At 41.1% G+C, this 72,089-nt stretch overlaps 2 protein-coding genes across 2 annotated transcripts in view; both read left to right on the forward strand.

The window, feature by feature from the left end:
• Window positions 1-2,448: 2,448 nt before the first annotated feature.
• Rpn1 (regulatory particle non-ATPase 1) lies at window positions 2,449-60,013 on the forward strand. Its single transcript, XM_068356594.1, has 15 exons — window positions 2,449-2,607; window positions 20,453-20,638; window positions 20,760-20,917; window positions 25,926-26,118; window positions 26,757-26,954; window positions 27,129-27,269; window positions 28,157-28,364; window positions 37,323-37,531; window positions 41,322-41,598; window positions 42,779-42,900; window positions 43,655-43,832; window positions 43,991-44,243; window positions 50,902-51,107; window positions 59,291-59,409; window positions 59,587-60,013. Exons 1-15 carry the CDS (start codon window positions 2,524-2,526, stop codon window positions 59,767-59,769), a joined length of 2,715 nt encoding a protein of 904 aa, XP_068212695.1. The 5' UTR covers window positions 2,449-2,523; the 3' UTR covers window positions 59,770-60,013.
• A 4,870-nt stretch (window positions 60,014-64,883) lies between these two features.
• Window positions 64,884-72,089, forward strand: part of LOC137617183 (zinc finger protein 395-like) — an 86,653-nt gene continuing 79,447 nt past the window's right edge. The window contains exon 1 of the mRNA XM_068347064.1: window positions 64,884-65,513. Coding sequence (XP_068203165.1) covers window positions 65,175-65,513 — 339 coding nt within the window. The 5' untranslated portion in view covers window positions 64,884-65,174. The remainder of the gene's footprint in view (window positions 65,514-72,089) is intronic.

Consider the following 72,089-nt stretch of genomic DNA (forward strand, 5'->3'; position numbering starts at 1 on the left):
ATTGGAATTCATGACGATTTGTTCATTTTGGAATTCATGACGATTTGATCATATTGGAATTCATGACAATTTGTTCATATTGGAATTCATGATGATTTGCTCATATTGGAATTCATAATGATTTGCTCATCTTGGAATCCATGAGGATTTGCTCATATTGGAATTCATGATGATTTGCTCATATTTGAATTCATAATGATTTGCTCATATTGGACGTCATGATGATTTTCTCATATTGGAATTGATGATGATTTTCTCATATTGGAATTCATGATGATTTGCTCATCTTGGAATCCATGAGGATTTGCTCATATTGGAATTCATGATGATTTGCTCATATTTGAATTCATAATGATTTGCTCATATTGGACGTCATGATGATTTTCTCATATTGGAATTCATGATGATTTTCTCATATTGGAATTCATGATGATTTGCTCATCTTGGAATCCATGAGGATTTTCTCATATTGGAATTCATGATGATTTGCTCATATTGGAATTTATGATGATTTTCTGGTGCTACTATAGTGTGAGGTCTACCGCCATACGTCGCCTACCCAGGTGGAGGGTGAGGTCTACTGCTTCCCTGAGCCCCGCACCTAACCATCGAACATGTGAACTGCCCAAATCCATCAAAAACGGGACCTGCCCATATAAAATGAAGCAAATGGAGCTCCTAAATCGCGCTACTGGCCGACCAAGGGAATGGCCCGTGCCAACGAGAACTGTTGGCTGTAATCTACAACAACAACTCCTAAATCAATTTTTCCCTCGGCCTAAAAGAGATATCATCGATTGAGGGTACTAAACATGTTGCTGAAGGAGTTTTATAGAAGAGTCATTCTGACAGAAGAAGCAGCACTCGCCTTTTTAAGAGAGCACAATCTCTTGGATACAGTTAAAGAAGCAGATCCATGCCATAAATGTCGTTCTGTTATGCAGGAAAAAAGAAAGCGTAACAGAGGAGGAGAATTCAAGCCTGTGTTACGTTGCCATCGAAAGGGTATGGAAACATATGATAACCTGTTTGATGTACGAAGAGTATATCGCTAGAATAAATGTATGGAAATATATGATAACATGTTTGATGTACGAAGAGTGTATCGCTAGAATAAATGTATGAACATATATGATAACATGTTTAATGTACGAAGAGTGTATCGCTGGAATAAATGTATGGAAATATATGATAACATGTTTATTTTTACCTTTATTCCTTTTTTTAATGTAATTAGAAATCCAATTATCTATTTAAGTTATTTCTAAGATATGTTTAAATTAAGTGTTTATTGCTTAAACAAATGTATGAAATGTGTTTTATCTATGAGGGACGAATAATTTAGCAGTAGACCTCACGCTATAGTAGTAACGGGAGGTAGATCTCACGCTATAGTGTGGTAGACCTCACGTTATAGTAGCACCGATTTTCTCATATTGGAATTCATGATGATTTGCTCATATTGGAATTCATGATAATTTACTTACATTGAAATCCATGATGATTTGCTCAAATTGGAATTCGTGATGGTTTCCCTAAATTGCAATTCATGTTTGCTAGTGCAATAGTGCAATAATGATAATTTAATTATGTGCAGTATCATTGTGCTATGATACATACATTATTCATATGGTTTGGTGTAGCCAATGATGTCAGTTCTTATTTTAGTTGCGCATAATTGGTATTACACAATTTAAACTGTGTATTTTAGGCTTTTTGATATTGGAAATGTCAAGTATATATGTGCTTTGCTAGGGTAAATAAGTTTTTTTTTTAAGTTTGAAAGATACTTCAGTTTTATATTAAATCCTAATGATGTAATATCTATTGTATAACTTTAAAAGTTTAGTTTTATCGTGTTTTGGTAAATGTATATATATTAGCGAGACGAGACTTGAAAGCTGATAGGAGAAAGAGGTGAAATCAGTCGTGTTTTAACACTTTTTAAAATAACGTTATCATAATTAATGATAATATACAGGATACTATTTTACTGATCAATACTCATCATAAGGTTATTTGTGTTGTAAATCTACCGTAGGAATTAAACTTCTTTGTTTTATCGGATATAAAGACTAGCATATGCCACATGTAGCATTAGATAATAATTTATTCAAGTGCCTTCTAGATTTAGCAATTTAACACCGATTATCATATTTAATATTAAGTTATGACTTACATTTCGTAAATCTTATAAAAACAATACTCTATTTTCGCTTCCTCAGTAATCATGTCAAAGGAAGTCGATGGTCTAACAGTCGGGGATCGCAAGTATTAGAGATATTAGTAAAACCTCGAATCATACTATGTCATCTATTTATTTTCATTTAGCGCTTATAAAGCAGTTAATTATATAGTTGAGCTATTATTATTTTTAAATATTTCTTGAAATGAACATAAGACTAAGAAGCATAATTTGATATAGAAATGCATTATAACTCAAAATAGTTGTATGTCTTTTATGTGAGCAGTGTCTAGTCAACATCAACAAAGTATTCAGCAACTTTCCACAGTCTTGTGAAGATGACTAAAGAAACTGTAAAAACTGAGAAAAAGGAAGGCAAGAAGGAAGATGAGAAAAAAGATGGAGATATTCAAGAAGAACTAGTAAGTATGATATAGGTTTTAGTACTGGAATGCGCCCGTAAAGTGAAAAATCTTGGTTCTCATCATTTATCACAAGCATACCCTTCCCGTAGGGGATACCGGAAAATTTTGTTTTCACTCAGGACAGCATTTCAGAGTTAAGAATATGGGTTTTCCGATGTCGCTTTGTGTATTTTATTGTATTAATTCAAACTTTTTCTCTTAGGTCAACATATTTAAGATGAAAGGTCCTCTAGGCCGAATTTGGTCAGGTTCTGGTAATTCTACCGTTACATATCGGCAAGAGCTCCTTATAATGTATTTTGCCTTTGAATTTGGAAAATAATGTTAAAATGATTGATTTTGGGTATATATATTTTCTCTAGCACAATATTCGCGACGAAGAAAATATGTTCATGTATGTATGGATACTTTATGATGAAAATAATTGAGGGAAGTCTGTAGTTTGTTCCATTTTATATTTTTTGACAAAATTCTTAAAACTATTTTAACCAGAACATTTCAATAGATCTCTACTAGTACATTAGTTTGAACCTATAATCATGGTTCACCTGGTAATAATAATCGAGATAATAAAATTTTTTGCTTCCACATACCTATGTAACTAAATTTTCTCAAGTTTCGTTTGGAACTGTGGTAAAATTATAGAACAACACAGGACAATATCTCTAAAAGAAAAATAGCTTTTCCTGCAGTAGTTTACTTCCAATGAATTTTACCTTTATTTCCACTGTAATCTGTTCTACCGTTATGGACCCCACCCCCCCTTCCCGACCAACACAGGTGGGAACTCGCGACTTTGGGTGTGTGATAACAGGACAAATCGTGATTAATTAACACCATCGAGATTTGTAAAAGGCCACAGAACCTAACCAACCCACCTAACCTAACCTTGTAGTTTCCAGGTCACAGACCTAGCTTGCTCCCCTAACCCACCTTCCCAGGTCACAACCCAAAAGTAAATACAAATAAATCCTTTCTAGAATTGCACTTGGGACACTTTAACCTTTGGGGATAACACAATGAGCTTTTAGAAAATTATTCACTACACAAGGTAGTAGGTTGGCCAGGGCACCAGCCGCCTGTTGAGATACTACCGCTAGAGCTCTTGGGTCCTTTGACTGGCCAGACAGTACTACATAGGACCCTTCTCTCTGGTTACGGTTCTTTCCCCTTGCCTACACAGACACCGAATAGTCAGGCATATTCTTTACAGATTCTCCTCTGTCCTCATACACCTGACAACACTGAGATTGCCAAATAATTCTTCTTCACCCAAGGGGTTAACTACTGCGCTTTAATTGTTTAGTGGCTACTTTCTTCTTGGTAAGGGTAGAACAGACTCTTCAGCTATGGTAAGCAGCTCTTCTAGGAGAAGGACACTCCAAAATCAAACCATTGTTCTCTAGTCTTGGGTAGTGCCATAGCCTCTATATCATGGTCTTTCACTGTCTTGGGTTAGAGTTCTCTTGCTTGAGGGTACACTCGGGCACACTGTTCTATCTAGTTTCTCTTCTTGTTTTGTTAAAGTTTTTTTAGTTTATATAGGGTTAATATTCTTAAAATATTTTATTTTTCCCAATTTCCTTTCCTCAATGGGCTATTTTCCCTGTTGGGGCCCCTGGGCTTATAGCATCCTGCTTTTCCAACTAGGGTTGTAGCTTAGCATTTAATAATAATAACAGAACTACTGTGATAATGGCTGTGAAACCTGGCTACAGCATTGAAATAGCCATAAATGGCATCCATTATACCTTAAGTTGGTAAATATATGATACTTTAATTTATAGCCAAATACATGTACTATATATTTTTCTACTCGCTATCTTGTTTTTTATGCATTTCTGAACATGATCATTCGGGCAAACCACCCGTACAGAAATTTTTGGGTTCCCTTATATAAAGACAGTTATGGGGACCCCAGTGGGAAACTGATGTTTTTTTTTGTGGAGAAATGTCATATACGAGTAATTTGGAGTAATGATAATGGTCAGAAATGCAAAATAAGCACAAGATAACCAGTTGAAAAAGAACCTGTATATGGTTCATGAAGTGGCTGAAAACAGTAGAAATGTGCTAGTGGGGAAAAAATGGCTTTTGAAAAATAACATCCGGGAACTTGGGCATAAATATTTGAAGCTCTTAAATGATTAAAACAGTCAGGCAATGATTACGTCTTACAAAAAAAAAGAAAAGTGGGCCAAAGCGAATACAAGCAATGCATGCGCAGTAACTCGACATCAGTCTCTCAGTTGTAAATAATGGACTTAGAGTGAGAGATAGACTTCACATTTTAATAGACTGATACGTAAGTTATTATGCCCTAGCCCCTATAAAACATATAGAGAAAAATACTAAACTAGCCAGCACTCGTCCATTTTTCTTAGCGAATTTGTTTTGCTAGTAATTAAAGTATCATATATTTACTGATAAGTTGGGCTCCATAATGCACATCCGACACATAATGCAGCTAAAAAGGAACTAAAGAGTTGTCCTAAGAAAGTGGGGTGTGTCAGAACTGCCTACGTCACAAGCACATATAGGCTACAGTACATGCCCAAATATGGTAAGAGATCCTGAGATGGTCCGAAGCCCACTCGATATCACTTGCGGCTCGCTTCATTCCAGGCAAGAGGAATGTGCTCGCCGACAGTCTGAGCAGAGCGACGCAGATAGTGAGTACCGAGTGGTCTTTGGATCCTCGGATAGCCAGCAAAGTCCTGACTTTGTGGGGTTCCCCGACTGTGGACCTGTTCGCTACAGCGTTGAACACCAAGCTTCCGCTGTACTGCTCCCCAGTCCCGGACCCCAAGGCCCTCTAGCAAGATGCCTTCCAACAACGGTGGGACAACGTCGACGTGTACGCCTTTCCCCCGGTCTGTCTGATGAGGAGGGTCCACAACAAGACCAGAACATCGGTCAATCTCTTGATGATCTTGATAGCTCCGCTATGGCATCACGCAGAGTGGTTTCCGGACATTCTGCAGCTCCTCGCGGAGATCCCGAGGGAGCTCCCTCCACGTCACAAGCTACTCAAACGACCACACTCCAACATCTTCCACAAAGCCGTAGCTTCGCTTCGACTTCACGCCTGGAGACTATCCAGCATCTCCTCAAAGAGAGAGGATTTTCGCAACAAGTTGCGGAAAGGATGTCTGGCCACCTGCGCAGGTCATCCGCAGGAGTCTACCAGGCGAAGTGGCGAGTTTTCTGTGGTTGGTGCCGTGGAAGGGGTATCTCTCCCCTCGATGCCACTTTACCAGCAATAGCGGAGTTCCTTGTGTATCTGCGGGAAGAAATGCGCCTTTCAGTCTCGGCAATGAAAGGCTATCGCTCAGCCTCAAGTCTTGCCTTCAGGCTCAAAGGAATGGACATTTCCTCCTCGCTGGAACTGTCTCCTCTCATACGGAGTTACGAACTTACCTGCCCTCAGTCGGAAGTGAGACCTCCTCCTTGGAACGTGGTTCGGGTTCTCAGGTCTCTTAAGAGGCCTCCCTACGAACCATTACGCCAGGCTTCTGATCGTCACCTTACCTGGAAGACAGTGTTCCTGCTAGCTTTGACCTCGGCCAAGCGAGTCAGCGAACTGCATGGTCTCTCCTACGACGTCGCCTATTCAAGGGGATGGGGGGAGGTAACGTTCGGCTTCGTTCCTGAGTTTGTTGCTAAGACTCAGAACCCGGGAGTGCCGGACCCTAGGTTCGACTCTTTCCAGGTCTCGAGTCTTCATTCTGTAACAGATGACCCAGACCATCTCCTACTGTGCTCAGTCAGGAGTCTGAGGTTGTATCATAAAAGAACAGCTGCAGTCCGCCCCCAGGTGCGAGCCCTGTTTGTTAGCACCGGGGAAACGAAGAGGAGGGTCACCAGGAATACCATCTCGGCCTGGATCCGCAAGGTGATCCACCTGGCCTTGAGTTCTGACCCTCCTCCGTCACGGCGCCCTAGGGCGCATGATGTCGGGCGTTGCTACGTCCCTGGCCTTCAAGAAGAACTTTTCGGTGACGCAGGTCCTGCAAGCTTGGGTGTGGAAGCGTCGGACCACCTTCACGGCCCACTACCTGCAAGACGTGACACACAGACGGCTCGATACGTTTTGTATCGGCCCTGTGGTGGCTGCACAACAGCTGGTCTAACCTCAGGCTCCTAATTGGACAAGTAGCAGAGGGTTGAGGGCATTATTACCCGGTTTTAGCCTGTGTGAATGAAAAGATCTGTCTGGCCCTTTTCTTTTCTTCATCCTCTCCTCCCTTGGAGAAAAACAGCATCCTGGGTCCTTTGCACAGGTAACCTTGAACCTCTGCAGGTAAGCCATGCTTCCTTGTGTTCCTAGTATTAAGTTGTGATACTGTCGTGTCCCCATACCCTGACGAGGTGGTATTGAGTAGTCCTAGCCTAGATTTCCTTTTAAAGAACTCCAGGTCAACTTCCTAGGACATGTCACTGCTCACCTTTACACACGACTTACGTAGGCCGCAGCAGCCCCTCAGCTGTCTGCGAGGCGCAGGGTCCCCAACCCTTGAGTTGCTCTATGAACTCGGGTTGGGGGCCCCGGGCAAGCCAAAGCCAGTATGGCAGGGGACTTACCTCCCTTCCTAAGGGTTAAGTCACCCCATGTAAATAGCGTGGTTTGTATTCAGTTACGGAACAAATGACAGATTCGTAGATAATTTGTATTTTTCCTAACGATACAAACCTTAGCTATTTACAGTTATGTGCCCGCCAGCCCTGTCCCCCAAGATAAGTCCTACCTCTAAGTAAAGTGGATCAATCACCGGTGTGTGTGAGGGGGGAGGGGTAGCTAGCTACCGCTCCCTACCGCCCGCTAACTAGCGATGGAGTAGGAAACCCTCGTTAAAACTTTATGGCTCGTCATCGGCTGTCACCAAAGTAATTACCCCATGTAAATAGCTAAGGTTTGTATCGTTAGGAAAAATACAATTGTTCCGACACGAATACTTTACCTCGAATTACCTCTTCGGAGGGTCCTTGACCCTCTCTCAAACTCGACCAAGATTTCCCGCGCTACCCCCCCTATCTCGCTCCCGATAGTTTCTACCCCCGCCGCCAGGATAATTCCTTCGGCCCGGATTAGGGCAGGTCACTGCTTTTCCCGGGTCAGGACCTCATTAAGTCCTTGGTCGTGAGATCCGAAGCATCTCACTCTCTCGCTTAAAACTTTCGATCCTTTGGCGCGTTGTGTTCCCACGTGTTCCCAGTGTACGGACTTGTGTTTTTTTTGCGATAGTGCGTTTTCGCAAAGTGTCCTCAGTCCGTTCCCCTTGTGTTATCCAGAGTTTTCTGTAACTCGTTAGTGTTGACCTTCGTGTGCGAACGATGGAGAACGTGCGTCGTTGTCCTGGTCCTAGAGCAGGAAAGTCGTGTGGGGCTTTCCTCTCTAAACCAGAGGTGGACCCGCATTCCCTTTGTTCCACGTGCAGGGGTAAAGTTTGTTCCTCCTCGGACACATGTTCCGAGTGCGTGAGTTGGGACGGAATTCAGTGGGTACGGTATGGTACTAAGAAAAAGAAGTCGTCTAAGCGTTCCCCAAAGAAAGTGAATGGCGTGTCTTCCTTACAGTCGGTCAGTGATCGGTCCGACGAAGCCTCGGCCTCTCCGTCTCCTTCGCAGAGGAGTGGCCTGCAAGCCCCCAGTGTGATTGTGAGCCATAGTGTCCTCCCAAGTGAACCCAGTGTGACGGAGGAACCAAGGGCTGGCCCCTCGGGAGTAAACGGAAGGGCCGCGAGTGTTTCGGGCGGATCGGGCCACGTGGCAGGGGAGCACGCTTCCCCAGAAGACCCGGTATGGGGCAGTGTGGCGTTCTCGGTCTCCCCCCCGCCCTCGTGGGCCGGTGCGTCGGGTTCCCCCCCGCCAGAAGAGAACCACTCGAGAATTCGTCGCCCGAGTAGCGACTCCTTCGGGTGGAAGTTACCGAAGACTCCAGGGAGGTCACCGCTAAGGATGGACGTATCCCTGGGTCCATGGCCTTCTAGCAGGGACAGAGTGGTCTCGGTACCCTCGGTATCCACAGCAGTTCCCGAGGACTTTCTCCAGCACCCTGTCTCGGACGGTCGGCGGCGAAGGGCCTCCCCTGCTCATCTCTCTAGCAGTCGTTACGGGAAGAACGTGGCACCCTCGGACTCTTCGGAAGCAGACTCATCCTCCGAGGGAGAACGCAGGGAGAGACGGCACCGTAAGAGAGCGCGGACCGATAGTGATCGTTCCCGCTCTAGGTCGAGGTCGCGGCACAGTAGGAGGCGCCCACGCTCTCACTCCCGTAAGTACAAGAGGGAGGTCTCTCCTGGCGGCGGCGAATGGTTCTACGTGCCCCCAGGAGAGTCCAGGAAGCACCGCTCGCCAGACTCTCGGTCCAGTGATCGAGCCTCCAAGTTGTCACTGCCTACATACAACTTGGAACCGCTCGACCGGCCACGCAAGAAGGACCTCACTCTCAGGCACAAGTCCTCGAGGCCTTCGGTTCACCCCACCCGGCGGGAGGAAGCGCGCTTCCGAGAAGACAGCCCGACCGAACCAGCCCAGCCGGGTCGGACGTCGAGCGGGAAGGACCGGTTGCCGGGTTCGGGTCTTCCCACCGGGACCGTGTCCTCCGCGTCCAGAGCCTTGGCCCAGTCGAAAGGCCTCCCGGGGTCGGTGGCACCCGCCACACGGCGAGACCCGACCGTGTACGGTGCGCCCTACGGTTGCGGGACGGCCTCCCTGGGACCTAGTAGGGAGAGGCCAGTTTACCTCCCAAGCACGGCTCCCCCCAGCCAAGCCGATGCCTCGGTCGACGGAGGCGAGGTTTCCCCGTCGGAGGACTCCGCCTACAGAAGGGTGGTAGCCCGCATCAGGAGGACCCATGGGATTCCAGAACCCGAGGCGCCGAAGGTGAATACCTGGAGGTCGAGCCTCTTGAGATACACACATCGGGACGTCCTTCCGAAGTCCTCTCTGGCCCTGCCCCTCGCCCCAGACCTAGTACTCGGCCAGGAATACATCGATAACTTGGTGGCCAGCACTGCGGAGGCCCCCAGGTCCCAGAGTTCCTCCAAACTCCTCCAGGGTCTGAAACTACAGGCCAAAATTTATATCCCAGAAGGACGACGCCCAGGCCCCTGTAGAGTGGACTCAGCCGTGGATGTCCTAGGACAAGGCGGCTCGGACGAAAGGGCCAGCTCAGCCCCTGTGTCCTTCTCGGCCTCTGAAGCAGGCATGATGGAGGAGATGTCGAGGGACATGATTAACGTCTCTTCATGGCTGGACTGGTGGGCCTCCACGTTAGTGAATGTACAGGCCTCCACAGACCCCGACGACCCGGAACAACAGAGTCTCCTGTCGGACATTATCACTTCCGGGGGGAAAGCGCTCAAATTTATGGCATATCAGGCACTCTCCCTGACGGCCAACTGGGTCCTCCGGAAGAGGGACACAGTGCTTTCCAGAGTGGCAAGGAAAATCCCAGACAGACAGGCGCGAGTGATTCGCACCCTACCCCTAGGAGGAGAGTCCCTGTTTCCTTTGAAGGAATTGGAAGAACTGATGGAGAAGGTGTCCAAGAGGAGAGAAGCCAACGTCCCTAAGCAATCATCCTCCAGGAGGCCTCCGTATAAGAGGTCAGTCTCGGATAGGACCGTGACCCCTCAAGCTGTTCCCAGCTCTTCAAGGAGGGACGCCCACTCCTCTTCCTGGTCATCATCTCCTCAGCCCTCCCGCAGGGGAGCTACAGCTTCTGCCAGCTCCTTCAGGTCGGGTTACTCCGCCTCGAAGAGGGGCAGATCAGGCCGCCCCTCTAGGAGAAGGTAGAGGGAGAGGCCCCCTACTCCCGCCCAAGCCTCGGGTTGGGGGATGCCTCAGACCCTATTGGCAAGCATGGAAAACGTATGGGGCGGATGCTTGGACGGTGTCCGTCCTGAAAGAAGGCTACAGGATCCCCTTCATAGCGGACTCACCCCCTCTTATTCCAGCCACCCAAACAGAATGGTTAGCTCCCAGGGACCCGTTGAAAAGGGCTACCCTGCAAAAAGAAGTTTCCTCCATGTTGGAAAAGGGAGCCATGGAAGAAGTCCTTCTCCCAGGGCCAGGCTTCTACAGCCGCCTGTTCCTGGTGGAGAAAGCAACGGGGGGGGTGGAGACCGGTGATAGACCTGTCGGCCCTCAACAGGTTCGTCAAGAAGACGGACTTCAAGATGGACACCCCAAAATCCGTCCTGATGTCCTTGAGGGAGAAAGATTTTATGATGACGGTCGACCTCAAGGACGCGTACTTCCAAATTCCAGTACACCCGTCGAGTCGGAAGTTCCTCCGGGTAAAATGGGGCTCCCAGATCCTGCAGTTCCGGACCCTCTGCTTCGGACTGTCGACGGCCCCTCAGGTGTTCACGAGGGTCTTCGCGACAGTCTCAGTATGGGCTCACGAACGAGGTATCCGCCTCATCAGGTACCTGGACGTCTGGTTGCTCCTTTCCAGTTCAAAGGCCCTCTTGGAAGAACAAGGAAAGGACCTCCTCCGTTTCTGCAGGAGTCTGGGAGTCATTATCAACCTGGAAAAATCGAACCTAACGCCGTCCAACAAAATGGGGTACTTGGGGATGACGTTGGACACCGTGCAGGGGAAGGCCTTCCCCTCGGAAGACAGGATACAGAACCTCGTCAAGATCATTCAGCCGTTCCTGTCGGGGCTTCCCAGGAAAGCGAAAGACTGGCAGAGGCTGATAGGCCATCTGGTCTCATTAGAGAAGCTAGTCCCCCAAGGGAAGTTACGGCTCAGACCCGTACAATGGAACCTCAAGGCGCTATGGTCCCAGACAGGCTCTCAGAAAACATCGATCCCAGTCCTCCCGGACACGAAAACAGCCTTGAAGTGGTGGAGATGCCGGTCGAACTCCCTCAAGGGGATGCCCCTCGGGTCCTGTCCTCCCGAGTTTCTCCTGTTCACGGACGCCTCCAGCCTAGGGTGGGGAGCCCACCTGCGGGAGGAAACAGCAAGCGGGACCTGGTCAGAGACCGAAAAGCATCGCCACATCAACGTCCTAGAGCTAAAAGCAGTACAGAAGGCATGTCTGCACTTTGCAAGTCGGTTGAAGGGAAACACCGTGGCCCTAATGTGCGACAACGCCACGGTGGTAGCCTACATCAAGAAACAAGGGGGCATGAAGTCGAAGGAACTGTGCGACCTCACCGTAGACATCTTGCACTGGGCGGACGAACACCAGGTAACACTGCTAGCAAGGTTCATCCCCGGGAAAAAGAACGTGCTAGCCGACGGCCTCAGCAGGATAGGTCAGATAGTAGGGACAGAATGGTCCCTACAACCAGCGGTGGCCAGACTCATCCTTCAACGCTGGGGCTCCCCGGTGATAGACCTATTCGCAACAAAGCTCAACGCCAAGTTACCGGTTTATTGCTCCCCGGTACCAGACGAAGGAGCAGCCCTAGAAGACGCCTTCCAGTACAGGTGGGACAACCTGGACGTTTATGCCTTTCCCCCCTTCACGCTGCTAAGACAAGTGCTCAACAGAGTAAGAACCGCCCAAAACCTAAAGATGACTTTGGTAGCGCCCTGGTGGCCGGAGAGAGAGTGGTTCGCGGATCTGAAAGACCTGGCAAGCCATCCGCCATGGCCTCTGCCCCCCAGGTCAGATCTACTGAGTCAACCGCACTTCCTCAGGTTCCACGACAACCCTCTCTCTCTTCGCCTTCACGCCTGGAGACTATCGAGCGACTCCTGAGGAAGGAGGGGTTCTCCTCCTCCACAGCTAAGAGGATGTCCCTATATCTAAGAAAATCCTCTACCGTAGTCTACCAGGCGAAGTGGGCCGCCTTTACGAAATGGTGCGCGACAAAACAAATAAGACCTCTCAAAGCCTCGGTCCCTGACATAGCTGATTTTCTAGTGTATCTTAGGGATAAAATAGGAATGTCAATCCCGGCTATTAAAGGAGTGCGAGCAGCCTTAGGCCAAGTCTTTCTCCTGAAAGGCATCGACCTAGGGACCTCAAGACACATAGGGATGCTGATTAGAAGTTTCGAACAATCCTGCCCTCCCCAAGCCAGGAGAGTGCCTAGATGGGACCTGGCCAAGGTCCTGAAAATGTTGTGTCGTCCTCCCTTTGAACCGCTCAGAGATATCGGGGACAAAGATCTCACCCTCAAGACAGTCTTCTTGCTAGCCTTAGCTTCGGCTAAGAGGGTAGGTGAGATCCACGGTCTCTCCTACGACGTGGCACACTCCAAAGGGTGGAAGGAAGTATCTTTCAAGTTCGTACCCTCCTTTGTAGCTAAAACTCAGAACCCAGCAGTCTGGGACCCGAGGTTCGAAGGTTTCTCTGTTCCGGCCATTCCCAAGACAGGTAATACGGACGACCTGAAGTTATGCCCGGTCAGGACGATCAGGAAGTACCTGGAAAGGACGGCCCATCTCCGTCCAGGTGCCAAGAACCTCTTCGTCTCTTCAGGCGTTAATAAGAAGCAAGTGTCCAAGAACACTATTTCCTTCTGGCTGAGACAAGTCATCACTAGGGCTTATGAAGAAGACAAGGTGGCGGTACCAGGCACTCCCCGTCCCCATGACATCAGAGGCCTGAGCACGTCCTTGGCCTTTGAGAGAAATATGGCAGTGGGCCAGATCCTGCAGGCCGGCACTTGGTCACACCAGTCGACCTTCACGGCCCACTACCTCAAAGACTACTCAAGAAAGTCTTTGGATGGATTCTCCATTGGGACAGTCATCGCCGCCCTCCAAGCTGTGTAGTGGCAGGCTGGAAGACGTCCCCAACAAGTGAATAGACTCATCCCTACTTCTTCAGGAGAAGATTCAGTAGAGAACATGTCAAGAGGTAAGTCTTAAATTATAAGCGTAAGTTTTCCACTGCTACCCCCTATCCGCTCTCTGTACCCCCGCATTACGTAGCCCTCCAGGCACCATGTGCCTAACCAAGTGGCAGAATGGCTCTCCCGCCTCCTAAAGTGTAAGTCTCCGAAGAGGTAATTCGTGGTAAAGTATTCGTGTCGGAACAAATGAAAAATTTTAAGTAATTTTTATTTTTCCTAACATACTTACCGAGAATTACCTCTGAGTAATGGCCCTCCCTTCCGTCCCCGAGTGCCATTCTTCCATTGCCGAGTCGGGCTAAACGGAGGACTTAATGAGGTCCTGACCCGGGAAAAGCAGTGACCTGCCCTAATCCGGGCCGAAGGAATTATCCTGGCGGCGGGGGTAGAAACTATCGGGAGCGAGATAGGGGGGGTAGCGCGGGAAATCTTGGTCGAGTTTGAGAGAGGGTCAAGGACCCTCCGAAGAGGTAATTCTCGGTAAGTATGTTAGGAAAAATAAAAATTACTTAAAATTTTTCATATTATCTACGAATATGTCATCTTAACACATGCTTTACTACCTTTGTAGAAACTTTTCACTGCTTGCAACAACCTTCCACCAACTCTATATAACCTCATCACATTCCATATTGCTTCCCTATCAACTCTCATACGCTTTCTACAGATCCATAAACGCAACATACACCTCCTTACCTTTTGCTAAATATTTCTTGCATATCTGCCCTACCTCTACCTCTTCTAAAACCACCCTGTACTTCTAAGATTGCATTCTCTGTTTTATCCTTAATCCTTTTAATCAGTACTCTACCATACACTTTTCCAACTACAATCAACAAACTAATACCTCTTGAATTACAACACTCATGCACATCTCCCTTACCCTTATATAGTGGTACAATACATGCACAAACCCAATCTACTGGTACCATTGACAACACAAAACACACATTAAACAATCTCACCAACCATTCAAGTGCAGTCACACCCCCTTCCTTCAACATCTCAGCTCTCACTCCATCCATACCAGGTTCTTTTCCTTCTCTCGTTTCATCTAGTGCTCTCCTCACTTCCTCTATTCTAATCTCTCTCTCATTCTCATCTCCCATCACCGGCACTTCAACACCTGCAACAGCAATTTTATCTGCCTCTCACTTATCCTCAACATTCGGTAAACTTTCAAAATATTCTGCCCACTTTTTCCTTGCCTCCTCTCCTTTTAACAACCTTCCATTTCCATCTTTCACTGTCTCTTCAATTTTTGAGCCAGCCTGCCTTACTCTCTTCACTTCTTTCCAAAACTTCTTCTTATTCTCTTCATATGAATGACCCAATCCCTGACTCCACCTCAGGTCAGCTGCCCTCTTTGCCTCACTTACCTTGCGCTTTACTTCCACATTTTTCTCTATATTTTTCATACTTCTCTACACTATTACTCTGCAGCCATTCTTCATAAGCCCTCTTTTTCTCTTCCACTTTTACCTTCACTTCTTCATTCCACCATTCACTGCCCTTCCTCATGCTGCCTCCAACAACCTTCTTTCCACACACATCACTTGCAATCCCCCCAAAATTTTCTTTTACTAACTTCCACTCCTCCTCAACTTCCACTCCTCCTCTAAATTATTAGTTTCTCTTACTTTCACTTCGTCATTTGCCATTTTCAACCTTTCTTGATATTTACTTTTTACCCCCGGTTTTATTAGCTCTTCAACCCTCACTAGCTCCCTTTTACATCCACCTACTCTATTCCCCACTCTTTTGCTACAACTAATTTTCCTTCCACCAGAAAATGATCAGAAATACCGTTAGCCATACCCCTAAAAATGTGCACGTCTTTCAATCTTCCAAACATTCTTTGTTCCGTAACCGAAATACAAACCACGCTATTTACATTGGGTTTACTTTTGGCGTAGCTGAAATTGACGAGCCAATAGATTTTAACGAGGGTTAAACTACCACCGCGCTAGTTAGCGGGGGTAGGGGAAGGGGTAGCTTGCTACCCCTCCCCCCACACACCAGTGATTTGCTTCACTTCACTTATGGCTCGGACGATGTGCAGACGTGTGTGTCTATCGTCCTCGTTTTTGACAGCCTTAATCTTTTCTTTGCTTTTCCTCAGCTTTGTGTGTTTGAAGTTGGCCTCGCCCTTTGGTGTTCATCATGCGCAAGTGCCCTGGGATTGCCGGCCGCCCTTGCGGTACCTTCATGTCTGCGGTGGATACCGATCCTCACACCCTTTGCTCGTAGTGTCGAGGCCGACGGTGTGATAGTGAAAATACATGTAGGGAGTGGTCTGCCTCCCAGTGGGAGAGGTTTGCCCGCCGGCGTAAGAAGATGACCAAGAGAGACCGTTCTCCTTCGAGGGTTGCCTTGAAGGAGGAAGGCTCTCGGGACTCTTCTTCCGCCACCCAAACCTCCTCGGAAGCTCCCCCTAGTGAGAGGCCGCCGAGTGGGAGCGCAGGCCCTAGTTCTTTTTCCCGACCTCGGGGTGCGGGAGAGGGCGTCGCCTCCCATAGCGGGGCGGTTCCCCCTCCTCCTCTGGGGGAGGATTTTGATAATGTTAATTCTATGTTTAATGATGATCTTTTTCAGCTTTGGGGCTTAAGGGCCTGCCCTCCAAGGAAGCCCTGTTTGACCTTATTCAGTTAGGGGCCGCTGTCAAGCAGTCGCCGGTGATAGCAGAGGTAGATCCTCTGTCTATCGTCGACGTCATGGTGGCAGAGGCTTCCGACGAGTCTGGTCAAACCTCTGCGGCTCCTGATGGTGATGACGTTGCTGAAGGCTCTCCTCCCCCTTCTGTACATCCTTCGGAGGGGGAAGGGGGTCCTACGGGCTCTCCAGCGGCTAAGTCTCCCCCTCGGGGGAGCACTCTGACTGAGACTCCTCTTCGGAGGACTGATGATCCTGACGACCTTCCTCGTGGCCGCCTTCGCCGTAAGGCTCATCGTCCGCTTCGCCGCAAGGGCCTCCATCTCCCTATAAGGGTGTCAAGAGGCGCCTTTTCGAGTCTTCTCCTCCTCCGGCCTCCGATGGGGGGACTCCTCACCAGAAGCAGTCTGTAGCAGCCGCGTCCTTGGACCTCTCCGGGGATCGTTCACATTCTCCCACGCCTTCCAGACCTTCTACTTCCTGTGCAGACGGCCAGCAGTCTGATCTCGTCAGCCGACGGGCACCGGTCCCTTCGGGGCAAAGGGATGTCGCCCACGGTGTGGGCACTTCCTTGCGCGCCCTTCTGCGCATTCACGCGTAGTTGCACACCAACACTCCTGATCGCCAGCGCTCTTCTGATGATCAACGCCCTACTGCTCGCCAGCGCTCTCCTAAGGACAATGAACATCCTCCTGTTCCTGCTGCGCGCCCAGCGCGCCAACGGTCTCCTGAGCGTACTAGATCTCCTGCTCGTCAACGCGCACCTGCGCTTCCAGTTCCTGACACGCGCCCTGTGCGCCCACGCGCCCTAGAACTCCGGTTCAGGACGTGGGCAAGGACTCAACTTCTCCTCGCCCTCGCGCCCTAGAACTCCGGTTCAGGACGTGAGCAAGGACTCAACTTCTCCTCGCCCTCGCGATCCTGCTCGTTAGCTTTCTTCTGCGCAGCAACGCGCGCGGTCTCCTGCGCGTACATCTAGAGTTCCTGCACGCCCACGCGCCTTCTCTTCCTGAGCCCACTCGCGAGCGTTCGCCTTTGCGCGTCGCGCTGATAGCTCCTGCGCAGCCTTCTACGCGCCGTCTCCCTGCTCGCCAGCGATCTCCGACGCGTCAACGTTCTCCTGATCGTCAACGATCACCAGCGCGTCAGCGATCTCCTGCGCGTCCACGATCACCAGCGCGTCAGCGTTCCCCTGAGCGTCGGCGATCTCCAGATCCTCCTCGTGATCCATCGCCTGCGCGCAAGCGCTCTCCTACGCGTCAACGCCCAGCAGATCCGGAGAAACATAGGTCCCCTGCGATCAGCTCGCCCACGCGCGTTCTACGCGCCATCGCTCGCCTGCGCTCCAGCGTTCGTTATGTTGATTGTGCATTACCATTCAGCATGGAAAGTGATCATGTTCAGTGACGGTGTCCAGGTAGGGAAGGGAAATCTTGTGGTTCCTTTCTTTCGCACCTAGGTATAGATCTGCACTCTTTGTGCACTTCATTTCGGGGTTGTCTTTGATCTTGGGAGTACACGTGCCCCGAGTGTGTAAACTGGCCTGACTTTCAATGGAAGCTTATGGCCACCAATAGGGAAGAAGTCAAAGGAGGGCTGGTTGCCATCGGGGAAGAGTCACGACATAAGGGCCACGTCCAGCTTCTCAACCAGTTTGAGTCTCGCTCGTTCCGTACCTTGTCCTTCTCCGTCATGGGCTTCCGGTGAGCACTGTGCACTGCGGGTCGCTCCCTTGACAGGGACTTTGGCGGTTGCCTTAGGGATCTACGTCGAAGACATCGTCCAGGCAGTTTTGGCTCGTCTTAGCTCTGGGGTCCTCCCCAACAGATTTGGCCGGGGATGGCGGTTTACATGTGTTCCGCTTCCTAGATGGCTGTAGTTCCTAGGCCTGCGATGAAGACCACGTGTGTCCCGCCCAGACCACCAGCCTCGCTGCCTACGACCTCTCCGTTAGCCTGCGTGGTCGTCGCGATTCAAGGGACTTCTTCGCTCCCTTCCTACTCGCTATTGTCCTACTTGGCTGACTTGGACCATGGAGCATCGCCGCTCCCAGCCACCTCGTCGAGGGACCACGTGTCTGCTCCACACCCCTTAGGACCTTCGCCATTTCGTTTGTAGTTTATATAGGAAATATTTATTTGAATATTGTTAGTTCTTAAAATATTTTCTTTTCTTTGGTTCCTTTCATCACTGGGCTATTTTCCCTGTTGGGGCCCCTGGGATTATAGCATCCTTCTTTTCCAACTTGGGGTGTAGCTTAGCAAGTAATAATAATAATATAACAACATTGTCTTTTGGTTTGGGATTTTTGTTTGAGTACGTATCCGGATGGCCTCTTTCCTATTCCCCCTTTCGGTCTATCTTTGTTACCAGTCATCTTTCCCCTCCTCCTATGAATGAGTTTAATGTAGATGTGATTTGTGGAAATAAACCGTGTCAGAATAAATGACATTCGTAATAATTTGCATTTTTCCTAGCTATACTTACCACGAACCACATCGTTTTACTGCTCGCCCTACCTTCCCCACAAGATCCCACAGGTGGGGGGGGGGTGGGTTAAGGATGTTTCAGTAGGATTGTAATGGGGTTCCTGGTCCAGGTCAAGGCCCGAGTTGACTTCTGGTCATTCCTGATGGCGGGAGGGGTGGGAATTTGGTGGGAGGCCTATCCGGATTTCTCTGGTCGGAACTTGGATGTTCCTAGGACTCTCCTGTAGATGTGGTTCTTGGTAAGTATAGCTAGGAAAAATACAAATTACTAAGAATTTTGGCATTTTTACCAGTATTTATCGGTTTGCCAGTAAATTTTCCCTAGCCAAAACCCCTGGTTCCCACTGGGTGGCCCCCACTACCATAGGCTATATTAGGGTATATCTTATTAACTATTTATTTTGCGATGGTAATACAGGTTATTTTCAAAGAAAACGCAAGTTTTTCTATATATAATCCCACATCTTTAATAGTAAAGTTTTTCATGTGTTCTATAATAATTTCGAACGGTATTTTACGATGGGAGATCAACTAAAAGTGGGAAGGATATATTCCAGATTGACCAAAACTACATCAGCCTCACATGAAAAATTTTGTTAAGTAGTTCGCTGCCTATCTCTTCATCATGGCTGAAGGTTATTTGAGACAGACTGCAGAGCAGTTTTCAAGATACCTCTCTACGTTTGTGTCATTGGTGTCATAGAAGGAACATTTTTCCATTGAAGGCCACTACACCACTGATTGCAGACTTTCTTGTTTATCTACGCAAGGAGAAACTTCTTTCAGTCACAGCGGTAAAAGGGTGTTGCTCAGCCTTAAGCCTAGTTTTCAGACTGAAGGGAATTGACATATCCTCCTCGAGGAAACTCTCGGCTTTAATCAGAAGCTTTGAGCAGTCTTGCCCACCTTAGGAACTCAAACCTCTGCCGTGAAGTGTGCTAAAGGTTCTAAAGTCCCTAAAGTTAGCACCTTACAAACCTCTTAGCAGGGCTTCAGACAGAGACCTAACATTGAAAACAGGTTTCCTCTTGATTCTAATATCCTCTAAGAGAGTGAGTGAACTACACAGTGTCTTATTTACTGTCACACTCCATGGGGTGGAGAAATCTGTCTTTATTTTGTGCTAGAATTCATAGCGAAGACCCAAAATCCATCAATTAATGATAACCAATTTGACTCCTTTACGACTTCAGCAATCCAGGAGATAACTTATCTGAACAGTTTGTTACTTTGTCTTGTGAAGGCAGTCCATCTTTATCTATAGAGGCCTTCACCTTTTTTCCTAACATCCCTAACTTGTTTGTAAGTACAGGTCAAAACAAGAAAGGAGTAACCGAGAACACCATCTTTTTTTTTTCTTTTTTTACTCAAGTAAAAACAAGTATGTTTGATGCCAGTTTAGGAATGGACTTGTAATGACAATTCCTCCAGATTGGATGAATACTGTTCTTCATTGTGGGAGGGAAATATGTCTGTTATGGCTGGGGTGTGTCTAAATTACTTTTCATAATAATAATAATTTTAACCTGACATCTTGACTTTGAAATGAAGAGGGATTTGCCTTTAAACTATTTTAGCATTATTATAGTGTATTTGTAAAGTTAAGACTTATACTCTGGAAATTTATTGTTGTATAGCTTATAGTATTACGTTTGCCAAGTAGTTCCAGGCATAATTCTAATTTGGATTCTTTTACAATAAAAGAACTTGACTGTTACTTTGTTGGTTGTTATAGTTTATCATTTGATTTATGCTGTCAACTTGAGTATTCCTCTTTGCCATATATACTCACTGATTATTACCTCTTATTTGAAGTATATCTAGAGTATGGGGTTTTTAAGATGTTTTAAAAAATATTTTGTTTTCTCTTTCAGTCTGAAGAAGATAAACAGTTGCAGGAAGAGCTTAACATGCTGGTAGAAAGGTTGCAAGAATCAAATGTTGATTTATTTAAGCCTGCATTAGAGCAGATAAGATCCTTAATTCGATCTTCTACAACGTCAATGACCAGTGTCCCCAAGCCACTGAAATTCATGAGACTTCATTATGATACAATGAAGGTAAATTGAAATTAATTCATATGCTTATGTCATCATGAAATAACTTTATTAGTGCTTGTAGTTTCAAAGTGAAATATTAGATATTTGATTTTATTTTATTTCCATTTTTTCTCCTTGGCAGGAAATATATGAAAAAATTAAAGATAATGAATTGAAGAAATTTGCAGCTGATATAAATTCCGTTTTGGCTATGACCATGTCAGAAGAGCGAGAGTGTCTTAAATACAGACTCCTTGGTCATCGTGGAGACATTGGAGATTGGGGCCATGAATATGTTCGGTATGTTGATAAAAGTGTTTTTGTAAAGCTGTTGTGAAATTTCTTTACCAATGACATTGTGGGAAATAAAGGGAGTGCATTACTAATTTAATTTTTTAGTTATTATTATTATTATTACTTGCTAAGCCACAACCGTAGTTGGAAAAGCAGAATGTTATAAGCCCAGGGGCTCCAACAGGGAAAATAGCCCAATGAGGAATGGAAACAAGGAAAAATAGAATATTTTAAGAAAAGTAACATTAAGATAAATATTTCCTATATAAACTATAAAAATTTAACAAAACAAGAGGAAGAGAAGTAAGATAGAATAGTGTGCCTGCGTGTACCCTCAAGCAAGAGAACTCTAATCCAAGACTGTGGAAGACCATGGTATGTAAACTTTAAAAAAAAAATTTTTTTTATGAAAACATTGTGTAATATAGTGGAGTAATTAGTAGCAAACAATAGATAAAAGTTGGTGAGAAAACAAAGAATTTTTCAAATACAGGTACTGTATTGAGAAGGTTAAATGGTGTGTATGCATACAAAGGAAACTTGTTGCTCTAAACTGGATTATTTTTCCATTTACAGTACAGTAAGAATTTCTTTTTTTACCACGTATACTTTCATATAATCCAAACAAGGGAAAATTAATTTGAAGGGAGATACTTACTCCTGGATGCCTTTTTTTTTTAAAGATTTATAGTCTATATATGAAAGGTCTCTTTTAATGTTACTGTTCCTAAAACATTTTATACTGTTCATTACTATTCTCGTAGTTTATTTACTTATTTCCATTCCTCACTGAGTTGTTTTCCCAGTTGGAGCCCTCGGGCTTATAGCATCATGCTTTTCTAATTAGGGTTGTAGCTTAACAAATAATAATAGTGATAATATAGATAAACAATGGTGTGCAATTTGTAGCTAGATTTCAATGTTGAGTGAGGTGAATGGATTGGTTTCTGGAGCAGTTGATTTGTTAAAGGTGAAGACTTTTTAATTGTTTGATTGGTGTTGCGCTCGATTGTTAGTGTTATGTTCTTTATCATTGAATGAGAATATGTAATTATGTTCCCTATCATTGGATGAGAATATGTGATTGTTTTTTATCATTGTATAAGAATGTTCTTTTATCATTTGATGAGAATGTTATGTTCGTTATCATTGAATCAGGATACGTTTATTATTATGTTCTTTATCATTGGATGAGAATGTTATTATGTTCTTTATCTTTGGATGAGAATGTGATTGATTTTTATCATTGGATGAGAATATCTGATTATGTTCATCATCATTGGATGAGAATGTTATTTTTATGTTCTTTATCATTGGATGTGAATATCTGATTTTATTCTTTATCATTGGATGAGACTGTCTGATTGTTTTGTTCTTTATCATTGGATGAGAATATGTTACTGTTATGTTCTTTATCATTGGATGAGAATGTGATTATGTTCTTTATCGTTGGATGAGTATATGTGGGTATGCTCTCTATCATTGGATGAGAATGTGTGATTGTTATCTTCCTTATCATTGGATGAATATATGTGGTTATGCTCTCTATCATTGGATGGGAATATGTGGTTGTTATGTTCCTCATAATTGGATGAGAATATGTGGTTTTTATGTTCTTTATCATTGGATGAGAATATCTGATGATCTTTATCATTCGATGAGAATATGTTATTGTTATGTTTGTTATCATTGGATGAGAATGTTATTGTTATGTTCTTTATCATTGGGTGAGAAAGTGACTATGTTCTTTATCTTTGGATGAGAATGTGATTTTTTTTTTTTTAATTGGATGAAAATAACTGATTATATTCTTTATCGTTGGATGAGAAGATCTGATTGTTTTGTTTTTTGTCATTGGATGAAAATTTTATTTTTATGTTCTTTATCATTGGATGAGAATATATTATTTATCATTAGATGAGAATGTCTGATTGTTATGTTCTTTATCATTGTATGAGAATATGTGATTTTGTTCTTTATCATTGGATGAAAATCTGTTGTTCTTATGTTTTTATCAATGGATGAGAATATTTCATTGGTATGTTATTTATCAAAGAAGATAGTATGGTTTTGACTTGGAAATTTGTCGGTTAAGACATCTAGATATAAGAAATGCCTCATTGTAAAAATTTACCTGAGCTTATAAAGGCATTGGAAGAAGTGACAGGAACTTGGGTCTTGACATGTTTGAGCTTGGACATAGTCCTTAAAATTTCAACCCAACAAGGTTTTGAACGTATTATTCAGTGTCCTTTGAAGACGCTGATAAGGAAAAATTTACTTCTTTTGAGTTTGATTTATACTGAACGAGTTACTAAAATGGAATGGCAATCCAGTAAAGTGGGCTTCAACAATAATGAAGCAATACTGGCATTTTTTCCTCAGTTCTGTACTGTACTTAGTTGGATAATAGATCAACACTCTACCTTGGTTGATTAAAAGCAAGGTAGAAGCAGGAGGACCAGAAGTAGAAATATGTTGTACACTTTTTACTTTGATAGTAAGTACTGTATAGAAAGACCAGTGTCTGAAATCAATATGTTATACAACATTATCATGGAATTCCATGGTAAAATATAGGAAAATTTCTTGCCTATTTTTTAGGTAAAGTCAGTGTGAGAGGGGTACCAGCATCTATGGATTTCTTGAAGAATGTTTATGATAGGTTTTAAAATGGTACTGTATGCACAAAGTGTGTTTTTGCTGATTTTAAAGATTTGGCTGTGACATTGTAGCTCCTTAGGCCCTATTGTTAATCCTTTGTAGCATGAAAACAATAAGAACTACAAAACTTTCTACATTTATTAATTCTGCTATTAGGGTTGGTGGTAGTTTTTTAGTTAATTCTTTAATTCTACCTTGTTTCGAGTATAGTTCTCCCATCTGGTCTTCAGCAGCTGCCTCTTGTCTTAATTTATTGCACAAGAATTTGCTGTTGATTAAATTTCTTATTCCTGATCTTGATATTAATCTCTGGCACTTGTTCAGGTAGTTCTTCATGCATGTTGCATAAGATTTTTCATAATGATGACTCTGCTGTGCATTGAGATCTTCCCCAGACTGTATCATCCTGTACATAGTACTAGATATGTGGTTAATTCTTAGTCATGCCTTCTCCATAGTAAGGCTCGATACAACACAGTATTCTAAAAGTTGTATACCGGATGTGACCTGATTGTGGAATGATCTTCCTAATGTCACATGAATTAGTGGAACTTCAGAAGTTCAAACTTGCAGAAAAGGTTTCTTTTGTTGAACAGGTTTACGTGGTTTATCTTCATAATTTATATATCACAGATCTATTTATTTCATTTCTTCACTTGGCTATTTTCCCTGTTTGATCCATTGGGCTTGTAGTATCCTTCTAGGGTTTTAGATTGACAAGTAATGATAATGATAATAATTAACTGGAGTATTAAGGTAAAGTAAATCCCCAACATTAGAACATTTGTCTTAAGCTGGAATCACACTAGCCTTTTTTCACCAGCAGCAAGCCTTTGCTGCCCAAAATAGAAAGCATGAGAGCTTGTTGCTCGAGATATTGGTTACCCAACTGGACAGGAAGCAGCAAACACAAACCACAACCAATACGTCAGATGTAAACACATAAGATGGTGGCTGCAAATAGGACGTGCTCTTGCTTGGCAATCTTGGGTCCAACAAGCCTTCAGAGATGATAAAAATCTGCTTTGTTAATCCTGTGGTAGTTGTAGAATTCATCAATTCACGTAACATACCGACCATACATGTTACTGCAATGGTAAAAAATTTTCTTGGTGCCATGATCATACGGGCTGATCTGTTTCGTTTAAATTTTTCCTATTTGCTCCTTGAACTGCGAGATCGTAGTGTGACGCTTCAACACTTTCGCTCGCTAGCATCGGCTGGAGGTTGGTGAAAACCTTGAGCAAGAAAGGACTACTGTAGTGTGATTCCACCATGTTTGTGAAATAAAGAACATTTTTAGTAGCTTTTAAAAAGTATTTTATTATGCATAAATAGAAATAGGAATGCATGATACATAATTAGCTCAGCAACTATGGTAATTAGGTAGTTGAGGGTTTTGAGCAGGATGCTTCAGTTGATCATGTTGATAAAAACTTTATAATTCAAGATCTCAGTCTTGGAATGGATCTCAGTCATAATGAGGGCACTTTCTGCACTGCCAACATCAGGCATATACAAGCATACCTTAGTATCATTTGTAGTTTTAATTAGGGGAATCTTGCATTATTGATTGGTACAGCAGTCTCTAGAACGAGGGTCATATTCCTGAGTAAGGTACTGTAATCCCACGAGCACTGATCAGTACTCCCACAAACAATGATGTGGAATGTATGAATCCCAAGGTCAAGAGGTAATATTTATTGGCCTAAAGTTGGTGAATGGAGTCATACAGTGTAAGAGGGATATCCATCAAATTTGTAAGCATCATTGTATACCAGGCTAAAGGGGTTAGCTCCTTTCCATCACCCCATAATGTAGGGTTCAACTACTATATGTGATTACTGGATAAAAATATGAATGAAATAAGACATTTTCATAATTGAATTTTTTTTTTATATTAGCCATTAGTCACATAAAACCCACTCGATCTCCATATTGATATTAAGTGTGAGGTACTGTACATATAGTAAAGCAGAGCAGGGCAGGCATTCAGGGTGACTCCCATTTTGTTTAGACAGTTTTCTTGAGTTTTCACTTGCCCACTACAAACCTCTAGTTTGATAGATATAGCTATGTGACTACTGGGTTAATAGAAAATATTCATTTTAATATGGAAATATCTATACCTATTGTATATTTAAAAATTTGACTCAAAATCTAAGAACTAAAATATTTGAAGTCAAATACCTTAAGTATAAAAGATTTATACTGATTTATATGATAAAATTTTAAAGATTTGAATATTTTTTTTAAAAGTTTAATATCGATATGAACATACCCTGGAATACAATAACATAAAATTTCAGAGTACTCTCACTTTATTATAAAAGTGTGTTTATTTTTACAGGCACTTGGCAGGAGAAATTGCACAGGAGTGGGAAACCCTCGGAGATGATGATGGACGCCGTGCAGAACTTATAAGTGAAGCCCATGTCATTGTACCTTACCACATGCAGCACAATGCAGAGGCAGAGGCATGTGATCTATTGATGGAAATGGAACAGCTTGAGCTCTTGACTACTCAAGACTATGTAGATAAGGTTTGTAGTACTGTACTGCTTTTGTACATTAGATATGTTTAATCTGGGGATAAGCTATACTACTGCTACTATGCTTCAGTACATTACAGTACATCCATAGTTGTATCCATGGAGAAAAGGTCATTAAGACTTGTTTCTTGTTCAGTTTTATGTGGATTTTGTTCAAGTATTTCTTACTGTTCTGTTCTTAACCTGCTCAATAACATTTCAACTGATGAGTAGGTTTAGAAGGGGGGCAGAAAATTACGAAATGCTGTTAAGCAAATAATCCTATGTTAAGTGAATAGTCCTATACTCTATGTAGCCTCTGCTATACTACCTCAAAATTTTAGACTAAACTTGCTATTTAGTTTGCTCATCTTATACCCACAAACATTTAGCATAGACATCGATAAGAATTTATAATTAATGAATGTATTTGAAAATGGGTCATGGTTACTTTACTTACTATTTCATGTTACAATTATTGTATAGTTTCTTTTGTCAAAAGTAGGAATCTCAGTCAGTAAGTATCAGCCCCATAATGAATAGGAAAGTCTTTCTTATGGCGGTAGTGTGGATTATTCTTCGAATTATCTGTCATGTTAGACAGGCATAAAAAACGTAGGCCTAATTGATTAATTTTTTTTTATTTACAGGATGCATATCAGCGAGTTTGCTTGTACCTAACTAGTTGTGTACCGTATGTACCGGACCCAGAAAATACGAATTTGCTCCAGACATCTCTACAGTTGTATAGGAAATTTGGCGAATATCCCCAAGCTATGAGGCTAGCTCTTCAACTCCATGACTATGAGCTGACAAAGCAATTATTTGACGAATGTCCTGATAAACTTGTAAGAAAATATTTCTTGTGTGGTAAAAACTACTTCAAAATTTTGTGTTAAGAACCAAAGTACTGTAAATGTTTATGATACTGTACTATATACTCTACTGATATTTTCCAGAATCATTACAGTAAATACATTTGATATTAGTTTCTCATGTAGTAATAATTATTGTAATTGTAGGTGAAAATGCAAGTTGCTTTTATGTTGGGAAGACAACAAGTATTCCTCGAGTTACCTGAGGATATGGACGATTATGAAGATTTCACTGAAATTTTGTCAAATTCTCATCTCAACACTCATTTTCTTTCTCTTGGTCGTGAGGTAAGTGCAGATAGATCTTCTTAACATGTCAAAATTTCAAGTTTCATGAATACAGTTTCATATGATTTTTAGTACACTTTATTTTGAAATAAAGGAATTAAAACATTTTACTTTCAAATTAGACATTTGATTTATGAAAGTTATATGTACAGTATAGTGTAGACACAATAGTATTAATTTCAGGCAAGAGTTTTCAAATTTATGACATTAAAAAGCATTGATTACATGGAAATCAATCAAATACATAAAGTAATAGAAGAAAACAGTTTAGCCTAAACTTACTATAATGTTATTCTCATCAGATAGGAGTGTTTGATATAAAGAAGTGTAGATTGATATGTCAGAATAGTTATAGCGGGGAATGAGGAAAAGGCGATAGATGTTACATTGATTGAATAGCACTAAAAATCAAATTCTAATATGACCAAATATTATGTAGAATAGACAAGGAAACAGTGAAAGTATGTAAACTTTGCTTTACTTTTTGCTTAAAGCTTTATAGGAGTGCTCATCTTTGTAGAGAATCAGACCAAATACAATACAGTACTGGTGCAGTTCTTCAGGGTTTTAGACAGACATACAGTGTAGTAGAAAATAAAAAATAAAAAAGATAAGAATAAAAAGGAATGTGAATGATATATACTGTACAGTATGTTGAAAGCACAAGATATCACTTAAGGATTTGATACGAAGAATGATTAAAAGATGTATAAAAATCAGGATTGCATGTAGGCAGGGATTATTATGATGCTAGTCATATGGATTTTGTTGATTTTATCTCAACATTGTTTTTTTTTTTACTGCTCAAGGAATTGGGACAGCATTTTTCTTATAATAATTTTTTCCCAAGAAATTGTACAGTACCATACTTTATTATTATGTTTCAGTTGGATATTATGGACCCCAAAACACCAGAGGACATATACAAATCCCATTTAGAGAATAACCGGCCTTCATTTGGCCCTGGCCAGATGGACTCAGCCCGTCAAAATCTTGCCTCGTCCTTTGTTAATGGTTTTGTGAATGCAGCCTTTGGCACAGACAAGCTTCTCACTGAAGATGGAAATAAATGGTTATACAAAAATAAAGAACATGGTAAGATTGGGTAATGTGAATATTATTGTCAAATTTCTTTTTCCTTATTCTCTCTCAACATGAACTGAAATTTTTCCCTTGCCCAGTATTATTAATATCATCTTTTCAACCTTTAACATTTTACCGTATATGTTCATTCATAATTTAGTTAAATGAATATTTACAGATATTCAAGTCGGTTGAGGTGGAATTTTATAAACGATCTTTTGTCAGATGTAATTTTTGTATGACCACTTGCAGTGTCTTGTTAGCCGACTCTAGTTTTAGTTTTACGAGAAATCTCTTTGGCCCTTGGGTGCAATGTTTGCCATCTTAATTTTAAATTTTTCTCTTTTATGTAGTTTTACCAAGTTCATCTTCTATTAAGTGTTTTTCTTTAATTCTTGTCTGTTTATCTCTGCCAATGAAGTTGGAAGGAGGTTTATATTTTACTCCCTGTTTGTGTGTGTGTGTTTGTTTGTGAACAGCTTCCTGGCCACAATTTTAATTGTATAGTAATGAAACTTGCAGGGATTAGCTGTTATGTTAAAAACGGGAAATAATATAATTTTGGAAGGTCAAGGTCACATTAAAGCAAAATGTCCAATTCACATAATCAGCCATAAGTTTGGACATCGTTGTCACAGAGACTTCAAGCTTGGTTCATGTTTGAGTGTATGAAAATTCACAGAAATTAATACCTGTTAAGGTCAAAGGTCAAGGTCGAGAAATAAGCTGCCACGGCTGAGGTCTGCGGTCTACTGAGCGCCCCTCTTGTTATAAATGAAACCATCAGGATAGCGCTATTAGAATCCTGAAGTGTAAATTGGTAGTCCTGTTCTTCCACATTGAATTGAAATCTTACTGCTTTTGAGTTTGAGAAATTTGGTGATTGAATACCCCCATCTTGAAGAACTTAGAAGTAGACTTTCTTTGGAGTCTCGAGATTAGGATCACCACTACGTTCTTGCCCAGATGCTCGTAGAGGAAGTAACTTATGATGCTAGTGGCATTTTTAAACACATTACAGGAGCTAAGCTTCTGCAAGAGATTTAGTTTTTATTATAGTTTTTTCCTTACTCATGATTTTAAGGAAAATACATAGATCCTAGAATAGTGTAGCCTCTATTGACAGTGGCATCAATGACCATTACAGTTATGATTCCAGATAACTTTATGATTAATCAATAATCCTTTTCACTTGATAATTATATTTGTAGTGTACTGTTAATTTTCCGTTCGGTGAGGTCAGTCATATTTTTAGGTAATTTGAATTTTCTGTTTGAAACTTTTTGAGCATCTACAAGGGAAAGTAAGTAGTGTTTTTAAAAGTTGAAATGTAGCTCAGTGTTTAATTGGAATTTTTTTTTTTTTTTCATTTACTGCATCATATTATAATTATTTTATCTATCTTCAAAATGCCACCAAAATTATGTTGAAGCTCAAAAAATAACTTAACATAGGGAAAATATCAGTCATAATTAGTTAATAAATAATTATTTTATTGAAAAAAATTTTATTTGCCAAGGCCAAATTATAAAATTGCTCAAGTTGTTCAACTTCTTTGTTAAGTGGAGTTTTAAGCTCCGAGGATTATATTACTTAGTTTATTTAGACTTTTGAATAGTCATATTCTACTGTATAGGGCTGATTAAGGATTTACTTCTAAAGATGTAGAGCAGAAGGGAAATGAGGAAAATCAGAAAGCATACTGGCACAGTGTACTGTAGGCATTACCTCTTTACAGTTAAGATTTATTTCTGGGTATATCTTTAATATTTTATATTTATGGTATCTATACAATTAGTATTAAAATATTTTTTAGGCTTTTAGAATGGCTGAAGGCTTAAGAAAAAAAGGTAAAAGTTAAGGAAGGTAAAGATTAATAAGGTGTGTAACTAGGTATGGAGAAGCCAAAAGGAATGGATGAGAAACAAAAGGCATAGAATAAAAATTACCTTAGTAATATTAGCCTTTGATATACTTGTGTATCTTTTCACTGAATGTAGATGACAGTTAATAATTTTTCAATATTAAACTTACCCGATAATCATGTAGCTGTCAACTCCATTGCCCGACAGAATTCTATGGAGGGATACGCCAGCTATCACAATACTAGAAGGGGGTGTACTTACCAGCGCCACCTGTGGCCAGGTACTATAGTACTTCTTGTTGACACCTCCTCAATTTTTCCTCTGTCGTGCTTCCGGCAAGACGTTCTGGGATACGCTTATGATCTTCGAGTATTTTCACGGCTTTTGGTGAAGTATTCTCTCAGATTTCGGCTGTCGCTTTACTGGAAAACTTCTATATTAGCTTAGATAGCTATTATTTAGTCCTGATTTAACGGTTAACGATCTTTTGCTTGATTTTGAAACCCCACTTGGCTAACTCTTTTGATTCAAGATGTCTGACATTTCACAAGCCCCCACCCATAGACGATGTAGGTCTTGTAATAGGCGTATTCCGAAGGCCTCGGTAGATCCTCACACCGCTTGTTCTGACTGTAGGGAAAGGCCCTGTCAGTTAGAAGATCGATGTGAGGAATGCGCCGGACTTTCGGAACTTGATTTTGTCCGTCTTCTTAAGTACTCAACCAAGTTAGAGAGAGAGAGAGTTAGGAGGAGTTCTTCTCACTCTTCACTTTTTTCCTCACCTCATGATCCCCTACCTTTTCCTACCCCTGTAGTGGCTACCCCCGAACCTACTATTTGCCCTCAGCCTGATATGTCTGTTGTTTTGCGTGCCATTCAGGCCTTAGGCGATAAAGTAGAGTCAGTGGTAAGTGATCATAAGTCTCTTATGGCCGAAGTCAAGGAACTTAAGGTCAAGAGTGCAGTGGGTGGAATTAGTGCCAGTGCTGTGACGAGTGCTAGTGTCAGTGCAGTGCCAAGTGCTAGTGTCAGTGTCAGTGTGGTGCGTGAGGATACTTCTGTGCGTGCCAGTCGTCCTCCCAGTCCGGGACCTCTTGCAAGCTCCCAAGCCCAGGGGAGAAGCAATGTCGAAGGGCAAAAGGGTTCGGCAGGCCTTGATCGGCGCACAGAAGTATCCTCGGTGGTTGCGGGCGTGTCTTCCAGAGACCGTCACTCCCACCTGCAGACGATTGAGCCCGTCTTTTACTCGTCTGCTGAGCATTTGTCAGGGAAGAAACGCTGGACTCAGGTCTCGAGACCACTCAAACGCAGAGTCCAGACCTCAAGAACTCAACCGGGCTGCAGTCATTGGATCAGCTCTGACTCGCCGCAGTCATCAGTTGAATGCACTCCGCCTAAGAGGAGTAAGGTTCTGCCACAACAGATCTCTGCTGTTAAGGCTTTACCTCAGCAGACCTTAGTGTCTGCCGACCCCAAGTTGACTCTACTGCAGTCCATGCAGTCACAACTTGCGGTCTTGATGCGTGAGTGTCAGGCTGAGCAGGTTACACCTCCGTCTGCGATCGCTCCGCCTGACCGCAGTACTGCCTGCCAGGCGTACGATGTTGAGGCTCCTCAGAATACCTTAGCACGTTCTGAGTTTACTGTTTCCAGTGGTGTGCAGCTCCCTCCGCCTTCCTTAAGGCAACCTCAGCAATGGGAACAGGAAGATCATTCCTTACTTCCTCCGCTTCCACTTGCAGTTCCACCAGTGAGGCAACACTCTCTTGAGGTACAACAACCTCTCCCATCCATGAGTCAGTCTCCTCAGCTCTCGCTGCAGCGAGCTCAACCCTCCTCAAGGCAACCACAACACCTTAGCCTTGCGCCTCAGGAGCCTCAACTCGCGAGACAATTACTGTGTTCTGCGCAGCCACTACCTCATCGTGCTCAGCTCACACCTCAGGAACCTCAACTCGTTCCTCAGGAACTTGCTACTGCGCATCCGCCTTCCGCTCAGCAAGCGCAACCCTTGAGTTCAGTCACTCATGCTAGGAGTCAGCCTCCTCCACCCATGCGCCTACCTTCTGCTACTTCTTTTGATCAGCCTTTGCAGTCTGAGCCTCAGGTGTTCCCTCAACAGAGTCTTGAAGAGGAAACCACTAATATTGTTGTTCCAGCTCGTGCTGACTCTGCTGTTCAGCATACCTTTCCGATCTCTTCGCTACACTCTGGTGATGAGGCGTCTGATGATGAGGCGGCACACCTGGATCCCTCATCAGACGTGGATGAATCCAAGTCTTCTCCACCTTCTATTGACTTTCGTAAGGTCTTGGCTCTGTTTAGGGAGGTATACCCAGACCACTTTGTCTCTGCTATTCCCCGCTCTCCGCCATCTGAGTTTTCGCTGGGCATGCAGCCAGCTAAGTCTACCTATACTAAGCTAGTCCTAGCAAGGTCCTCTAAGAGAGCGTTAAGGATCTTAGGGGAGTGGTTGCAGACTAAGCAACACCTTGGAAAGACTTCATTCATGTTTCCTCCGACTAAGCTCACTTCTAAAGCGGGCGTTTGGTATGCCACAGGAGAGGAACCAGGCTTGGGAGTACCTGCCTCTGCCCAGGCTGACTTCTCAAGTCTGGTAGACTCGCCTCGTAGAACAGCAATGAGGCGCTCTAAGGTTTGCTGGACCTTCTCAGACCTTGATCACTTCCTGAAGGGTGTTTTTAGAGCATTTGAGATGTTCAACTTCCTAGACTGGTGCCTGGGGGCCCTCAGCAAGAAGACCTCCCCTGCGGACAAGGATTCTGCCATGCTATTAATGTCCTGCATGGATAAGGCCATTAGAGATGGATCTGGCGAGCTTGCGTCGATGTTTGTGTCAGGGGTTCTTAAGAAAAGGGAACAGCTATGTACCTTCCTTTCCTCCAGCATTACTCCTTGTCAAAGGTCTCAACTCCTTTTCGCTCCGCTCTCGAAGTTCCTCTTCCCCGAAGAGCTGGTTAAGGACTTGTCTGCTGCCCTGATACAAAAGGACACACATGATCTTGTAGCCTCATCGGCTCGTAAGACTAAAGTTGCTACCTCAGTCCCCAGGACTTATCGCACCCCAGTGGCTGATACTCCTGCTACGAGGTTCATACCGCCCTTTCGTGGTAGAGCCCCCAGCCGAGGAAGCTCCCGTCCAGACTCTTCCAGGAGCAAGTCTAGGAAAGGTTCCAAGGCTCCTAAAGGAAAAAACTGACTCTCCGCATCTCCAGACAGCAGTAGGAGCCAGACTCAAGAGCTTCTGGCAAGCCTGGGAAAAGAGAGGTGCAGACGCCCAGTCTGTCAGTTGGCTGAGGGAGGGTTACAGGATTCCATTCTGCCACAAACCCCCTCTGACGACATCTCCCATCAACCTCTCTCCCAACTACAAAGAAGAGGACAAGAGGCTAGCGTTGCACCAGGAGGTGTCGCTACTTGTGCAGAAGAAGGCAGTGGTTATAGTCCGGGACCATCAATCCCCGGGCTTCTACAACCGTCTCTTTCTGGTGGCCAAGAAGACAGGAGGTTGGAGACCGGTGCTGGACGTCAGCGCGCTCAATGCGTTTGTCACCAAGCAGACGTTCACGATGGAGACGACGAAGTCGGTCCTAGCAGCGGTCAGGCAGGAGGACTGGATGGTCTCGTTGGACCTGAAAGATGCCTACTTTCACGTTCCTATTCATCCAGACTCCCAACCTTTCCTGAGATTCGTTTTTGGAAAGGTTGTCTACCAATTCCAAGCCCTGTGTTTTGGCCTAAGCACAGCTCCTATGGTGTTCACGCATCTGATGAGGAATATAGCAAAATTCCTCCACTTATCGGACATCAGAGCCTCCCTCTACTTAGACGACTGGCTGTTGAGAGCCTCCACGAGTCGTCGCTGTCTGGAGAGTCTCAACTGGACTTTGGACTTAATCAGAGAACTGGGTCTGTTAGTCAACATAGAAAAGTCTCAGCTCATTCCCTCCCAATCCATTGTGTACCTGGGAATGGAGATTCGGAGTCAGGATTTTCGGGCTTTTCCATCGGCCCCAAGGATAAGCCAAGCCCTAGATTGCATCATGAGCATGCTGAAGAGGAGCAGTTGCTCGGTGAGACAGTGGATGAGTCTCACAGGGACCCTTTCATCACTGGCCCTGTTCGTCGAGCTAGGGAGACTCCACCTCCGCCCTCTTCAATTCCATCTTGCAGCTCATTGGGACAAGGGTTTGACTCTCGAAGCAGTCTCTATCCCAGTCACCAAAGAGATGAAGACCACTCTCTTGTGGTGGAAGACCAATCTCCTTCTCAGGGAGGGCCTATCGTTGGCTATTCAGACCCCCAATCTTCATCTCTTCTCAGATGCATCGGACTCGGGCTGGGGTGCGACCTTGAACGGACGGGAATGCTCGGGAACGTGGAACGAGGAACAGGGAACGCTCCACATCAACTGCAAGGAGCTACTAGCAGTTCATTTAGCCCTGCTGAACTTCAAGTCCCTCCTGCTAGGCAAGGTGGTGGAGGTGAACTCAGACAACACCACAGCCTTGGCTTACATCTCCAAGCAAGGAGGGACCCATTCGAGGAGCCTATACGAGATCGCAAGGGACCTCCTCATTTGGTCAAGAAGTCAAAACCTCACTTTGGTCACGAGGTTCATTCAGGGCAACATGAACGTCTCAGCAGATCGCCTAAGCAGAAGGAATCAGGTCATTCCCACGGAATGGACCCTCCACAAGAGTGTGTGCAACAGACTTTGGACCTTGTGGGGTCAACCTACCATAGATCTGTTTGCCACCTCCATGACCAAGAGACTTCCGCTGTACTGTTCCCCAGTTCCAGACCCTGCAGCAGTTCATGTGGATGCTTTTCTGCTGAACTGGTCCCATCTCGACCTTTACGCATTCCCACCGTTCAAGATAATAAACAAAGTCCTGCAGAAATTCATCTCGCACGAAGGGACACGGCTGACGCTGGTTGCTCCCCTTTGGCCTGCAAGAGAATGGTTCACAGAGGTACTTCAATGGCTAGTCGACATCCCCAGGACTCTACCTCTAAGAGTGGACCTTCTACGTCAACCTCACGTAGACAGGTTGCACCCAAACCTCCACGCTCTTCGGCTGACTGCCTTCAGACTGTCGAAAGATTCGCTAGAGCTAGAGGCTTTTCGAAGGAGGCAGCCAGTGCGATTGCCAGAGCAAGAAGGGTTTCCACTCGTAGAGTCTACCAATCTAAGTGGGAAGTCTTCCGGAGCTGGTGTAGAGCCAATTCAGTATCCTCTACCAATACCTCTGTGACCCAAATAGCTGACTTCCTATTACATCTTAGGAATGAGAGATCCCTTTCAGCCCCTACGATTAAAGGGTACAGGAGTATGTTGGCTTCAGTTCTCCGCCACAGAGGTTTGGACCTTTCTTCCAACAAGGACCTTCAAGACATCCTTAAGTCTTTTGAGACTTCTAAAGAGCGTCGTCTATCCACTCCAGGCTGGAACCTAGACGTAGTCTTAAGGTTCCTTATGTCACCTAGGTTCGAACCTCTCCAGTCAGCTTCCTTCAAGGACCTTACCCTCAAGACTCTTTTTCTCGTCTGCCTTGCAACAGCTAAGAGAGTCAGTGAGGTTCATGCCTTCAGCAAGAACATTGGTTTCACGACCGAATCTGCAACATGTTCTTTTCAGCTCGGATTCCTAGCAAAGAACGAACTTCCTTCACGTCCTTGGCCTAGATCGTTTGAAATACCTAGCCTCTCCAACATGGTAGGTAACGAACTAGAGAGAGTTCTTTGCCCTGTTAGAGCTCTCAAGTATTATCTTAATAGGTCTAAACCTATTCGAGGACAGTCAGAAGCCTTATGGTGTGCCATCAAGAAACCTTCGAGGCCCATGTCCAAGAACGGGGTTTCGTATTATATAAGGCTTCTGATTAGAGAAGCCCATTCTCACTTAAAGGAGGAAGACCTTGCATTGCTGAAGGTAAGGACCCACGAAGTGAGAGCCGTAGCTACTTCGATGGCCTTTAATAAAAACCGTTCTCTGCAGAGCATAATGGATGCAACCTATTGGAGGAGCAAGTCAGTGTTTGCATCATTTTATCTTAAAGATGTCCAGTCTCTTTACGAGAACTGCTACACCCTGGGACCATTCGTAGCAGCGAGTGCAGTAGTAGGTGAGGGCTCAGCCACTACATTCCCTTAATCCCATAACCTTTTTTAACCTTTCTCTTGAATGCTTTTATTGTTGTTTTTATGGTTGTTACGGTAGGCTAAGAAGCCTTCCGCATCCTTTTGATTTGGCGGGTGGTCAATTCATTCTTGAGAAGCGCCTGGGTTAGAGGTTGTGTAGAGGTCCTTTAGTAGGGGTTGCAGCCCTATATACTTTAGCACCTTTGAGTTGATTCAGCCTCCAAGAGGAACGCTGCGCTCAGTAAGGAAGACGAACTTAAAAAAGAGGCAGAGTAACGGTTCAATTCGACTTCCTTACCAGGTACTTATTATTTCATTGTTATTTGAGATAACTGTTATATGAAATATGGGATACTTAGCTATCCTTTAATCTTGTACACAGGTTTTCACCCACCCCCCTGGGTGTGAATCAGCTACATGATTATCGGGTAAGTTTAATATTGAAAAATGTTATTTTTATTAGTAAAATAAATTTTTGAATATACTTACCCGATAATCATGATTTAATTGACCCTCCCTTCCTCCCCATAGAGAACCAGTGGACCGAGGAAAAATTGAGGAGGTGTCAACAAGAAGTACTATAGTACCTGGCCACAGGTGGCGCTGGTAAGTACACCCCCTTCTAGTATTGTGATAGCTGGCGTATCCCTCCATAGAATTCTGTCGGGCAACGGAGTTGACAGCTACATGATTATCGGGTAAGTATATTCAAAAATTTATTTTACTAATAAAAATAACATTTTTATGAATTTTTAAACATTGTCACATGCCATGAAACTAGAAAACAATGCTGTAAATATGGCCAATCCAAGTATTTTTTGTAGAACATTTCAATGAAGCAATCTGATGAAGGTACTTGAAATGTAAGTGGTCAACAGTATTTAGAGGTTTTTGTTGATATTCTGTAGTTGATGCAGCCATGTATGTATTTCTTTTGCAGGAATGTTAAGTGCAACGGCATCACTTGGGCTAATATTGTTATGGGACGTTGATGGTGGTTTGACGCAGATTGATAAATACCTTTATTCCTCTGAAGACTTTATCAAGGCAGGGGCACTGCTTGCTTGTGGTATAGTAAATAGCGGTGTCAGGAATGAATGTGATCCAGCTCTAGCATTGTTGTCCGATTACATAGGACACAAAACCATGGTAAGTAACTTAGTAATGAGATTCAATTATTGATTTGAATTATTTCTATTATCTAAGCTAGCTCAATGTTCAATATATATCTTAAATATTTTAAATTTCCTGTTTTCTTTCATTATAATATCCATGCCCCTCTAGTGGAGTATTGTGTGTATATAGCATTTATGGAAATAAGATCACTTAGGTGATCCAAATTGTACTGGTTATTTTAGCCTTCTCCTAGATACTAGTTATTATGGTCGCTTGTTGTTCTGTTCTAGAAATCCCGACTTTATTTCTTCTTAACGTTTGGTGGTGGTTCAGTTCCGCAAATCCAGACTATTTCTTCTTACGAAAGTTTGATTAGCTTCAATTTGATAGCGAATATCTTGTTCTATCTGTGCTATGCATTCGTATAATAAATGTTCAAGGATTTTATTATTAGATTTTAAAGATCCACATTCCCTTTGTTTCATGTGTCATGGGCAGCATTGTGATCTAGGCAGTCGTTGTGCTGAGTGTGTTTCTTGTTCTTTGGGAATTGCCATCTAAGGACTTTTTTTTACCTCAAGAGTTATTTTGGAACTTCCAGTAACAGCTTTCCAGTTCAAGGAATGTCGGCAGTATTCAGGACTCCTTTCAACGTAGCAGTTTCTTCTTTATGCCCTAACCTTTTTGCCTGTCTACTCAGTTGACTTATTCTCAACAAACTGTTGATGACATACCCTTGTTTTCTGGTTTCAAAACATCTTCCAGTAGACTGTCCTGCAGTTCTAGAACATCTAATGGACTTCTCTCCAGTTCCAGAATATCTTTCAGTATTTTGCTCTCCAGTTCCAGAACATCTTTCAGTATACTGCTCTCCAATGCCAGAACATCTTCCAGTAGACTGCTCTCCAGTTCTAGGACATCTAGTAAATTGCTTTTCAGTTCAAGAACATCATCCAGTATACTGCTCTCCAGTTCTAGAACATCTTTCAGTAGACTGTTCTCCAGTTACAGGACATCTTCCAATAGACTACTCTCCAGTTATAGAACATCTAGTAGGCTGCTCTCCAGTTCCAGAATATTTTCCAGTATACTGCCCTTCAATTACAGAACATCTTCCAGTAGACTGCTCTCTAGTTCCAGAACATATAGTAGACTGCTCTCTAGTTCCAGAACATATAGTAGACTGCTCTCTAGTTCCAGAACATCTAGTAGACTGCTCTCTAGTTCCAGAACATCTAGTAGACTGCTCTCTAGTTCCAGAACATCTAGTAGACTGCTCTCTAGTTTAAGAACATCTTCAAGTAGACTTCGCTACTATTCCATGAATGTCGACAGCGTTAAGGACTTGTTCCTATATACCAGTTTCTTCTGGATTTCTTAGCTTTTCTACCCGTCTACCTAGTTGACCAGTTCTCAAGTGTTGATATGTTTCAGGATACCCTTATGGATTTGCTGATGCTTCTCTTAGAGTTACGTGTGGAACTACCCATTGTCTGCTGTGGTATCATAGAAGAATTAGTTTTCCGGTTTGGGCTCTTCTCAGTCTCTTTGGTAGAAGGCTGTTACTTATTATCATTATTATTATTATTATTATTATTATTATTATTATAAGTTAGACTCTAACCCTAGTTGGAGAAGCAAGATGCTATAAGCCCAAGGGCTCCAACAGGGAAAGATACCCCAGAGAGGAAAGGAAACAAGGAATAAAAATAAATTAGAAGCGAAGAATAAACAATAAAAAATAAAATATTTCAAGAACAGTAACAACATTAAATTGAATTCTTCACATATAAACTATAAAAACTTAAAAAAAAATAAGTGGAAGGAAATAAAATAGAACAGCATGCCAAAGTATACAGCCAAGCAAGAGAATTCTAATCCAAGACAGTAGAAGTCCATGGTACAGAGGTTATGGCACTACCCAAGACCAAAGAACAGTTACTTGATTTTGGAGTGACCTAAAGAGTCTCTTCTACCATTACCAAGAGGAAAATAGCCACTGAACAATTAAAGTGCAGTAGTTAACCCCTTGAGCAAAGAGGAATTCTTTGGTAATCTCAGTGTTGTCAGGTGTATGAGGACAGAGGGAAATGTGGTAAGAATAGGACAGACTATTTGGTGTATGTGTAGGCAAAGACAAAATGATCTGTAACCAGAGAGAGGGATCCAATTTAGTACTGTTTAGCCAGTCTAAAGACCCAGTAACTTTAGCGGTAGTATCTCAAAGGGTGGCTTGTGCCCTGGCCAACCTACTTTTAACCAGTTTTCAGACTGAAAGAGCTTGGTCCCTTTCTCTTCAAGGGATCAGCCCAGACTCAGGAGTTGCTCTGAGCAGTCTTTCCTCCAGGAAATGAAGCTCCTTACCAACATTTTTTTTTTAATTTAAAACTCAGTGGCATGAGGGATTCAACTTAAACATTTATTTTGATGTATAATAGTAATACATTGCACCACTTTATTTGGTAGTAAACAATAATAAACTTTGCTAATTATTCAAAAACTAAGACAGGTAGGTTAGACCACTATAAGCCCCTTGGCTTATAGCATCCTGCTTTTCCCACTAGGGTTGTAGCTCAGCAAGTGATAATGATGATGATAAACGATATTTAGCTTTGATCACTAATTATTCAAAACTAAGGTTGCGTCAGTTAGACTACTTTAACACAGCACACTTCCTTTGTGATTCACCGCCCAGAGGAAACTCTCTTTAAACAGATACAACTGATTTTTATATATATGTATGTTTTACAAGGATACCCCAAAACATGAAATATCTCTAACTTGAAAGGAAAAATACCAATGCCATCTCTCTTGTAGCCCCCAGCTCATGTTCATGTGTGTTTGTCTCCTCGGGTTTTTCATATGATATACAGTACTTTGTTGGGAAATATAAGTCATCATTGCCATTTTCAGCTTCTAATACATAATATTCTCTTTAACATCATCTGGATAATGTTTGTCAACATTTGAGATAATGTTAGTCAACATCTGAATGAATCTGAACAACATAACATAGTTTGTACAAACATGCAGATGACAGACCAGACAGCCAGTGTTTGAAGTCTATCATGGCTGAAGACAAGTGGTACTTACAAACTGATTGAGTGAGAGCTAGAATATGGTGTTGCTAATTAGCAGGATAAATCATGCTGCCTTATACACCAAAAAATGCAATGTTCCGCATTGCGTTTCAAAGGGACTGCACATACTTCTATATATGCCAGTTGGGAACTGGTGTGACTGCTCATGTGTTTATCAATAAATGGACATCATCAAGTAAGGGCTACTTTTGCTTGAAATTTTTATAAGGTTATAGTGTAGTATTTATTTTAGTCAATGAGGGTGGCTGAGTGTTGTTACTGCAGCACCTATTGTTCTGGTACAGTTTTGAAAGTATTTATTTTGAAGTGATTTGTATCAACATTATTGAATTCATTCAAGTTTTTATTCTTTTTAAATCCTCATGGGTATCTTGCTTTAAATTATTTTTCAATGGGGATTTGTGATGTATAGCATATGACTTGTCAGTCTTTGGTTGTTACTATTCAGCTAGTGTTTATTGGAGGTAAGTCTCTAGTAACTGGTGTAATCATGGAAGTTTTAAGATTATTTTATTTTTACATCATGATGCACTTACTTACTGTACTGTTTATTGATCATATGCTTAGGAGTGCTTTTCATTATATATTTGCTTCCTTCACAACATAATTTTTTGATGTTAGTTAGGGAACAATACCTGTTTTTATTTTCATTTTCTTATAATGAATATAATTTCATGACAAAACCAGTTTCATGGGGTAATGTTTTTTACATCTTTTTGCAGGTTATTAGCATTGGTTCCATTTTGGGCTTGGGTTTGGCATACGCTGGGAGCAACAGAGAAGCGGTACTGAAGGTGTTGACTCCAGTATTAGCAGATGAAAAAAGTTCCTTGGAAGTTATTGGTATCACAGCCCTCGCTTGTGGTATGATAGCTGTCGGCACATCCAATCAACTTGTAGTTGAAGCGCTAGTTACCACGCTGTTGGCCAAGTCTGAGACAGAACTTAAGGATACCTATTCTAGGTTTATTTCCCTTGGGTTGGCATTAGCATATTTAGGTCAGTATTCATCTTATGTAATGACTTTCAGGTATATAATACTTATTACAGTGTCTACTGATGGTTTGGTCAAATAGAGGATAAGTTGCCCTTTAAGTTTTTACATCAACTATTTCCTTTGGTCAGATTTGCAATTAGTTCTCTACTCTCATCTGTTATGGACACATAATGCCTGAGCTCCTATCAGGGTTTGTTTTCCCCATTTTCTATTCTATGGTCCTTCCAACATATGAAATACAATAAAAAGTAAAGTAAACTTTTGAAAACTTTATTATGTAATCAGCAGTAAAACAAATCAACATGGAAATGAAGGTTATTATAAAGTAAGTGGTTTCACTTTTTTCCTGCTTTCTTGGGCGATTTTATGATACGGTGCTGTACAGAATTATTTATTGATTTTTAATACTAAATTTTATGTTTTGACATGCTTTTTGACATTACTCTGTATTTTGTGATATGTAAATAAATTTCCCAGTTTTGACTGCTGTAGTGTTGTTTGGCTCTTTTTGATGCTGTATTGTATTATTTGCCAATTTATAAAGATAAATTTCATGCTTTGACTTTCGCGTTTTAACATTACGCCCGTGTTTGGCGATTTTTATAACTAATGTTCTCTCTATGATTTGCGTTCTTTGGCGATATTTGGTGTCAAATTAAGCGTTTTCGTGTTATAAGAAATTAACGAATACCAAACGTGGATATCAAGGGTCGTCTGTACTGTACCTTGTTAACGATTTCAACAGTATTGAAGCTCTGCTAAATATTTTACTTATTTTAAAGGACTGGTTTTAATAGATATATTATTGCAGTCACTAGCATTGAAACCATATTTATATGAGGTTTTCTTACTTAGATTGTGTTCATTGATATACAGTAATAACTTAATGTTGATATAAGAATTTCATGGGTAATAAAATTTCATTAGTACCCATATCCCTTATGATTTTGCAATTTAATTTGAATTATAGAATATTGTTATTTTAAGGGATTAAAAAAAGATTACTGTATGATACTTGTGGCCATATAATATCACTTACCACCCATCAGTTTATTGCTATTCATGTAAGACACTTTTAGCCATTTAACAGATCTATTATTTGATTGTGCTGTGGAGAAATTTAAAGTTTTGTATTTTGATGACTGATTTGGAAGTTATTAAAGATTTTATTTGACATTTCAGGTTGTCAGGACAAGTGTGATGTTGTTTTGTCATGCATTGAGAATTTGCCCGCACCATTCCGTCAGATGACATCTACTTTGATTGAAGTATGTGCTTATGCTGGTTCCGGAAATGTCCTTAAGGTCAGTTAATGGTTGCATTTTAATTTTTTTCTATTTACCAGCTGAATTGAGAGGAAATATAAGGCTTAGCTCTCTCTGTTGGTCCATCTAGATTAAATTTTTTTTAAGGTCCATTGTAAGGAAAATCTGCAGAAATTGAGTCGCCTTAATCCATGATATTTCTATGAACCTCCCCAGATGTTCATACTGTATTGCTTCTTTATGAAAAAAAATAATTTCTTATTTTCTTTCCTTTCAAAAAATACATTCCTCCAGTAACATGAGTCGTCCGTTTTTCATTTTCTCAATTGAAACGACTCGTCAATACATAAATCTCCCCCTTCTGTGTTGCGATAAGTTTTTATTGCATTTTAATTAAATAAATTCTTGTTTGGTTATCATCTGCACTGGGAAAGCACTAAATTTTCAAATAGACATTGTGAGGAGTAAGATATATCACTGTTCCTATAAACAATTATGGTTCTAGTTAGTGTTTATGGAACCAGAGAGTATATAAGCCACATACAAGGGTATAGCTAACATTTATCATTCTTCTTGGTTATTATACACTATTTATCTCAGACTAAGTTTTATTGGTGACATTTTATGGTTGTAATTATATTTTTATTGCTGATAATATTTTTCGTTATTTTGTATTGTGTACTGGCTCTTTTTCATATAATTTTATATACTTTATTCAATATAGGTGGGTTATATTGAAAATTATGAATTAAATTTTTCTCGAGGTACACAATTTTTCTTCTATTCTTAACAGGTTCAAGAAATGCTTCATATTTGCACTGATCATTATGACCAAGAAGAGACAAAGAAAGACAAGAAAGACAAAAAGGAAGACAAAGACAAGGACAAGGATAAAGATAAGGATAAGGACAAGGAGAAATCTGAAGAAAAGGAGGTGGATCTTTCTTCGCAGCAGGCTGTGGCAGTTTTAGGTTAGAATTATACTGTATATGTATTACTTTCTTGTGATTTGAAATTTTTATCAAGACACAATTTGCCACTAACTAGTCATCACTGATGGATCATGCTGGAATTTTATTTAATGGTCAATAGTGTTTGTTTTGATTTATCAAGGTGTACTTTGTTACAGGTATTGCACTCATTGCTATGGGCGAAGACATTGGTGCCGAGATGTCCTTCCGTCAGTTTGGGAACTTACTTAGATACTGTGAGCCTGTAATTCGACGAGCTGTACCTTTGGCACTTGGTCTTATTTCTGTGTCAAATCCTCGTCTGAATATCTTGGATACACTTAGTAAATTTTCTCATGACTCCGATGCTGATGTTGCACATAATGCCATCTTTGCCATGGGCTTAGTTGGTGCTGGAACTAATAATGCTAGGTAAGAGAAACATGGGCAAACAGTTGTACTCATGTTTTATGGATACTGCATGCTATGTATTTGGTACTTTTGAATTTCACCCTGAGTTAATTGTGGGAATAATTTTGATAAAATCTATAGACATGTGGAAAATATTCTGGGATATCACTGTACATGAGTGACTTTGATGTTATTATAGGCAGACACTTGGTTTAACAGGCTAGTTATATACCTGGCTGTTTATACTGTAAAGGCTTTCTAATTGACATTAGTGATGTATTTTGTTCTATAGCATTAGCAAATTTTCTTAGTGCCTACATATTCATGGTCATTCTCATGCTTGCCAACACATTTTGATATGTCTATAGGTCACAATAGTATTGTAAATAAGTATAGTATGGGTGAGCATTAGGCCAATAGTTATTTTGTAAGAAAAGGCCTTCCTTTTTCTATTTATTCCATCTGTATTTAAATCTTTTTTAAGATAATTACTGACTCAGCTACTAATACAGTAATTGCATAGCCCCTAATACCTGCTTGAAGTATAGTAGTCCACTACTCCCTCTCCCCACAAACTAGAATATGCATAGCTATTTGTACAGAGAGATAGTTATGAAAAGGTAATAAAAAAAGGAATTATATAATCTTTACTGTTGAAAACTTATTTGTTCCAACATGGAGTACTAATCTTTACCGTTAAAAACTTATATTTAATATCACTGATTAGTAATAGTATTTTATCATGTATATTATTCATTGGCATCTAAGAATTCAACCTGACTTTTAACATCATGACTTGGTAATAGGTCTTGGTACAATTTGGTGCAACTTTTTTTCCCTAAGTTAATTTTCCATAAAAAAAACTCTGCCTATCTTGATAGAATTGTATACACCTAAATTTCTTCCATAAACTTGAACTAGACAAATTTAAGAATACATCCATACTGGAAGCATCTCTAGAAACAAAAGATCCTGTTTGTTTTCTTCCATCTGTATAGATATCTTTTCCATCTCTACTACATGTAGTTCAGTGCATCTTGTCCATAGGAAATTATATTTATTATTCTTTAAAAGAATGATAAGAGTGATTAGATACGACCTAGAAGGAAAGTGTAGTCGTGGGAAATTCCAATACAAACAAATCTTAAAATTTTCTCTTCTCTCTTAGGTGAACAGAAAAGAATAAAAAAGAGAAAATTTTAAGATTTGTGTTTGTGCTGGAATACCTCACAACTACACTTTCCTTTTCCAAGTCATATTTAACCACTCATTTGTCAATATGTACAGAAAGTATAACAAAATGTAATGAGAGGAAAGAAGTCTATGCAAATGGGATAGAAACAAACTAAACATGCAGTTTCTCAAGATGTACTGTACCTCTTATGGGTATGTTCCGAAATTCATGCAGTTCTAGGTAATGTATGCAGTATACGGGTACATTGAAATCCTCGTCCTCTAATAGGAGTACAGTACTGTATACTCTCAGCGAAGTTGGGTACGGCTTTTAAAACGTTAATGAAGTGGTGGGAGAAGCCTCGCTCACCTGACAGGCCACTGAGCCCTCACTATGTTTTCAGTCATCAGATAGTACAGACATACTTTCAGTGCCTTCAACTGGTAGTTTCAATCCTTAGCTTCTTTTGCATAATTGTGTTACCAGATCATTGTCAGTGAGGGATATTTAGAAGTAAGGATTGATTTCCAGTGGTTTTCCTATAACTGTAGCTGTGTGACAGTTTTCTGTGAAAACCTGTAGATATCCACATTCTTGTTCCTGCTAGACCATTCCTGTTTGCTGTTTATTCCCTAACCTGTGTGACTGACAATGATGACAATATATTCCTAAGGAGGTTGGTAATCCTTCGACATCTATGTGCACTGTCGGAGGAAGAAGATCTTATGACCTCTAGGTCTGAAGCAGAAGGATCTGTCCTTCTTCCTTCGGTGTCTTAACGTTCACGGAAAGGAACCGAGGATGTATAACCTGGTCGTGCCATCTCTTCGTGGAATTCCTGTGACCACTTCTCTGTTCGGGTGTTGTCTTTGTCCTGAAAGTCACTTTGAAAACTACCTTCGTCATCAGCCTGTCGGTTGGGATAGCGGGGTTCAGCCCTTTTTCTCTTTATGGTTCAAAAAGTCCAAGGACCAAGCATTGGGAGTTGCATACTCATGACTCCTGCCGTTTCTTTCCCTGTGGGAGAAACGGTGCTGCTCCTCTTGACTCAATGCAGAGGACTCCTGTGGGCTTGCCCATGTAAGCTCATCGGGGATCCCCACGGATGCATTTAAGGAACATATCACGTGCTAGATCCCCATGAATAAGTTCTGGGAATGTACCATGTACTGGAATCCTGTCACTAGATCCCTGTTCGCCGTTTGCCAAATAACAAAAACCTCACATGGTCACCAGATCACTATGTACCCAAGATATTATTTCGAGAGCCTACCATGCTTCAAGATTGGACTACAAGGAAAACGTCCAGGAAGACTATGACTCCTACCATTTCTCTCCACGTGGGATAGACAGTGAGGTATGGAGCATGCATAGGGATACCCATCACAGGTGTTAACACCTGCTACCTGTGCTCTTTGCTCACAAGAATGAGATCAAGCACTGCAGGAGGGAATAACAGGCCTGCCCTTTCCCCTTCCAGAATGATCTCTTTCCCACTTTCAGGAGAGAGAGAGAGAAAGAAGTTGTGTGCACCAAAGATTGTCCTTTTGGGAAAAAAGCATTGGCACACGCTGCTGTGAAACCAATATGGCCTCACTTTATTTGCTAGGTGGTAGGGTACCTTCCAGGAACTTCCCATCAAAAAAGCATAGGTATCAGTATATGATACAGGCATTCACACATCTGCTACCTGTGCTCTGTTTCTCATGAGAAGAGCACGGCACTGCCGGTAGGGTGAGTGATCCGCCTTTCTCTTTCCTGGATGATCTCTCTCCTTCTTTATTGGGTGAGGGAGGAAAACAGTGTCTAGTGAGAGTTTTCCGTTCGGGAACATATATTGATATGTTCCACTTTTGCACTGGTATTCGGTCTTACACTGAATGCAGTGTCCTTGACCGAGTGCTTCTCTTCACCCAAAGAAGACAACATCGTCTAGGATGTCCCATTAATGTAGCTACATGTCTCCTATGATCATCTTGTAGTTTAAGGAGAAGTGGTACATACCAAGTACAGTACATAGTTATCTCTGAGCGATTGGCGATACAGATGTTCACCCTCATGTTACCAGAACTCTCTCATACCCATGATCAGTATGAAAGGACGCAGGCCTCTTTCTGTACTTCTGACAGTTGTCAAGAGGTGACGAGATCAATACAGCTGTAAATGCTCTTCAGCATCTCTCCCAGCTTATTCATGGGAGAGATAGTACATACCAGGAAAGTATTTACTCTTTGCCCAGCCAAGTGACTAGAACTCCCCTGATCAATCTCTGCCTGCATGTGTGTGATGGGATGTTATGTACTGGAAACATATCTACTCAGGCAAATGACCCTAGTACAGTATGTTGAACTCCTGGTACGTCATCGTCTTGTATCATACTTTTTCGACTCACGTCTTACCAGAAATACTAATTTCACCCAGAATACTTTTCGATACAAGGTTCAGGTATTTAACTTTCTTGTTCTACACTATGCGATCGGACACTTTGTTCTTTAGTGACTCTTGGCACGGAACTTTTGGCATCTTCATTTCAGCCCTCGGCAAAAGATACCGGTGGAAGAAGAACCTGTAATCATTAACATTGCCAATATGGGCTATCAGGTCTACATTTCATGAGAGTGGACGTATCCTCGTGCTCTTTTCCTTAGTGTTTTGTCTTTACAGGAATGCACCATTTGTGTTCTTCACCGATAAGAGAAATGTCCTTTTACTTGCTCTCCACGATCATTGTTTCCCATGGAATTGGGAACCATACAATAGATAGCAGCGATTGGGAACCATAGGATTGGTAGCCGCAATTGGGAACCATAGGATTGGTAGCCGCAATTGGGAATTCATGATCAGGAACTACAGGATCCAGAACCACGCAATCAGAATCCAGGCTCATTCTTCAGATGATTGTTACCTTTAAGTTTCCAGGTAACTAGTTCACCTGTGTCTGTTACCTGGTCCTTCCTAGTGCTCATACTGCTCTGAAGAAAATGAGGAAGAAGTCACCGGAGCACATTATGACCAATCAAGTAGAATCTTTTGAGACTAACCATTTCTTTTGTATGAAAGGATTTTCAGCACGAGGTACAGGAACTCATGCTCCTGCTACCAGTAATTAGTCCATTGGCAGCATTGGAGGATGCTTTGTAACATCCATAAGGATTCTATTCACTTTTTCCTGTCCAATGATCTCTCACCTCTCGGTTGACGACTGTGAAGTTTGACATGGCCCTAAGCCAACTAGTATCTGGATCAGCTGTTTCCTCCTCCATCATGGAAGCTCCTCAATCTTAATGGTGACGAAAATGGCTCGGCCCTTCAACCAAGTTTTCAAATAGGTTTTGGGTGTGAACCATTTGTGAGAATCAACGAGACCAAGAGGAGCTCCTAGGGAGCTCGAGGTGCAGGAAATGTTTCACGAGTTCCTGGGCATCTCAAGCAATCCCCTTTTGAACAATGGAACGGACGGCAGAAAAGGCTTCAGCCCTCAAATATCCTTGACTAGCATAGTCCTAAAAAGGCCAGTAGAAAAACTTTATGACTTTGCCTGTGGCACAAGTCATTCTGAAGGATTTTGGATCTCCATCACTTTGGTTCAGAAGTTGGTGTTCAAGACCTAGACTACAACCATTCAGGACTTCAAGCCCTCTTTCATCTTTTCCCTACAAGTAGTGATTAGCGGGGACCAAGATGACTTGCCTCCTTGGTCTGGGAGGACACCACGATTCTTTCTATAGCAATGGAAGAAATATGGCAAGATCCTAGAATACGATTTCTTTCTAGCTTCGTAAAACAATCAGAACATCCTTTCCTTACATGCGAGGAGACGGAGGGACCATCCAAGATTTGTGTGCACGAAGAATCTATCTCGGCTGTAAGGAAAAATCTGTATGCAAATCTTGGAGATAAGAATCGGGTAATACCCATTACCTTCTGGTGTATACCCATAACTCCCGGGATACTGGTATCCTTTGGGGCGGTGGTAGTTTGCTCAACAGATTGTGTAGCAAATCTAGCTCCTTTACGGGACAAGATACATCTCATTTAAGATTGTGGGTGTGATGTAATTCTGGAATAAGAAGTAAATTGACTGGCCCTTCAGCTCCTCCTTTCTTCCCCTTGCTTTGGGGGTGGAGTAGTCACTCTGTTATTTACTGAAATGGACACTAAATGCAGTGGAATCACAAGACCAATCAACTTTTCATGCAAATAAATTCTTGAAAAGTTGTCTGGAAGGAGGGCCAAATGTATGCAACCCATTTTTCATAATGACCACAGATTCTGGTAACATCCTCCACATGTATATAGGTGTTCCTTGATAGTCTACCAGTTTCTGTTAGTGAACTAGCCTAACACTTGCCATATTTTCATGCCCAGGTTATTAGAAGATTGACGTCATCACTTTCATTCATATACAGGACCAAAGTACTTGGACATTTCCATGTATAGTAAACCAGCTAGTATACTTAAAGGGATTTTCTCCTTCTTAAGGCTGTCTCTTATTAAAGGATGGTGATTAGTATTTGTGTAGGAACAAATTACAAATTTTTAAAGTACAGTAGTTAACTACTGATTATACAAACCCGAGTCCTTTTAAGGTTCACTTCCTGCCTCAACCACCCGTTAAGTCCTGAAGGTCAAAGTGTGGGCCTGTGGGACTTCACCACCGCAAAGCAGTAACTACCAATAACTCATTATAAATTATTAACAGCCAAATCCAGCTTTGCTGGAAGCATACACCAATTAAAGAATTGTTTTTTTTAAATATTGGCAGTTTTTTTCATATAGAAAACAAACTTTGGAAAAAACAAAGGGAAATGGTACTAAATTGTATCAAGACTTATTAAAGTGTTACTGTACAGTATTAGTTATAGATTTTAATTGTATTTTTCAAGATATTCGTAAGGCCTGTTCTTCACAGTGTCATTGTACTCTCTGTTTTATGGTATTTATTATCAAATGTATATGTTTCAACTACAGTATATCTACTAGTGTGTGAATCATAACCTTTTTGCTTTGAAGTAGTTATTTGCCTATTCCATATTTATTGCTCGTCATTACAAAATGTGTTTCTTTTGTTATTGTATATTAAGTAAAATAGGCAGTACTGCACAGTATAATCTTATGGTGTGTAACTTAATTATCTGATTTTAGATGTAGCTCCTTTAAGGGGCACTACAGTATACAGTAATTTTGAAATGCCAGCTAAAGGCTAATTTTTTACAGTATACAGTAATTTTGAAATGCCAGCTAAAGGCTAATTTTTTACCTACTGTGTAATATTTGTATAAAGCACGGGCTGAAAAGTGCTGTTTGTTTATTTTTTTTTTTTCGGATTAGCATTGAATTATGTTACTGAGTATCAGTTTATTAAGGGACTGTATCTGTGGTCCAGATGAAAAGTCTGGGATTCAGGGGCCTTTTTTCATATTTAAAGTTACAAATATTAATAGGTGAATGGGAAATGTAGGTAATAACTTGGAATATTTATTAATTTGTATCTGTTTCTTTCAGATTGGCTGCAATGCTCAGACAGCTAGCTCAGTACCATGCAAAGGACCCTAATAATCTTTTTATGGTACGTTTAGCTCAGGGTTTGACACATCTTGGTAAGGGAACAATGACGTTATCTCCGTATCATAGTAATAGACAGCTCATGTCACCTGTGGCTGTAGCGGGACTTCTTGCAACCTGTGTCGCTTTCCTTGATACAAAAACATGTAAGTATTATGGTTCAGAAATAATTTACTTTATGCTTTTGATGTATACCCTTAAGGGGGGCAGCCAGCCAATGCCATTTTTTTATGGACAGGTCTTTGACATTCATACCACCTAATAAGGTGACTTGGGACATCTCCAAATCACATATATTTGCCTCTGACAATTGGCTCTCCTTCCTTGATACTTAATATTAAGACCTGTGGTAACTACCATACTTGACCTAATGTAGACCTCCAACCAAATGATAGAGATTTTTCTAAAAAGTAATTTTTTCATTATGGTATAAAAATAAAACATATATGAGAGGAAAAATGATAAGAAAAAAGGCATATTTCCCCCCCCCCCCCTATTCTGTCGACGTTATGTACAAAATTTTAGTGCTATAGCTTTTAAACTAAAGGAGAAGATAGAATTTGAAGGTCAATAAGTATAGTTTTGAGATATGGCCATTCAAAATTTTTCTTTGTATTTTTACAAAAACAATATTAATGAATCATGATTAATATGAATATTATATTCCATTTGGGGTATTTATAGATCAAAAGTATGATGTTTTATCATAATTTAGTCACAAATGATGCTCCCTTTGCCCAATATCTTGCTTCTTTAGCCTCTTTCACCTTCACTAACTGCGCCAATATTAGAACAAATTTTCTTCTGTATATTAGTGAGTTGTTTTCATTGTCTTGTGGCTTGATAAAATTTCTTGCCGAAACAAAGAAGACGTAAATGCAAGTGAATGATAAAGGTCAAACTCAAATGTTTAGCATTTTTACTATAATATTATTAAATCATGATTAATGTGAATTTTATACTGTATTCCTTTTTATGTATTATTAAACAATAATTATGATTTTTCAATATTAATCTTACCCGATGATCATGTAGCTGTCAACTCTGTTGCCCGACAGAAATCTACGGTCGGGATACGCCAGCGATCGCTATACAGGTGGGGGTGTACACAACAGCGCCATCTGTGAGCAGGTACTCAAGTACTTCTTGTCAACAAGAACTCAATTTTTCCTCTGTCGTGCCTCCGGCTAGACCTACTTGGATACGCTGTTGATTCTGGAGTTATTGTTCACGATTTGGTGATGTATTTGCTCTAGAGTTTAGCCTTCGCTATTCAGGAAGCTTTATCATTAGCTTAGCAAGCTTTTGGAATTAATTTGATTTAATTATGGTGACGAAGAGAGTATGGACTCTCTTTCACTTTTAAATGGCCGACCCTTCCCTTAGACGGAAGTGTTGGTGTCGAAGAGAGTATAGACTCTCTTTCATTTTTTATTTTATATCTCTCCGCCATTTATAGGCCTCTTCGATTAACTTTCCTTTTATTATAAACTTATAAAAAAAATTTTTTTTTATGTTTGTTTATATGCGACCTTTCCTAATAGTAGGCGGTCCTTACTTGGAACCGAAGTTAATTAACATTGAGCTCGTCATATCGTTTTTCCTGTTAAGAATTTATGCTATTTTAATTTTAATGTTTTTGAAAGAATTTCTTTGATAAGTCTCGTACTGTTTTCAAAGTTGAACTAACGTTTTGTTTAGTCTCCGCAGTTGTTGACGTTCAGAACGTTCAACTTGCGCTCTATCATTACGATAGAGAGAGTATTTCACGGTTTCACGTTGCAGTAAGAGTAAACCGATTCTAGCGTTTCGTTCATTCTTTCTTAGCTTAAATGGTTTTAATTCTATAAAGGAACTTTTTATTTGGGAAACCTTTCAGTTTTTTTCCTTTAACAAATAATATGTTTTAACGATATATATAATTGGGCTCATCTCTCAGGTTCTAAGTCAAGAGAGAGAGAGAGAGAGATAGAGACGGAGGGAGAGAGAGGAGGATAAACGTTTCGTTCAAGCGGGTAACGTTGTTCTCGTGTTTTTTGCTCTTCTCCCTAGTCGATATAGGGGAAGAAGGTAAAACGTTTCTAGAGTTTTATTCTTGTTCCCAGGCTTTATGCGGTGAGAGATTTTAAACGTAGTTTATTTGATCTAGTGTTTAGTCTCTTTTCCAGCCACTGAATTCTTTATCTTTCATTATGTTTTTCTGTTACATTGTAATACTGTTTTCGCAATTACTACCTTTTAATGAAGGATAGGATTGCGTGTTTCAGGTACAAACCACTTAAAGTTTCGAGTTCAGTGAAATAAGTGCAAACAGAAAATCAAAAGTGATAAAGTGATATGCGCAAAGTGTTACAGTGTTGCGTTCGAGGGTTCGTCTGTTCGTGCCAGTTGTTCACCTAGTCCGATACCTCTTACAAGCTCCCAAGCCCAGGGGAGAAGTAATGTCGAAGGACTTATGGGTTCCTCAGGCCTTGATCGACGAACAGACGTTTCCCTCTGTGGTTTCGGGTGTATCTACACACGTTGCCGACGTGATCACCCCACCCACACAAAGACGAGAGAGCCCATTTATTCCTCGTCTGCGGAAGAGGTTTCTCGCAGAAACCATGGACCAAACCTTGCAGCTTTTAAGTGCAAGTCGGTCCCTTCCGCGCAAGTCCAACGGCCTAGGTGTAGCCACTGGGTCAGTTCGGACTCGCTGCAGTACGACAACTGCACACCTCCTAAGAGAGGCTAGGTGGTACCGCAACAGGCAGTAACTCCGTCTGTTGCCGCACCAGCTGTTCTAGACCCTCAGTCACAACGGACAGTAGCTCCGTTTGTTGTTGTCTTTCATAGACCCTAGTGGTCCATGCTGCAGACTATACAGTCTCAGCTTGCTCCTTCATGCAGGAGTATCATGCTGGAAGGTTGACAATGCAGCCTGTTAACCTACAACCCGCCGAGGTTGTGCGCTCAGCAGATACTGCGGCTGCCTGCTCCCACCCTCCACCTGTGAGAGCTCCACCACCGATGCGCAGTCCACCCTGCCAGACGCATGTTCTTGCTGCACCATCTGCTAACATGCGTGAGCTACCGCATCAGCAGTGGGAAGGTTCTGTAGAGCTGCCGGGTTCCAGCACTATGCGGCTTTCTCCGCAGCCCATGCAGCATGCTCTGCATACCTTACAGCATGCTCTGCATACCTTACAGCATGCTCTGCATACCTTACAGCATGCTCTGCATTCCTTACAGCATGCTCTGCATACCTTACAGCATGCTCTGCATACCTTACAGCATGCTCTGCATACCTTACAGCATGCTCTGCATACCATACCGCATGCTCCTCAACCCACCGCAGCCCCTCCCACGCACCAGCACTCTGCTTTTGTTGTTGCCAGCTCCCACACTCCGACTGCGGAGAAGGTTGACGATGCACCCGTGGGCCTACACCTCCCACGGTTGTGCGCCCGGCATGGCTTCCTGCTCTCACACTCTTGTTGTGAGAGCTCCTCCACCCATGCACAGTCAACCCTGCCAGATGTATGATGACTCCCACACACAGAGCACTCCGTTGCCGTGCGGGAGCTACCACAAGCTGCCGTGTTTTGACACGGTGTGTCAGCCTCCGCAACACACTGTGGTTACCGCCACTCGCCAGCAGCAAACTAGTCAGGCAGGAGTTGAGGCTTCCCCACACAACTTTGGTTGTTGCCAACTCACAAACTGTCATGCAGTTACATGACGTTGCCTTCTGGTCTGCTACTTATACACCAGTGCTGTATGTCCTCACGCTCCTGTTGTGGTTGACAGTTCAGTTTTTGACAGTTCACAGACTGTCAAGCAGTTTCATAACGTTGCCTTCTGGTCTGCTGCTTTTGCACCAGTGAAACCCTCACTGAGAGAACTTAGCTTTTCTCGGATATGGTTCCTGTAGATGAGAAAGTGCTGTTCTCCCTCCTTCTGATATTCCCTTGAGGACTCTGTCATTTGGAGAGGAGCCTTAAGCTGCTTAGCCTCCTATGGACTTTTATTTAAGCATAACATGCTTCCAGGGAGGGTAAATGGTTCCGCTTCAGTCGCTAACCCCGTCTGTTGCCACACCTGCTCCCATAGACCTTGAGCTTTGTTGCAAGACATGCAGTCCAAGCTTAGTCCTTGATAGAGGATTTTTTTACGGAGTCAGTGTGTCACTGGGAAGACGTTCAACAACCAGCAGAGGTGACTTGTTGTGACGCAGTGCGGCAACCTCAGCAACCCGATAAGGAGTTGTCTGTACTACCCAGACAGTCTAGACAGTTTCGGGTTGTCGCTGTACTTCCTCGCTTCCCCATGGTTGACAGTTCACAGACTGTGCAGCAGTACCATGATCTTGTGTCCGGCTCCGTCAGACGACTGGCTTTTAAGAGCTCCCACAAGTCGTCGCTGTCTGGAGAATCTCAGATGGACTATGGATCTGACCAAGGAACTGGGCCTCCTGGTCAATTTAGAGAAGTCCCAGCTCGTCCCATCCCAGACCATTGTCTACCTGGGTATGGAGATTCAGAGTCGGGCTTTTCCGTCGGCCCCAAGGATCAACCAAGCCCTAGAATGCATCCAGAACATGCTGAGAAGGAACCGATGCTCAGTCAGGCAGTGGATGAGTCTAACAGGGACACTTTCATCGCTGGCCCTGTTCATCGAGTTAGGGAGACTCCACCTCCGCCCCCTTCAGTATCATCTAGCTGCTCACTGGATAAAGGACATGACGCTAGAGACGGTCTCAGTTCCTGTTTCCGAAGAGATGAGGTCTACTCTAACGTGGTGGAAGAACAGCTTTCTTCTCAAGGAAGGTCTACCTTTGGCTGTTCAGAACCCCGACCGCCGTCTCTTCTCGGACGCATCAGACACGGGCTGGGGTGCGACATTGGACGGACAGGAATGCTCGGGAACATGGAATCAGGAGCAAAGGACACTTCACATCTATTGCAAGGAGTTGTTGGCGGTTCATCTGGCCTTGATAAACTTCAAGTCCCTCCAGCTAAACAAGGTGGTGGAGGTGAACTCCGACAACACCACAGCCTTGGCTTACATCTCCAAGCAGGGAGGGACTCATTCGAGGAAGTTGTTCGAGATCGCAAGGGACCTCCTCATCTGGTCAAAAGATCGAAAGCTCACGCTGGTAACGAGGTTCATTCAGGGCGATATGAATGTCATGGCAGATCGCCTCAGCCGGAAGGGTCAGGTCATCCCCACAGAGTGGACCCTTCACAAGAATGTTTGCAGCAGACTTTGGGCCCTGTGGGGTCAGCCAACCATAGATCTGTTCGCTACCTCGATGACCTAGAGGCTCCCGTTGTATTGTTCTCCGATTCCAGACCCAGCAGCAGTTCACGTGGATGCTTTTCTGCTGGATTGGTCCCATCTCGACCTGTATGCATTCCCGCCGTTCAAGATTGTCAACAGGGTACTTCAGAAGTTCGCCTCTCACAAAGGGACACGGCTGACGTTGGTTGCTCCCCTCTGGCCCGCGAGAGAATGGTTCACAGAGATACTGCAATGGCTGGTCGACATTCCCAGGACTCTTCCTCTAAGAGTGGACCTTCTACCTCAACCTCACGTAAAGAAGGTACACCCAAACCTCCACGCTCTTCGTCTGACTGCCTTCAGACTATCGAAAGACTCTCAAGAGCTAGAGGCTTTTCGAAGGAGGCAGCCAGAGCGATTGCCAGAGCAAGGAGGACATCCACTCTCAGAGTCTATCAGTCTAAATGGGAAGTCTTCCGAAGCTGGTGCAAGGCCAATGCAGTTTCCTCAACCAGTACCACTGTAACCCAGATTGCTGACTTCCTGTTACATCTAAGGAACGTAAGATCCCTTTCAGCTCCTACGATCAAGGGTTACAGAAGTATGTTGGCAGCGGTTTTCCGCCACAGAGGCTTGGATCTTTCCACCAACAAAGATCTACAGGACCTCCTTAGGTCTTTTGAGACCTCAAAGGAACGTCGGTTGTCCACTCCAGGCTGGAATCTAGACGTGGTCCTAAGGTTCCTTATGTCATCAAGATTTGAACCTCTCCAATCAGCCTCTTTTAAGGACCCCACATTAAAAACTCTTTTCCTCGTGTGCTTGGCAACAGCTAAAAGAGTAAGTGAGATCCACGCCTTCAGCAGGAACATAGTTTTCACATCTGAAACGGCTACATGTTCCTTGCAGCTCGGTTTTTTGCTAAAAACGAGCTTCCTTCACGTCCTTGGCCTAAGTCGTTCGAGATCCCAAGCCTGTCCAACTTGGTGGGGAACGAGCTGGAGAGAGTACTTTGCCCAGTTAGAGCTCTTAGGTACTATCTAAAAAGGTCAAAACCTTTACGAGGACAATCAGAAGCCTTATGGTGTGCTATCAAGAAGCCTTCTCTTCCAATGTCTAAGAACTCAGTTTCTTACTACATCAGGCTTCTGATTAGGGAAGCACATTCTCATCTGAAGGAAGAAGACCTTGCTTTGCTGAAGGTAAGGACACATGAAGTGAGAGCTGTGGCTACTTCAGTGGCCTTCAAACAGAACCGTTCTCTGCAGAGTGTTATGGATGCAACCTATTGGAGAAGCAAGTCAGTGTTCGCATCATTCTATCTCAAAGATGTCCAGTCTCTTTACGAGAACTGCTACACCCTGGGACCATTCGTAGCAGCGAGTGCAGTAGTAGGTGAGGGCTCAGCCACTACATTCCCATAATCCCATAACCTTTTTAACCTTTCTCTTGAATACTTTTTATGGGTTGTACGGTCGGCTAAGAAGCCTTCCGCATCCTTGTTGATTTGGCGGGTGGTCAATTCTTTCTTGAGAAGCGCCGAGGTTAGAGGTTGTGATGAGGTCCTTTAGTATGGGTTGCAGCCCTTTATACTTCAGCACCTAAGAGTCGTTCAGCATCCTAAGAGGACCGCTACGCTCAGTAAGGAAGACGTACTTAATAAAGGCAGAGTAATGGTTCAAGTCGTCTTCCTTACCAGGTACTTATTTATTTTATGTTATTTTTGAAGAACTAATAAAATGAAATACGGGATACTTAGCTTCTTTTGTTAACATATATGCTGGTCTCCACCCACCACCCTGGGTGTGAATCAGCTACATGATCATCGGGTAAGATTAATATTGAAAAATGTTATTTTCATTAGTAAAATAAATTTTTGAATATACTTACCCGATGATCATGAATTTAAGGACCCGCCCTTCCTCCCCATAGAGAACCAGTGGACCGAGGAGAAAATTGAGTTCTTGTTGACAAGAAGTACTTGAGTACCTGCTCACAGATGGCGCTGTTGTGTACACCCCCACCTGTATAGCGATCGCTGGCGTATCCCGACCGTAGATTTCTGTCGGGCAACAGAGTTGACAGCTACATGATCATCGGGTAAGTATATTCAAAAATTTATTTTACTAATGAAAATAACATGTTTATCATAATTTAGTCAGAAATGAAGATCCCTTTGCCTAATATCTTGTTTCTTTAGGTTTGAAGTCCTCTCCTGCCTTTTCCTAGTTTTTCTCTCTCCTTCACTAAATCTGCTAATATCGCCAATTTTGTGCAAATATTAGAGCAAATTTTCTTCTATATGTTAGCAAGATGCTTTGATTGTCTTTTCTTCTTTGGCTTGATGAAATTCTGCAAGCACAAAGAAAAAGGATGTAAAAGCAAGGGAAGGTCAGAGACAACCTTAAACGTCAATTCTCTCTGAGGTTTCTTTGAGTACTGAAGGCTCCAAGGCTGTCTTGTGTAACAAGTTGTGACACAAGGAATGTCTACAGATGTCATTGCTTACAATTTATTTGATAGTAGAATGTAATTATCAGAAGAAATACTGAATTTTCTTGCACGGATCGTTTTAGGCTTTTTGAATAACTCTTACTAATTCCCCTATTACTATGAAAGTAAGAGGAATTATGACAAAATTTTCATATAAGCATTCTCCATTACCATACGAAGCTCCTTGAAATTTTTCAGGATTTTGTTTTTTTCTCCCTATACCCCTGTATATTGGCTTAATGGCTATTTGTGGGAACATTTGATTTCTCAAAACAGAGGAGTAGTGATTTCTTGTGTTGTATATTTATAATTGTAAATGTTATGTTTTCCTTTGGTATTGAAAATGTTATAGCATTATCAGTATTTAAAGCTGTTTTTTGTATTAAAATAGTGAATTCTTGATTCATGAATTTAAGTTTTATTACAATCTTATGCTTTTGTATTATATTTCTAAATGGTGCAGAAATAGAAGCATTTGAATCCTTTATGTATTGTACATTGTAGTAATTGTATCAGATGTGGTGTGAAGAGAGAAGTGTCCCAAAATAATCCTTTTTCTCTTTTCCCTCAGTGATTCTAGGCAAAAGTCATTATCTATTGTACTGCCTCACAACAGCCATCCAACCTCGTATGCTTGTAACATTTGATGAACAACTTAACCCATTGCCAGTGTCAGTCCGAGTGGGCCAGGTAAACTACTGTGTTTTATAAGTGAAATTTTTTTATTGAAATTTAAATTGTATATACCATGTTACTTGAAATACTTTTTGTCAATTACATCTTTTTTTGCGAAGATGTTATAGGTATTGTGCATTCTCAAAGAAGTTTTTGTATAATTTTAAGCAACACTGTTATCTCTTTACTCAGGCTGTTGATGTAGTTGGGCAAGCAGGTAAACCCAAGACCATCACAGGTTTCCAGACGCACACCACCCCTGTTTTACTGGCACATGGAGAGAGAGCAGAATTGGCTACCGATGAATATTTGCCATTAACATCAATAATGGAAGGTTTTGTCATTCTAAAAAAGAATCCAGACTATGAGACATAAATTGTTTTATAGGTTGCTTATCACTGGTAATATAGTGGTATTTATCTTTATGGCTTTTTTTATAGTTTATTGAGTAGTATAGCTTAACGCAATATTTGTATTGTGTTGAACTCAAACATTGTCACAGAATTTTGATATTCAAAATCAACTGTAAATGATTGTGTTATGCTATACAGTACTTGATGGAAGTGGATATGTATGTTACTAATATTTGTATTTAATAAAAAAAAAATATACACGTTGATTGTATTTCTTTATTTCCAAGTAGATGCTTATTTTTGAAGTGAATGCATCAGGTTTCTTCTCAAATATATGTACAGGATATTTAGTACTGAACATTTTTCTGAAGGGAAGACTAAATTTATGACCTTACAAAGAAATTTGTAAAAAGTGCGCTGGTCAGATATAAATATCCAAACTTGGTAATGATATATTTGAAATTAATTATTATAATCTTTAGGATCTTGGATACAAACTTCTTGACAAGTTCAAGTCAAATCAAATTGGTTATCTGATTATTATAAATCCTAATTTTTTCTTTTAGGAAATTTGTGACAGGTTTAATTACAGTTTGATATGACAGCTAGTATGACTTTTATGTGTAATGTGCTCACAATTTACCTAATGGTTGTGTAGTAGGATGACGTATTACTCAAGGTGCTGTAGATCCGTTGTTAGGTTGTGGCCTTCTCCCTATAGGTAAGATTAATTTCTAATAAATTGATTACCCAAAAATACTTTTATCAATAGCTAAATTTAATTTTGATCAAGAATTGAATTTTATTATTATGGGACATTTTTTCAAACCGTTATGTAATAAATTGAATAAGTAGAATACAACCTTTCTTACACAATACTGTAAGACTTAGCTATGTTTGTAAAAAGAGTATATATCTTTGAAGTTAACAGTGGAATACTTTAGTTAAGTGAGTATAGCCTGAGAAGCAGAGAGTGATGGGATAAGTCACTGCTCTGAGGCACAATCTCAAGTATATTTAACATGCACAAATATGATCAATAAATATGCACCTATTCACTTGTGACAGGAGGTCCGATAAATGACTGTTGATAATTTGTTAGTGAAAATTTATCGTCTCTGTACTATACGGAAATTCAGGACCACTCGTTGAAAGTTTCAGCGATACCACTAATACTAATATGCTGTGAGTTTTACATTAAACTACTTCTAGTTTCTCTTGTAATTATATCCTATTCTCGAATTATTAATTTATCTATCACCTGATAATGCTTTTGAGCGATAAAAGCAGGTACTCTCCCAGAAGGGAAATTTTATGCATACATTTACCTTTCATTTTCCGTTTGCTATATCTTTTCCTTGCTATGAATGCCAATTGGTAAACCTAAAACAATTGCTGGGACTATGGTAGCTGCGAGTTCAATGAAGGCTTAACTCACTCTCTCTTCCAAAACCATGATCCTCATGTTTTCTTGTTCCCTTTTTGTGCCGTTTTATAACTATAATTTGTTAAAATAATTATTAGCTCTGTTACTGTAGCCCTTGAAATATTTTCAACTTCAATTTAATCATGTTTAACAATCATTTTCCTCATTTTACCCCTATGTTTAACAATATTTTCAACTTCATTTTACTCCTTTGTTTAACAATAATTTCAACTTCATTTTACTCCCATGTTTAACAATATTTTCAACTTTTTTTTCTCCTATTTTTAACAATACTGTATTTTAAACTTCATTTTACTATATTTAAGTATATTTTCAACTTAATTTTACTCCTATGTTTAACAATATTTTCAACTTCATTTTACTCTGTCTAATATTTTCAACTTCATTTTACTCTTATGTATAACAATATTTCCAACTGCATTGCACTCCTATGTTTAACATTGTTACCCTAGACTTTTTGTTGTTATCAGAATAAACGGCTTTTTTTTCTAAGTAATTCTGTTCTATTTTTCTGTTTAATGCTTTTTCTTCTTTCTATATTTGACAACTTAAAGTTATAATGACCAATGGAGCCACTCATGTTCATATACAATATTTTTTCATGGCATTATAGTAGAATCACTAAAATTGTTGAACAGTGTTGTCGATTTGAGAACCATATCTGAAATGCGCTTTAGTACATCATGGAAATCGCCCTTCCTTGATTGTCACAATTTATGCTTTTCAGTTATTCTGAGCAAAATTTTTATTCTAATACTGTAAATGTTCATTAGTAATTTTTCTTTGAAATATTTTTTTTTTTTTTGGTGCAGTAGGCCTACTTATCTTTCTTCTATGACATTTGGTGCGGAGGGAAATAGACTCATTAAATTAGAACCGAGATTGCATGCTATGTAAGTATGTTTTTAATCTTCCTATTTTAATATTATTTGTAATGCATATTTTCTAGTATGTCTTCATTGCCAGTAGCATTGTTTTGTAAGGGGTTTGAGTACGTCCACTGAGAGTATGACATTACGGTGGTTGTGGTTAGAGTAGCCGATGACCCTTGCGTGGTGCACTGGGGAAAAAAAAAATGGTGTACTTGGACCCACATTTTTTTCCTACTTTGCCTAATTTCCTGCGTACTTCTGTCTTTCAGTCAACTCATTTTCAACTTCATGATGCGACTGTTGTTTCCCCTAGTCACACGTTGCTGAATTGCCCTATAGTCCCAGCAGTGGGCTATATTACTTAACTGTAAATAAGCTACGAAGTAATATGTAGAACCCAATAAGATTTTATAAAAAATCTCATTACATTTTACTCAGTTTAACATGTCTAATAGGGTCTATATGTATAACAAATGAAATTACAGTAGGCCTATTTGTCTTTAAGGGGAGTACGTCTAGTTAAGCCTACAAGGATTGAATATTATAATTAAAATTTTAGATTTAGAAAAATTGATGTTTCTGTTTCATCTGAAGTAAATCTCGCTGTATGAGGAGCATAGCAGATCTCTTCACAAAATGACAGTGACAAATTACCGTACTATATTATATTAAAATAAAGATAAATTCTCATTATCAGATGATTTAATAAGAAAAGTATTAAGACAGATTTTATTTGTCAGAATACCCAAATTCAACAGAAAAAAAATGCTGTTGGGAGTATTTCGGAAAAAGTAAAGACGCTAAAACACGTTGAATAAAACTCTTGATAATGAAAAGGCATTGCATGCACTGTATGTTCATTCCCTTGTGTTAATTTGGGGTTCTGATGTATGTATAATCTAAGCAATCAAACATCAGACTTGTAAGCTTATTGATTACCTATGTAAATCCATTTTGCTATGCAACTTGTTTTTGTGGAATCCGAGATAGTTATAAAAGGTGCTCATTAGTAAAGATGGCAGGCATTAGAAAATTAAACGTTAAGATATACTGGGGAAATTGCCGTTAAAACTAAGCGTTCGACAATTCAACACTGCTAATTAGAGAACAAGGGGATTTCTTCACGAGCTATGGGTAAGGGATGCATTTTATAAGCATTTTCATGTATCAAGATATCGATTAGTGGTTGAAACGGACTACCGTATTATAGACCCTGGTGTGCATAGGAACCAACAAAGTATGGTATGGCTGAAGTGAAGTCCATTGGCTGGGACAGGAGATTGAAAAGATAACGTTTCAAATATCGGCGACCATTCTCACTAGGTGGCCACGAAAATTATGCAAAATTTAATTTTTGTTAAAATATTTAACACATTTGAAGATTATAGAGCGTAATATTCCATTAACCCCCTTCCTTCGGGGGCTGGGCTGTAATCGCCGGATTCCACTGGAAGCTATAATATTTGACTCGTTTGTGTTATTTCCATACGTAGCTTATTCCATAGGACTAAGATATAATTTCACCCTAACAAGACGGTAAAAAAAACACGTACATTGTATAGATATGATCCATACTTTAATGTACGTCACACGCGAAGAAAGGTGTGGAAATATGTGCATATAGAAATCATTCATCTCGGCATACTGTGTAGCTCATTCATAGCTCAAATCGACGTTCATACCTATTTGGATTTTGGAACGGTGTAAAAGGGATTTTTTCCCCTGCAACCGGAAGCATAAAACTCGAGATTATCAAGAATTTGTTGGTCTTTTCTATACTTTGTGGAAGACTGAATAAGGTTTGGGCGAACACAAAGTCTAACGATCACAATACTGTATATTGTAACCCCATAAAGCCTAATATTTTTGTTCTGTTTCATTGAATGTCAATTGCAAGAGACTATGGCGAAAGGGAAATTTTCTGTTGAAAATTTCAAATATTAAATTATCTTCACCTACGTGTATGACATAATGTCTGTTATATTATCCTTAAAGATAAAGGAAATTCTGGCAACATCTTTTGCGTCGCAGATTCAGGCGGGAGCGTCCTCCACAATCCTGCAGCGCGGCAAATTCACTGTGCGCAGATGTGCCAAACTTCCTATGAAAATAAATATGATAAATAATTTCCGTATACCCGAATTAAAAAAATTCATTAAAATAAAATAAATTACGTAATATATAAAATAAATGAACATTATTTTTCATATTGTCTATTAAACATGAGATACTCGGGTAGTAAGATAAGCGAACGCGTAAACTTGGCACCCGACCAGAAATACGAAACATAAACATTGAGCTGTTCCAACAAGTGCTCCTCCCCATTAAATTGCAAATGGTGATGTATTGTTGAGGTTCCTAGTTTTTTTCTTGTCCAAAAGGTAAATAATTTATATGTTACACCACATACAGAAAGTAGTTTTAAAATTCAATCTTTCTCTCGTCTCTTCTCATGTGAAAGATTTTGTTGTACCGGCCGGCAACATTTGACAGCTTTAGTCGGGGAGGAAGTACAGCTGATAGAACCAACCAAAACACAGCTGATATAAATGTTTAAATTTAATGATTATTCTTAGTATTATCTCTATGATAATATTACATATTTATAATTTGTATATTTTGCTTAATAACAAACTCTCATTTACCTGTAACACATTACGATGAATGTGCTAGTGAACGTTCTTTGTTTTGATGGAGCTAGCCGCCTAGGCATTCTAACCAATCAGAAACTGGGTCAGAGATACTGCAGCCAATCAGCTTCCTAGCTTTGGTCACGTGGTTTTTGTTATTGTTTGTCAGCTGGGCCCTCAGCTGATTTCACATCCAGTTCCACACCAATGTATATCGCGGAAGGACCTGTTTGTGTGCACGTCCTTATGGCCGTATACGTTAACGATAAGGACACATACCGGATTGTTACATAGCAGTAGGAGTTGATTTTCTGAATTTTTATCAGTAGCAGTGGTCGGACTTCTGTTAACTATCAGTGATTGAATGTGATTTTTTGGAAGCAGCAGAACATAGTTGACAGCATTTACCGGTACTAGTGGTAGATCCTGTTATACCTTCAACACTTTGGATTTAGAAGTGAATTGACCTATAACAAAAATGTCTACGGGGAAACGTTTAGCAAAGAGGTCCATTCTCGGGACCCGAGTTGCTTGCTGTCTTGACGACGGAAAGTATCACGGTGGAGTTATTTGTGCCGTGAAAAATACAGACGAAGGTGGCCCTCCGGTGTACTCTGTTCGAGTAGAGGGCGAGAGACGGACAAGGGAAGTACGTGAGGGTGACCTCGTTGGAAGTGGATTCACTGCTGTGGGGTCGGTCAAATTAAGGTCTGGTCAAAAAGTCTACATAACGCACAATAATCGGGAAGTCAGTGGGAATGTCCTTTATCATAGGCCCAACATCGACGAGGTTCTTATCTCTGTCATCAGCCCAGAGGTAAGTTGCCGGACATAATCCACATCATTTGTGTCCATTTTGTTAACTAGTGGAAGCTTCCTGCCTTTTATTCGAAATATGGACTCATTATTAACATGTTTTGGTCAAGAATTAGTACCTGATAAGGTTCACCAAAAACTGCTCAGGTTTTTTACTTTGTCATGGCAAAATGTTCTTGTTGAATCGCTATTTTCAAATGACAGCTTCTTTGTACTACTAACTCTTGATTGTCTAGGTTGCATGCAATTATAAATTCGAAGAATTTCGAAAACCCTATGACAAGGTGAGATGAATTCCGGGTTATTTGGAAAAAAATTAAATTCACCTAGTCCACCATTTTGTCTATGATATCATCTTGTGACGTGTTGTGATTTGGTCCTGTGAACATTTATTACTGCAGCTTGTTATTAGGTTCGAATAAATATTAACCTTTAGGTTTGTGGCCTTTCAGTTGCTCATTTACATTTATGTGCTATTAGTTATTATATCTGATTAGGGAGAATCCCCGAGAGTTTACTTTATATGAAAACACTAAACTAACGATCAAGCCACGACACCGGCGTTATTAATGTTTAATAAATATTTTAGTTTTGCGATTATTTTTTCATTACATATAATATGAAAGGAATTTATTGTTCTGGAGATGACTGGTTATATGTGGTAGAGGAATCTGTTGAATGTTTGTCTCGGTTCATAATCCAAATTACGTTAATCCAGTGTTCGTATGTTATATAACCCCTTCAGGTAATAATAATAATATTTTTTTTTTTTTTTGTAATATCAAGTGCCAAATTATGTGGTAGTTCCTAGCATTTGAGAGTGATATGTCCCACTTACAATTTCAGGCGTAAAATTGACATAGGCTTTCTTGCTTTTTTTTTTTTTTTGTTTAAAGGATGTGCATATATTAAAACATTTTAACCCAGTTAGTCAAATGCACAAGAGCCCTTTAGTAACACGCATGTATGATCATGTACCTTAGGTTAGTGGAGATTAATGTATTTCAAATAATGGTCTTTTTAGTTATCTCTCTCTTTCTCCAAAAAAAAAAATCAATGGCGAATTTTCATGATAAGAATATAGCAGCTTTTCTGAGTTAAATAACTGTGTTTTGGGAATATAACTTGTATAATTTCTTAAATTTGACCCTATCAACATTTTGTTCGTGACCCCATTGTTCCCTTATGTCTTTGTTCTCTTCTACTCATTTGTGAAGAAGATATCTTTATTTTTAGTGTTCTTCGTTTCTGCATTTTGGTGTACTGAGTAATGTATAGGGGTGTAATCTTTGGTTATCTTTTATATTGTTTTTATAAGTATTGTTACCAACTGGTTGATATCGGCTTCAATATTTCCCTTTGCCATTGATGCATTTTCTCAGTTTTCGCTCTATGAATGCATTTATAGTACAGTACTCAGAATTTAATGGACTCCTTTGTTTAAAAAAAAATGTCTAAAAATCGACTCGAACTAAAAGCTTTCTTTAACAGTGTGTGAAAGAAAAACAGACCACGATTTCTTTTGAAAGTTTAGCAGAAGTGATTCACAAAAGGGGGTGGGGGAGCAAAATAATCGAGGGAGATTGTTTGACGTTGGCAGAATTCTTGCATGAGTCTCTCGACCGCTCTGTTTGTACAGGTGCACTTTGCTTCTCCTAGTGTGGGGGACCCATTGTCGTCCATATTAAAGAACCATTATGCGACGAAACTAAATAAGTTTGCTGTGATGTGTGTTATATGCTAGGGAAATGATGAGTATCATCTGTTACATAGTTTGTTCAGTTTTTGCAATATGGTCTAGAAATGAACAGCATATTTCTCAAGTATCCTGATCTGGTATTGGATTGTAAGAGTTGCTAGGGAATATTATGAAACAAAATGTTTTCCCTTATGATGAATAAGAGTACTTTTCTAATGTGTGAAATGTTCAGTCTATTCCCGTATTCAGTTTATGTTGTTGCAGTTGGTAATGTATGATTAGTAGCTCACTGATGATTATGTTTTGCAAGATGTTTTTATATCTTATTTGTAAGTTAATTGAAATCAAGTCGCTAGTCAGCCAGGTGCAATGTTCATCACATATATTGCTTTAGATAATGGCATGCGGTACGGTACATTGGTTGTGCAAGCTTCGTAACAATTCACCAATTTAATTCTCTCCTCTCTCCTCTCTCTCTCTCTCTCTCTCTCTCTCTCTCTCTCTCTCTCTCTCTCTCTCTCCAAGTTATGTATGACAAGTGTTATTGTATTCCAAGCACCTTTCTATTTGTCATTAGCATTGTATTAGCTTCTCTGGTAACTTAATAAGTTGGTGTAAAAAAAACTAAGAAGTGGTTTTATATTGGGTATTATCAGATATACAGATTCTTTATTTAATTAGTACTAAATTATTACTTGATTACTGCATGAATAAATCTTGGAATTGGTTTCAGGATTCACATTATTATGGAGTAAGTTTCATATTTTGTACTGATTAATTTTTTTTTTTTTGTACGTTATGTATCGGCCGTGGCTGAATAAGTGTCGTGGACTTGTTCCTTTTATGTATTAGAATGCACGGTCGATTAATACTTAAGTAATGTTGCTTATCAAATTAAAAATTTCTTACTTTATTATGTGACACAGGAGCATATGCGTGATATAGCCTTAGGATTGAATACACGTTGCAATTTCTCTCTCTCTCTCTCTCTCTCTTCTCTCTCTCTCTCTCTCTCTCTCTCTCTCTCTCTCTCAGTATATAGAAAGGCTCCCCAACTCCATCTGTTCCCATTATTACTCTCTCCCCCCCAGTTCCTCCAAATCTCTCACTTTTTTTCATCTCCCGTCCCTCTAAAATAGTGGCTTGATGTCGTAGTATGGCTGAAATTGAGTTGTCGGGGGTGGAGTCGGGTTGAGGGGGAGTGTGGTTGAATGAGGGTTGTTTTATAGATGCGTAGTTTGGTGGCTTCTGTTTAGTTAGCTTGAAATGGATGCGTACTTAGAATATGCAAATATGATATAATGTTACAGTAGGTAAGTTCTTTTGTAGGATATTTTACTGGAATTTTTATTTTATCATCTTTCTACTTGCTGATAGATTTTGGCTACGATTGGGTAATAATAATCTTTGGCATTTCCAAGTTTTTTCCTGCTGAAGACACACACACACACACACACACACACATATATATATATATATATATACATATATATATACATATATATATATATATATATATATATACATATATATATATATACATACATATATATATATATATATATATCTATATATATATATATATATATCTATATCTACCTTTTTTTTACAATAGGCCCGTTTTTTCTCAGTTCAAACTTTTAAAAGGTCTCTCTCTCTCTCTCTCTCTCTCTCTCTCTCTCTCTCTCTGTGTTGTAGGAGCAGAAGATGCCTTATGAGTAACAGCATCCTGGATTCCTGGTTTGGGAAGGAGAACGAGCAGTCTCCCTTGGCAGCAGTGACGGGGACGAGGGATCCCGTCGAGCTGAAGGGGGAAAGTGGCTTTGTGCTGGAAGCCCTTCTCTTTCTTTTATGCATTTCGAAATCTTGGCTTTTTCTTATTTACATTTCATCTTCCTTTACCGTTTTTATTTGTGTTGTCCACGATCTTTTTTTACGTCGACCGTGGTTTTTACTTTATGTACAATGCCATATCCCTCATCCAGTTTCTCCTACCGAACTAAAAAAACTCTTACGAATAATAATCTCAAGTGATTTCGGGTTGGTAGTTGTGATTATTTACTATCAGTCAGTCATCCTCTAATTGTTTGTGTCAGGGTTTCTAAAGCAAATCAGCATGATGTCATACCACCTATTTATGAATATGCTGACAAGGAGACTCAAGCTGTTGCTATGTGCAACACTACTTGCAACTCTCTCTCTCTCTCTCTCTCTCTCTCTCTCTCTCTCTCTCTCTCATTCGTTTTATTTCAAGTAATTGTTGGATTGATTGGTCATCACCTACTTTTCGGTCTTGCCTGGCTTCTATTGTTCTAATTTTCGTAATCATGGTTTATGTATTGCTTTTGGGTGTTTGATTTCTCTTTAATGTTTTACGAAATGACCATTTTTTTTCTTTTTTTTCTGTATTTGATAACAAAACTCGCTTACATTAGACAATGCTTTTGGCAGACTAAGGTTTCCTTGTTTTAAAAAAAGATAAAGTTCGAAGATTTTATTTCTGATAATTTTTTTTTTTCAAGACAACGAAGACCTTCAATGCTTTAGCGCCCTCATGGTCTGGAAATGGTATTGGGTATTCTGTATTTGAATTCGTGGTGGAATTTTAAATTTACTGAAAGAAAGTGATATTATTTTCCCAGAATAAATAAATTACAGAATCTGATCAAGGTTTTATTTGTGTTGATTCAAAAGACCTTGCTTGTATTTAATTGCAGGTAATCCATTTCTTATCTTGGTAATGTGACCACAACGTTGTGACTTTTATAAGAGGGAAATAAGGCTAATGGATGCTGTTGGAAATATTGCGTAGCAAGAGTGTCAGTAGGTTGAAGAGATGTTGAGAATTTTGCATATTTGGCGGTTTAAAGGTAATACAAGTGAAATCAAAGAATGCATTCCATTAAATGTTTCGTGCCAGATGACAGTCTTGTGTGTGTGTGTGTGTTGGGCGATGAGGAAACAACCTTCTCTGTGGCGGTCGAACCTTGAGGAAGGCCGTTTGGTGAGAGGTCTTTCGTTGCTGGTGCCTCCCTCCATTCCATTGCATGTGATTGGCCGTCGACATCCTCCTCCTCTCCTTCTGAAGGTGGAAGTGGGCCCACGGTCTCTGGATGTCCCTCCTGTATCAGGGGAGGTTGGGGTTTAAAGAGTAGGTTTGCCACGTCATTTGGGGAAGTCTGTGGCGGAACTCCAAATGCAGGTTCCATTGCACAAGATTTTATGTTGGTCTTGGTTGGACTGGCCTAATTGCTTGGTTTCCCGTTACTCGCATGTGATTTTCTTTTGCGAGTATATTTTGTTTTGGAAGCTATTGGTGCCAAGATGCGTGCTCTATATAGCTTATTGGCCGTAAGCTTTAATTTATAAGTATAAAGCCTTTCTGTATGTTAGGTGTAATATAGTCCCCCTCGTCTTCAATTAAAATGTTTGTAAGGGTGGTGCTGGCAGAGGTGTCGTAAGGTCGTATAGTTTTTTTCTACCAACACGGCACATTCGAGGTCAGTTTAGGGCACTGAAAGGGCAATAGGTCATTGTCAGTGTGGCACTTGAGCCACGCTCTTTTCTTTTTTTTATTCTTGTGAAAGGGATGACAGTACCGTTACTTTATTGTTAACAGCTACGACATTTATACGTGTCGGTGGTATTAATTTAATTATCTTGATTAAATTGTTTTTACATCATTACAAGTTTTTTTCTAATTTTCAAATATCATATCACTCCTAGCGTTGATGTAACTTGAATTAATTATGTTAATAGGATTTTATCTCTTAAGTGCTAGAACAAAGTTTTTGCCACGAAATAAACCCTCATACAGAAGTAAGTCCTTTTGTGCGAAATGGTTTTGGAGTTATCTCGCCGATTATTTTCACGTGATTGGTCTTGTGTAGCCTAATGACCTCATTATTCTCTCTCTCTCTCTCTCTCTCTCTCTCTCTCTCTCTCTCTCAAGGACATGTGTGGCATTGAAGGGTTTTCTTCCTTTCTACTTATTACTACTTAGGCATTTAGAAATAAAATATTGATATTTATCTGTTAGTGAAAGCATTATTTAAGCAAATTAAGCATTTGAAATACTGCATTGTATCAGGAGTAATTGTTGTTATATCCATTAAAGAATAGTATTCAAGTTAGAATAAATCATCGGTGTCCGAGTAGTGATTCATGCATTAAAAACAGATTTTCAAATATTTGGGGTCCTCAGTTTGTAGGTCATGAAAAACTTGTCCATAATATCATCTTCATCTCCTCCTACGCCTATTTACGCAAAGGGCCTTGGTTAGATTTCGTCAGTCGTCTCTATCTTGAGCTTTTAAGTCAATACTTCTCCATTCATCATCTACTTCGCGCTTCATAGTCCTCAGCCATGTAGGTCTGGGTCTTCCAACTCTTCTAATATGCCTGTTGTAATTGAAATGCTTTACTCATGTTGATTTTTTTCTGACCTCGAAGAGAGAGAGAGAGAGAGAGAGAGAGAGAGAGAGAGAGAGAGAGGTCATACTAACAGAGACTTCTCTGTCGTTTAGCTCATTGGTCTCCCCTCCTCCCAGTGATGCCTTATCGCCCTTTACCCCTTCCCTTGTTTTTTTTGCTCACCCATATAAATCCTTCAGAATAGGGGGGGGGGGTGCCAAGGTGTTGGAGGAAATAGGTGTGATTCTTCAGGCTCCAAGACCTACATACTAGCAAGGCTCAAACTTTTGTTGGAATAGCAAAATGCTAATGTTTAATGGCATCAACTGATTTGACTTCATTTACAATCTCTCTCTCTCTCTCTCTCTCTCTCTCTCTCTCTCTCTCTCTCTCTCTATTTTCTGAGTTATGATTCTTCAAAAGTGTTTTTAGCTGATAGATAAAATGGGTAAAAGAAGAATAAGA

The sequence above is a fragment of the Palaemon carinicauda genome, chromosome 2 (genome assembly GCF_036898095.1).
Source record: "Palaemon carinicauda isolate YSFRI2023 chromosome 2, ASM3689809v2, whole genome shotgun sequence".
Classification (NCBI taxonomy): Eukaryota; Metazoa; Arthropoda; class Malacostraca; order Decapoda; family Palaemonidae; genus Palaemon; species Palaemon carinicauda.

What these genes read in the sequence shown, in the direction of transcription:
- Rpn1 (XM_068356594.1), top strand. Translation starts at nt 2,524, where the DNA reads ATGACTAAAGAAACTGTAAAAACTGAGAAAAAGGAAGGCAAGAAGGAA. An exon ending in TTCTTTCTCTTGGTCGTGAG is followed by an intron (nt 27,270 to 28,156) that starts GTAAGTGCAGAT and finishes ATTATGTTTCAG; the next exon opens with TTGGATATTATGGACCCCAA. An exon ending in ACATAGGACACAAAACCATG is followed by an intron (nt 37,532 to 41,321) that starts GTAAGTAACTTA and finishes ATCTTTTTGCAG; the next exon opens with GTTATTAGCATTGGTTCCAT.